Here is a 72,089-nt window from a genome sequence, read left to right on the forward strand (position 1 = left end):
TTTTGCGGTGGCCGTCACCTCCAGTTGCTCGTTGTTGCAGAAAACATCGGCGAGTACGAGTACTACAGTCCATTCAGAAAAGGTTGAGCGCTGGCTCTGGAGAGCTCCCGTGTATGGCGATTTTGTGGTGCACTGTGCAGTGCCGCGCGATTCGAAACTTGGAAAAGGGTCCAAAAAGGCACCTCAACTGGGGTTCGAACCGCAAATGAACTGTTATGTAAGTGGAGTGAACGGCCTGGATTTTCATGGTTTTTACCCAATTCAGTGCTTTGGCAAAACCTAGCCGAAATCCTATTCTTGTTATGGCTTGCTTTTTGGAGAAATAGACTTCAAAAACACAATTGGAAGAGCATTCCATGGGGGATTGCCAAAAAAAAGGAGACGACAACTCAAAATTTGACCCGTTTATGGCCAAAAGCTAGGATATCCTACAGCATCCCTTTAAAAGCAGTGACCAAACCCTTGTGCACCTTGCGATGTCACTTGATGAGAATCTAGACCTAGCCCTGGTGGGATTCAAAGACCTAATTGACCTGGGCGAGCGGAAATCAGTAGACCAACCCTCAAGCCTTTGTCGCCCGGAACTCGTCAAAGAACTCCGGAAGATGGGCGTGGGAGTGCTGCCGCAGCCAGCAAGTCCAAACGGTACGTTGGAACAATTGTCTAGCCTTGTATCATGTGTTTCAACCTTGTCCAAGGAGATTGTTATGTCGAGGGAAGATAGAGACAGCACAATGTTGGCCCTGAAATTGGAAATCCAAGAGCTGAGGCGTGAAGTTTAGTCCTAGGGCCCATTTGAAATTTCTCACTTTTACTTGGCACATGTTTGCTAACATGGATTCTATGATCATTCCTGGATGGTTTTTGCCTCCTGAAAACGATGGCATAGGTTTCGATTGCCGAATTGTGTCCGAACATGGTGAAAAACATCAAAATAGAAAAAAGGCCGTTATTACCATGGCAACCTAACTAGAATAGCTCCTATATCCATTTTTACTGACACGTATATGGCCAAGTAGCACCTTATTTTGCTCAGAATAAGCAGTAGATACAGTATGGCGACAAGTACTGTACTTTCACAGTGTCAAAACAAAATTTCCAAAGTGCAGTGAACCTTTCCTATTGGACATGTACATGTACATTACATGTCGCGTCGAATGTTAGCATTGAGGTACGTGTACAAGTACATGTATGTGCAGCTAGCAGGTACATGAGACTATTTACGGGCATGCATTACTATAATTATCAGACTGCAAACACGAGAGAAGCGTCAGACGGTTCGGCGTTACACTTCAACTGAGAGAATAGTTATTGTAGCCCAAGTACATGTACTAACAGGAGAAGGAAAAGGTGGTAGGAAACTGTCAGAGTCTAAGGAAAGAAGTGCTATAGGACAGTTTCAACCTGAACTAATTTACTCGAAGTACGTGTAGATAATACGATAGATCTCGCAGCAATGTAAGAAGGACAACACTACTTGTATGCGATGGCGGTGCTGTAACGAAAAAATGATGAAAATGAAAATACCAAAATCCGTTGCATACTAGTAGATATTAAAACAGTCCAAACATTGGCTAGCTTGTCACTATACTTAAATGCTTTGAAAAGACTTCAAGGCTGCAGTTGGACAACGCTCACATGTGAATAGCTGCAGTTTAAAAAGCTGATCGATCCCAACATTGTGATGCGAATACTTTCGCTTCCATGTGTTTCACTTTAACTGAAGTTGTTCTTCTGTCTGAGCTTTGGAAACTCTAGGCCGTACAGCTGAGCCCATCTCTACTCCGCCACCTACACCATCACTGTTGGCTCTGCAGTCAGGGACAATTCTTTAGCCATTAGTACATGAGGTATTATATGAACATGTTTTCCCTCTTCACCGCCGCTCTTGAATGCATCAACTACGTGCCGGGATCAGTTCAGGAGAGACAAGCCATGACATTGGACATCCGAGACTCTTTCTTGCAGTTAGTGTTCTATAAGTATAACTGTAGTTTCACACTGCCTAGGCCCAGCCATCAAATTCTGTGAAAAGGAAATGATTCTTCTACTGCTGGTGTTGCATATTGGGATAGGTTACCTCCAGGTACTAGGATTTCGTTTTGGTAACACTCCACACAACATAGCTACTCCCTCTCACTGCAGCATGGCACTCCTAAGGCAGTTGTCCTAGAGCTGTTGAGCTGGTAAATAGGCTTTGTGCAAATGGTAGCTGATCACCACAGTGGGTGTGTTCAAATCATGGTACAGTACTAACACTAGCCGCTCTTGTAGATTCGAATCAAATGCTCGTCCACTGTAACACCTCCTGTGCAGCAGTACTCACAAAGTGAATGCCTTCATTCCAGCCCGATGAAGTTAGCCAGGTCTGAAACTTTCCACGGTTGTAGATTAGTCGGACTGTCCTATGAATAGTTACAACTGGCTTGGCAAGCTATGATGACTTTCCCCTGCTTTCCACACATAATTGTTGTGCTGCTCCTTGTTGGAATCATGCCTACTTTTCCGGGGAGCCAAGATGACATTGTAATGAAGGTTCTGCTGAATTTAGCATCGGTCCATTCGTGTACGTTCCGACAGCAAAAGCGCCGTGCGAGTCAATGCAAAACTTTGAAGAAAGTGTCCGAACGAGGTAACACATTTCTGGTATGTCACAACTACACTACTTGATGCTCAATCTTTCCAACTCTCGCACAAAATCAGCGTAGATATCTACGCGCGAAAGGCTAAAGGGACAAGCTTATCTATTTTTGCGGATTTTCTTTCATAAAAAATAAACGTCACAGGCAGCTCTTCGTAGGTGTCCGCGTCCCAGCGGTCCGGGCAAGCGACCGCATCTCAGTGGGACACTTGGCCGTGGCCTTTGTACTGGAATCTGTGGGAGAGCCTTTCCAGGGACTACACACCTGGGTACCCGGGTATCGGGTATGGCTCCTTTTTTGTTCCTTTCCTTCTTATTTGTTTTTGCTGAGAAAGAAACGTTGCTGGATGGAAAGCTTTCTGTTCCCGCCATGCGCCAGCGCCTTTGCTCTAGTAAAACATTGCTGGCTGATAATGGTCATTGCTCGTGATGTCAACTTAGAATGTGACGGGAAGCTGGGTTTCTTGCCATTTCCAACTTCCTGACTCTGAAAATGTAGCTTGAACTAAGAGCTCCAAATATTTCAGTTTTTCGATGTGCCAGACCTATTGTTACGACCTGCAGACACGAGGAGCAAGTGAGGCGTTGGATTAATGCCAATAATGGTGTTTATGGCCCGGACGACGCCAGCGGTTTTCACTTGTCAGGAGGACAGCCAAGTTGGAGCAGGCAGATGACAGATTATTAACTTTAAGCATTTATAGCAGAGTGGGTGGCTTGCCAAAGAGAATCGTCTCAGTACCTCATGGTTACTAGTATCTGACAAATGCCTCTTATTGCTAGTCTGCACTAGAGCATTAGCAGAATTGATCATGTCACAAGTAGTGTCAAGACTTGATGTCCTACGATTATACTCAGATCATGTTGCTACTTCACAGGAATATTCGTCCTCCCACTGTACACTCTTCCAGAATTGCATGCAGAAGTCACATGCCTGTCACAGTGTGCAAGGGACAACGCGTTTGCACTGCTTACGGATTCAAGCGGATGGAGTGCAGACCAGATAAGAAGACATAATCCGGCCATTCAAATAGCTTGGGCTGCTATTAATTGGCTAGACTCCTGGAAACATGGACAAGAATCTAAACCAGTCCACGGAAACAATATCACGCCACACAGGAAGCTAAATGGCAAACCAATCAAGTTCTTTGGTAATGAAGCCGTTCACCAACATTGTCCGGTTGCATGGCTAGTGTCACTCAAACAAGACCAATGGACCTAAAAGATACGCTGTTGATCAACCACAACTCCAATACCACTGAGCAGCGTCTTCTATACAGATCCAATTAGATATTCAAGTATACGAGTGGAAGTTGCTGGTATAGTCTCTCCTAATGACCTCGTATTTGGCATAATGTTGTCTATACTGCACTCTAGAGCTACTTACCTTTTCCGGCATTGAACTCGGGCAGTGACCACTCACCCGCAGAATGAGCCAATTGACACAGAAGCTAAGTACCATGTGCATCCGTCGCAAGAGAAACACGCAAGTCTGCAAATGAAGTGGATGTACACCCACTGAGTTTCTCTTATGCCGATATCAGACATGACCTGAGTGAAACGTATGAAGACTTGCACCACATTACTGCACAATTCCATATAATTATTGCGAGGCCTTGTGAAATGATTCTCAATGCACACCTGGTCCACGCCACACAGAATACATCGGATTATAATCGCCAATACAACTGCCTATGTCTATTTCTCTCTCTCTCTCCCCCCCTTTCTTTCTCTCTATTTATCTTCATCTATATCTCTCTATCTACCTATACCCAATCTGCAGACAGAACTGTTTCGTCCTTTGTGGACTCATCAGCGCAGCTCAGAGAAAATGAGGCCGAACCTGATTGCAATGAAAAATAAATTTTCCAAAGCCAGATTTAATTCTCCACCTATCAACTCTCTTCTGTGTGTATGCGCTTGCATGGGTGCAGGGTATATGCGCAAATATCTTTCTCTCTCTCTCTCTCTCTCTCTCTTTCTCTCTCTCTCTCTCTCTCTCTCTCTCTCTCTCTCTCTCGCTCTCTCTTCCTGTCTTTACCTGGTTTGTGAATCGGCTTTTTTAATCGTATTTTTTTCGGCTCACTGTTTTATGAGTTCACCTCACTATATGTTTTTCTGCTGCTACCTACTTATTTTATAGTAGTTGCCTGATGATCGTAGTAATAGTGTAATGGGTAGCCGAGTGGTAGGCGCGGTGAAATCAACAAGAATTACTTTTATTCTACTTTCAGGTACACACCTGAGATATAATTGTTAATGAAAGAAGAAGCGGCAAAATAAATAACTTTCTCTCCGGTGCTCACCTAGAGGTTGAATCCTTCTTCTTCGAGTTAGCTTTCATTGCTATCCAATCTAATCTAATCTAATGTAATCTCTTCATCAAAACAGAAATGCTCAGCCGCTTTTATGCAGCAGACGCCGTACGCTTACATACGGAGATACACTAAATATACATCAGGCAAAGCTCCGTATTAGTTCCATACTGCTTCCGTATTGGTCGGGCAGGGATACTACACCCTCCCTTCCTACAGATAATCACGCCCTCCTGATTTTCAAAAAATTACTGAAGAGTTACGAAAACAGCGTCAACCGGAAGATGGCAAATTATATCGGAAATGATAACTTTTAGAGTAGACAGAATAAATGACTGATAACAAATCATAAAGTAGAAGCACACCAGGTTCACACGATCTCACGGGGTCAAAAAGGGGAAAGAACTGTCCTCCAAATAGGACCTGAAAATCCACAGCACTCTTGCTGCACAACGCTGGCACAATCCGCCAGGAACATCGCAGTTCAAAAACCGAACTGAATACACTATAACTATAAGGGGCGTTGTCACACACATTGTCCCACGTTAGCTGGGTAAACCGTGGCTCACCATGATCAGACGCCTACCAAACTAAACTGGATTCACACACTCGCATAAAGGAAGACTGAAAAGAACAGGGAGACTGAAGGAAGAGAGGAAAGAAAATGCCATACCTAGAATCAGCGTTAGTAACCACGGCGGCGGCTGGAGCTGCGGCGGAGGGCAAGCCAGGTTTTATCTTCATCTTGGTTGAGCCGGTCACTCAGATCGGCTAGCTCGGCGTCAGACAAATGACCTGATTGACCTCCCTCCTCGTCTTGAATCGTGGTCTTCACATTGTCGATAGCATCGCCTTGCGCGACGTAAAGAGTGATGGTCTAGCCAGGAAGAGTGTTGAGGAAAATCTGCATCCCACCACGGAGGCGAAGTACCAAGTGAAGAGTGGGCTCCTGCTTGCCGGCGAAAATCAAACGCTGCTGGTCTTGGGGAATACCCTCCTTGTCTTGGGCAGCAGCCTGCCTTTTGTCGTCCTCATCAGCTTCGCCATCACCACAGGTAGTATAGGTAGCGGGTCGCTTGGAATCGCCATCGGAGTGTCCAGTGAGTGCCGTGCGGAAAGAAGGGTGATCCACGCTAGCACCCTGACTGTGCTGCAGGCTAAGCAGGGCCAGGCCCAGGAAGGCAAGAAACATAATTCTTATCTTGATTCGTCGCACGGAGCTGCAGCGGGTTGAGCCATGGTGGTCTGGGGTCGAATCACGTTGTTTTATTTAAAACTACACCGCTGCCACCAATGTAATGGGTTGAGTCCCACCGCTGCCACCAATGTAATGGGTAGCCGAGTGGTAGGCGCGGTGAAATCAACAAGAATTACTTTTATTCTACTTTCAGATACACACCTGAGATATAATTGTTAATGAAAGAAGAAGCGGCAAAATAAATAACTTTCTCTCCGGTGCTCACCTAGAGGTTGAATCCTTCTTCTTCGAGTTAGCTTTCATTGCTATCCAATCTAATCTAATCTAATGTAATCTCTTCATCAAAACAGAAATGCTCAGCCGCTTTTATGCAGCAGACGCCGTACGCTTACATACGGATATACACTAAATATACATCAGGCAAAGCTCCGTATTAGTTCCGTACTGCTTCCGTATTGGTCGGGCAGGGATACTACAATAGTGAAACTCAAGAGCTGTGACACAGCTTACAATCTCTCTTGTGTACTTCAGTATTAGAAACACAAGGAACGAAATCTCTCGTATCTGTGTGTCTCGGCATGTTGTTTTTTCTCTCTCTCTCTCTCTCTCTCTCTCTCTCTCTCTCTCTCTCTTTATCTCTCTCTCCCTCTCTGTATATATCTGTCGGTCTGTCTGTCTTCCCCTTCTGCCTGTCTTTGTGAGTCTGCCTGTCTGTTTGCCTTTCGTCTGTCTATCTCTCGTCTGTCTGTTTTTCTCCTTCTGCCTGTCTTTGTCAGTCTGCCTGTCTGTGTGCCTCTATGTTTCTCTCTCTCTCTCTCTCTCTCTCTCTCTCTCTCTTTCTGTGTGTGTCTATGTGTTTCTCTGAGTCTTCGTCTCGGTCGTTCTATCTGCCTGTCTGTGTAACTCTCCAACTGTTTCCCTCTCTCGGTCTGTCTGTTTGGCTGTCTCTGCTTGTCTCTTTATGTTTGTCTGTCTGCCTGTCCCTGTATTTATGTCTATTTCTCTCTCTCTGCTGCTATTCTTCTGTCTCTCTTTGTCCCTCTCTCAATCTCTTTTTCTCTGTCTCTGTCTTCTTCTTGATCTGCCTCTCTCTTTCTCTATTTTTTCTCTGAATCTTTGTGTCTGTCTCCCCTTTTGTCATTCATTATGACTGTGTGTCCCTCTGTTTCTGTCTCTGACTTTCTATGTCTGATTGTCTGTCTCTGTCTGTTTTTCTCCTGATTCTGTGTGTCTGTCTCTCCTGTTTTTTCTTAATGTTTGTCACTCTCATCTTGTTTCTGTCTTTCTGGGTCTGATCGTCTTTGTCTGTCTGTCTTTGTCTCTATCTCTTTCTCTCTGAGTCCGTATCTCTGTCTGTCGCTCTTTATGTGCATCCCTTTGTTTCTGTCTCTGTGTCTGTCTGTCTCTAGGGAGGTTCTGCTCTACGTTTTGGGAACGCGACGCAAAGAATCACGCGAACCTTCTTCGCGTTCCCGTAACGTAAAGAAATGCAGTTCTGCTCTGCGTTTCACCTAGAGAAGTCACGTGGAATGTGTACTGGGAATTTCCCCTTCCATATTTGGCAGTTTTCTGCATGCAGTTGATCGATACCCAGCAAATCCGTACGCATTTTCTCTGCGTGTGCCACAACGTAGAGAACCCCATCTCCGCGTAGAAATCTGGAGCCAAAACACGCGAAGCCGTAGACTCTAACCCAGACACCTGCTCTCTACGTGATATCTCTACGTTTCACGTATAGCAGAACCTCCCTTCTATCTCTGTACCGGCCGCTGTTCTGCGCATAATGAAATCGTGTGGCACCACACACGTGGCTGTACATTTACCTATGCGTGGGACATTCACACCCAAACACACGCACATGCACACACACATTATCTATCTCTGTCTGTTATTCTCCTGAGTCTGTGTGTCTGTCTGTCTCTCCTGTTTTTCTTAATGTTTGTCCCTCTCTTTCTGGGTCTGATCGTCTGTCTGTTCGTCTTTGTCTCTTTCTCTCTGAGTTCATGTCTCTGTCTGTCGCTCTTTATGCGCATCCCTTTGTTTCTGTCTGTCTTTCTGTGTCTGTCTGTCTCTATCTCTGTGCCGGCCCACTGTTCTGCACATAATGAAATTATGTGGCACCACAGACTTGGCTGTATATTTAACTATGCGTGGGACATTCATACACCCACACACGCACACACACACACACACACACACACTCGTACGCTTGATTATACAAGTACATGTAGTACTGCAGAAGTCACATCAGAGATATTATTAAAACTCTCTCTCTTTCTCGCGCGCGCGCGCGCGCGCTATGCCTGCCGCTGTGCTGTCATACAGATAGTGAAATTGTGTGGCACAGAACACGTACATGACTGTATATTTACCCACGCGTGGGACATTCACGCATGCACACACACTCACACACACACATGACCTGCAGCAAATAACATTTCATAGCTACAGGACCTTCAAAGAAAGTCTTGGTGTCAAGAAGATCTACAATGTCATGTAGAAGGATAATTGTAAAACAGCTTGCTGTCTAGAGCATTGGTAATATAAATTATCATATAATACATGTAGTAGGGAAACTCAGAGAGAGTCAAACTATCGGATAAATTAATGGCAAGTGAGAGTCTCTACTTTTTAGAGTAGAGTGGGTGGGTACGCAGACCAGCGTAAGTCATAACAATATTAATTGATAATAAAGTGTAACCAATGCTGGTAATGGATCATGTGTGAGCGACCAAAGAGGCGTACATCACATGTCCTGTACCACTATAACCACACACAAACGTCCAGGAGAATTTCACGTACCGATGGATCTATCATGCTGCCGGGATCCCTCATATATCTCATACTGTGGTACGTAACCCTCGGAAAATTGCAAGGACCTAAATACGGCAAGCAAATCAGGGACATTAAGTGCAAGACCCGTTGTTCTAGTTGTCTAGACTGCACTGTGTTCTTGAAAATACTGAGCCTCGACGTTGTATCTGCATGTGGCATCCGTTGATCTCGTTTGAGTAGTAGTAGTAGGCATGCACTGCATTACGTTTTGATGAAAGGTTCGATAGCTGCTGAATGGGTTTATCATTTGGCTTCCTGTGTGGGTATTGTTTCTGTGGATTGGTTTGGAGCAATGTTCAGATGGTCCAGGCATCTGGCCAATTAAGTATGGCAGTCCAAGCTAGTTGAATATCCGGATCACTTTCTCTCATCTGGTCTACACTCCATCCGCTTGCATCCATAAGCAATGCAAACGCGTTGTCCATTGCACACTGTGACAGGCATGCAATTCTGGGAGAGCGCACAGTGGCAGGACGAATATTCCCGTGAAGTTGCAACATGATCTGAGCATAATCGTAGGACATCAAGTCTTGTAACTAATTGTGACATGATCAATTCTGCTATGCTCTAATGCAGACTAGCAATAAGAGGCATTTGTCAGATACTAGTAACCATGAGGTGCTGAGACGATCTGCTATAAATGCTCAAATAATCTGTCATCTGCCTGCTCCAACTTGGCTGTCCTCCTGACAAGTGAAAACTGCTGGCGTCTTCAGGGCCATAAACACCATTATTGGCATTAATCCAACGCCTCCCTAGGCTAGGCCCTTGCTCCTCATCTCTGCGGCTTCTAACAATAGGTCTGGCACAACGAAAAAGTAAACTTGATACTTGGAGCTCTTAGTTCAAGCTACATTTTCAGAGTCAGGAAGTTTCAAATGGCAAGAAACCCAGCTTCTCTTCACCATTGGCATCACGAGCAATGACCATTATCAGCCAGCAATGTTACTAGAGCAAATGCCAAAGGCGCTGGCGTGAACAGAAAGCTTTTCATGCAGCAACGTTTCTTTCTCAGCAAAAACAAATAAGAAGGAAAGGAACAAAAAAGGAGCAACACCAGGGATTTGTCCATACCCGGTCCCCAGGTGTGTACATGTAGTCCCTGGAAAGGCTCTCCTACAGATTCCAGTACAAAGGCCACGGCCAAGTGTCCCACTGAGATGCGGTCGCTTGCCCGGACCGCTGGGACGCGGACACCTCCGAAGAGCAGCCTGTGACGTTTATTTTTTATGAAAGAAAATCCGCAAAAATAGATAAGCTTGTCCCTTTAGTCCAGGGAGTCGTCAAATACCGGGAGTGGAAACGCCGTTAATCTTGATTATCCATGCTCGCCTCGCGCAAATTGTTTGCAGTGCCTTGAGTATCTCAGCGTCGTCAAATGCAATTTAGAGTAGCCTTGAGTATTTTTTGGGAGAAAGCGTCCATCAGAACGTGTATACAGAGATATTTGCAGTGGTCTGCTCGTTTACTAGTAGGAGGACACCTAATTTATCGGTAGGCGTTATCGCAGTGTTGCGATGTATGACTGGAGGCCCGATTCACGCGCGGATAGTGACGTGACTTTTGATGTAATTTATCGAGGAAAATAGCTCAGCCTCAGTAATCAAAGCCACTTGGTTCGACCCACGAAAAAGCTTCTCGTAACCATTGTCCTTTTCATATAGGTGCTACCTGTGAATTTTCTCGGTGTAAGATGATATGCCACTGACTTTTTGAGGGACCCTTCGTTTCTAAAACATTATTGATTTTTCAATCACGACAACATTTATAAAGTCAAGGAATTTCTCTTGTTTTCTTCTTCAGTGTAAGAGAACATCACCGCTTTCAGTATGTCTCATGTCAAGAGGAAGCATGACAACGTATAATGTTGTTGTTGTATACTTTATTTATAGTGGAAATCAAAACAGGCAAAATGGACCCACATTGGACCCACTGTGAATAACATGTTAAAGGATATTGTGGAAAAAAATATATATATAATATGCAGAGCTCACTGACTTGTCAGTTTGAGCACTCTGGCAAGGTACGTTCGGGCCTGAAAGGAAATTTTTATTTCCATTGCTATCAGGTTCGGCCTCATTTTCTCTGTGCTGCGCTGATGAGTTCAAAAAGAACGAAACAGCATGCTGTCCGCAGATTGAGTATTTCGCTCCTGCTCTTGTAGCAGTTGAGCACTCTTGCGTGGGGTAGTGCCTTTGCTGTTTGCGTTATGCAGAGCTCACTGACTTGTCAGTTTGAGCACTCTGGCAAGGTACGTTCGGGCCTGAAAGGAAATTTTTATTTCCATTGCTATCAGGTTCGGCCTCATTTTCTCTGTGCTGCGCTGATGAGTTCAAAAAGAACGAAACAGCATGCTGTCCGCAGATTGAGTATTTCGCTCCTGCTCTTGTAGCAGTTGAGCACTCTTGCGTGGGGTAGTGCCTTTGCTGTTTGCGTTATGCAGAGCTCACTGACTTGTCAGTTTGAGCACTCTGGCAAGGTACGTTCGGGCCTGAAAGGAAATTTTTATTTCCATTGCTATCAGGTTCGGCCTCATTTTCTCTGTGCTGCGCTGATGAGTTCAAAAAGAACGAAACAGCATGCTGTCCGCAGATTGAGTATTTCGCTCCTGCTCTTGTAGCAGTTGAGCACTCTTGCGTGGGGTAGTGCCTTTGCTGTTTGCGTTATGCAGGGCTCACTGACTTGTCAGTTTGAGCACTCTGGCAAGGTACGTTCGGGCCTGAAAGGAAATTTTTATTTCCATTGCTATCAGGTTCGGCCTCATTTTCTCTGTGCTGCGCTGATGAGTTCAAAAAGAACGAAACAGCATGCTGTCCGCAGATTGAGTATTTCGCTCCTGCTCTTGTCGCAGTTGAGCACTCTTGCGTGGGGTAGTGCCTTTGCTGTTTGCGTTATGCAGAGCTCACTGACTTGTCAGTTTGAGCACTCTGGCAAGGTACGTTCGGGCCTGAAAGGAAATTTTTATTTCCATTGCTATCAGGTTCGGCCTCATTTTCTCTGTGCTGCGCTGATGAGTTCAAAAAGAACGAAACAGCATGCTGTCCGCAGATTGAGTATATATATATATGAGCCCCGGCCAGCGAAAACCAGCACTTGTGTACTTGATATCAATCATCAAAATGTGACGTCAAAGTTGGGGACGCGCAGTGAGCTGGCTTTTGAAGATTCTTTTTCGATCGAGTGGGTGTCTTTGTTGTCAAAGGAGTTTCAAGTGTCTTCAAATGTCTCTGGTCAATTGATTTTAGCGCTAGGTGAGAGCTCGTCACACGGAGGTTGAGTTTAGACACAGCGATGGCGACAGGTGTCGCGACAAAGACTTAGGTCCAGAGTTGTCAGCGCGAGACTCCCTGTACGGAGCGGCGCTGAAAGTTAGTTCGCGATCGGAATTATTTGTTTGGTGGCGATCTTGCTGAGCTTGTCCAGCAGTGGCGAGTCTCATATGCATAGCAACGAGGAGCCCTCATAAAATCGACACTGGATACTGGTGGCGACGATAGTCAGTGCTGGAGTAATAGCGACTGCGAGGAGAAGCAGAATGTCGTCCCGCTCAGCGATCCGTATTTCTACATCGACAACAATGATGCTGCAGACACTGATGGAGGGCTTCTCACGGCGCAAAACAGAGCGTAGTATTATCAGTACTCTACCTTGCCAGATGACGCCAAGCTGGCTGCTGCCTGTGCTGAGAAAGGGGATACCTAAAAACTCAAACCGGCTGAACGCTTTCGGGCAACATCTTCACGTGCTACAAAACGCGAGTATTCGCTCATATCATTGAAATACAATTATGCTGAAATCATGGTCTGAGTGAAAGTGTGCAAGAGAGTGGATGTCTGTGGTATTGGTGAGCACATCTATCAGTATGGCAAGCTTTGTCACAACGCTCAAACTACCAGCACAGAGGTCCCTGAACACAATTTGGAAGGCCAGCCACCAATCATCGTTTTGCACTCTGGTGTTGTAAAGAAGGTAGTGATGTATACGGAATATCGTCACACTTCTGAACAACTCATGCCTGCAGCACCAAGAGGGCAAGCCTGATTTGCATTCTATTTACTTACATGTACCTGTTCCACATCACAATCAGAAACTGTAGGATCAACTTGCATGGAATCACTAGGCATGGATGCTGCGCCAACTGTACGGAATCTTGACCTGTGTGACTTCAAACTCTATTTTCCATGCTTTCGCTTATCAGATTGTCATCAAACTTGATAACTTGAATGATTAATAGTGTAGAAACAATTTGGAGGGAAAAAATAATTTTTGAAAAAATTACACATGTTCAGGTTTCTGCTGGCTGGGGCTCATATATATACTGCAAGGCTTGAGATTTAAAATCCAAATACCTATTTGAACATTTTGCTGCTGGTGGCAATCTATTCCACATAATGGCTCCAGCGTGCGTTAGGCGCTTAGCAGAACGAGCAGTGCTAGCAGGTGGGACCACAAGCAAGTTGCTTTGGCCTCCCCGAGTGCGAGTTGAGGGCACGACAGCAAAAAAGGACTCAAACAGGGTGCTACATGCATCATGCAAACATCGCCAGATGAAACACAACATATTCAAGTGCACAGAAACCTGTAGATCACATACATGCATTCGATTTAGCAGGGGAGCTGTACTGGTCCACGGTGGCGACTTGCAGACTGCCCGAGCGGCACGTTTGAACAGCCTATGTAGCCGTTGTTCCTGGGCAACTGTCAAATACGGGTAGTAACTAATAGAAGCATACAAAAATTCAGCCAAAACGATAGATCTGAAGTAGGTGAGTCGGCATGGATACGGCAGCGAGGAAGCATGTCGCAGCAGGACAGCAATTTTGCCGGCAACACGACGAGCAACATGGTCCACCATTGTGGTCCAACTCATGTCCGAGTCAAAATGCAGGCCAAGGTATTTGGCAGATGTGACTACTGGTAGGACTTGTGAATTGCATACAACATTGATGTCGAGGGCTGCAGCTCTATGGTGTGGTATGGCGAGTATCTGCGTCTTGGTCTCGTTAAGGATCAGTCCACGTTTCTTCAACCAAGTGGCCAGGTACTGAACTGCTGCAGTGAGGCGCGCGGAGACAACTTCTGGCTGTGGACTGCTCGCACGCAGCGAGATGTCATCAGCAAACTGAATAGTGGTGACGTCATGAGGGGCAAGGTCGCCGGCAATATCCCTCACATACAGAACGAAGAGCAAAGGTCCGAGAACTGACCCCTGAGGAACCCCTGACTGGCTGTCATAAGTTGTACTTCTGGTTTTTCCTGTCTCCACGTATTGCCGGCGATACATCAAGTAGTCTGAAAGCCATTGCAAAGCAGTGCTGGTGAGACCCAGTTCAAAGAGGTCCTCAACCAGAATGCTATGCTTTACCTTGTCGAAAGCTTTAGACATGTCGACAAATGCTACTCCTGTGTGCTGCCCAGCGGCTTGTGCTTCATTGATGTTCTCTACAGCTAGCGCTAAGGCATCTGCTGTGGAATGCTGGTGTCTGTAACCAAACTGACTTGTAGGCAAGAAATTGTTCGTGTTGAGGTACTGCAGAAGCTGCTTATGAACAATACGTTCAAGCACTTTCGACACTATCGGCAATAGGGAGACTGGTCGGTAATTCTTGGGTTGGCTGGGGTCTCCAGCCTTGAACAGAGGCCGTATCTTACCCACCTTCATTGCCGCAGGAAACTGTCCTTCTCTCAATGACTTATTAAATAGTAGCGTGAGTGACGGTGCCAGGATGTCAGCATGCATCTGGAGGAGACTTGCTGGAATATCATCACTCCCAGTGGCTTTTCTGGTGTCCAACTGTTCCAACATTTTCCGAGTAGTTGCAATGGAGACTGGCAAGAATTCCGAGAAGTGCACCGCAGGTGGAGGCCCAAGGGGTAGGCGTAGCTGTGCAGGGCGAGCTGGATCTTCCACAACTTTCGAAAAAGTGTCTCGAATCGCATCCACCGTGCACTGTGGATCCCTGTACGTCGACTGTTTGCCTGTCTACTCCTTGATTATTTTCCAAGTCTCTCTGGCATTTCCAGTACATTGCTGAAATTTGGAGTTGTAGAATTCCTGTTTCCGGGTCCTGTTGTAGCTAGTTGCCGCACGTCTGGCTGTACTAAATTCAGCATAAGTCTCCTGTGTCTTAGCAGAGAGCCATTTTCGGTGCAACCTATTCCGCTTGTGTAGTAAGTACAACAATTGCCGGTCAATCCACGGCACTGAAGGCTTCTTCGTTCTGTGATTACTTTGAAGTGGGGCATGGACATCCAAAACCTCAATAAACCGGCTAGACCACTCGGTCCACATGGCGCTTGGGTTGCCGGTAATACTACACAAGTTCTTCTGGGTTAAGTCACGCCGGAAGTGATCGTGGTTTATCCGGTGATAGTTGCGGTATAAACGTGTGGTGTCAGATCCACGAGGCACAATGAGGTGAAAGTCACTGGCCACGGCAGCATGGTCACTGAAAGCGACCGGGATGATCTTCGCTGTAGTGGAAGGATCAAAATTGTTCAGTATCAAATCGAGGGTGCTGTCTTGTCCTGTTGAGCTAAATCGCGTAGACTTGTTGACACCGTGATGCAGAGCATAGCTGTTCAGCAAGTCAGATAAGTAGTGATACTGAGGGTCCCTGGCACTTAGGTCAATATTCAAATTAAAGTCACCACAAACGATAGCATTTGGCTGTGGCCTTAGAGCAGCGCAAAGATGTTCGTCTAGCTTGTCCCAGTAACCCACAGGTTCAGATGGAGGGCGGTAGATCGTTCCAACAAGACAACTGCGGGGCCTGCAAGCGACTTCACACCAGCAACTTTCCACACCATCAGTTGTTATGTCGTCTCTTGGTTTTACCGGAAGACATGACTTCCAGTATATGCAAACTCCTCCTCCTACTCATATATGCACCTCCAACACTGAGAATCCAATTACAGATTTGGCCGATTGTGCCGAGTATCACAGAATTGACAATGCACACCGAATTAAACTGTTCTAAATCCCTCTCTCTTTCTGTCTCGCTTCTCTTTGCCAACTTTGGGTGTCAGCAGTTACGCATGCGTACATGCACGCACCAATATACGGGTGCGCACGAATCCTCTTTGGCATGCACACACACGGCATGCACGAACTGCGCATGCACGCACATTCACACACACACTGGAATGCATGCATGCATGCACACACACACACACACAAACCTGGTCCTGGTAAACACTGCCATTACGGTCACCTGTCCCCTTGCGGGGCCGACAACATGGAAGCGACGGCAGAAAGCCGGCAGTCTGCCAAGAGATCAGGGACCATATTCAATCGGCACGACAAGAGAGCCATCTTTGGCAGCACACACACACACACACACATACACACACACATACACACACACACACATACACACACATACACACACACACACATACTGACATGCCCACACTGTGCATGCACACACACGAACACACACACGGTGGATGCTCATGTGTCTCAGATTCAATTATCTTTTCAAAGTTTGGTAGATTCGGAGACATGTTGGCCAGAATTTCATAGCCGAAAGTCGCCAACACCGACTTGAAGCTAGTTAACTCAGGCTTTCTGCTAGCTTCCAGTTCTCTTCTCACCGCAACAAACCAACCACCATGGTATCTTTTTGGTGTCTCTGCAGTGCAGTTGACTATGGCGGTGGGCTGGGGTGCTGCTGTTGCTGCTGCGGATGATCCTGGCATCATGGACGGCTTTCTTGCCACTACTGTACCGCAAATTAAACTTGAAAACACAGCTGTGGTCTCCAGGTCTGGACAAAACGCACACGGAAAACAGCGCAGTATTTCTATATTAAAATTGTCACAAGTATTCATCCAGGTAGAGAATGCCATTTGTATCCTGATTCCTGACCATCACATAGGTTCTTATATCTACCATTGCATTTCTTTTTACGAGTTTCACATTTATGCACGATCATTAGGCAAGTAAAAGAGATGATACTCACCCAGGACATCCATTTTCTCATGACTTGGCAACTTGGACAGTGTCTCGAGGAGAGACGTCCAGGCCAGATTAATAGTGTCAACCTTACTCCTCTTCACCATCTTCAACAGGTCAGTTCGGCGATGATGATCAGCATGTGCAATATCACGATAACATATGTCAATCTTAGATAAAAGGTTACAACTTCGGGGCTGTTCAACTTCACGGCGTAGTGGATGGCCCTTGCAACAGAAGCTTCCCTGGGTCTGTACTTGACTGGAGGTTGATAAATCGAATGCTCTGTACATGCAGCATGCGTGTGTAACAAACCAGAACAAAGCTATTCGGTGATAGAAGTATTCACTCGATAAAGCTTGGTTTTACTCACCTCTCGCCAAAGTTCCTAAAACATCACTCGTAAAATGGCTACCGATATCTCCCTGTCCAGCATGACCATGCACTGCCGACGAATCCACGACGAAGAGTGATAATACTACAAAAGGGAAGCGGAAATCTGACGAGAAGGTTTATGTATGTAGACGTCAAAACTGCTCCGCTTGCAGGAAGAACCAAAAATAGATTTTGACATTTTGAAAATCCCGCGGAATTGGTGAATGTGGCACAAAAAAGATTATTTGGAAAAAATCGGCGTGTTCCAGCGCGAGGCGAGCATGGATCACGCTCGCGCATCTCGTTTCCACTCCCGGTATTTGACGACTCCCTGCTTTAGTCCTACCCTATCTACGCGTTGGTTCGCATCCTGTGTATGTACGGTGTTACTATAGCTCCTGGCACATAAAAGGGTAAAAACTCCCAGGTCCAGTCAATATAGTACCGAGAAAGTCTTGAAAATGCTTGAATATATAGCGGATGAGAACTTAGCTTTTTCGGCAATTTTGTATTCCTATCGAGGGTGATTTCGGGACCTTTGGACGCGATTGGACACGCCATACTGGGCCAAGATGCTCTTGAAGACATTATGTCCTTATCTATCAAATAACACCGAAAAATCCTTGTTAGCCAACATGTGTCAAGGCATGTATTTTAGAGGTCGATTTTTTGAATTGGCCCCAGTACTACTGTGTTTACATGAAGCGTTTCAACCCGGGTTGAATTCGACCCGGGTCATATTTCAACCCGCCATGTGCACAAAGTGAATGGCGCGTTTACATGACGCATTGCGCTTGACCCGGGTTGAAATTTCGCCCCTTGGGGGGGAGGGTTGAAATCAACCCGGGTCAAGAAAATCGTACAAACGTACTTCTGTGCGTATCTCGCGCCAGGTTTGAACGGCACTGCAGATTTTTTTGTTTTTTTTGTTTTGTACGTTATGTACTCTTTTTTTTTAAAGAGTTGGCACCTATGAATTCAGGGGATGGCCCACGCCTGGTAAAAAGAAAAGAAAGAAAAAAGAATGTCTGGCACCTATGAATTCAGGGGATGGCCCACGCCTGGTAAAAAGAAAAAGAAAAAAAGAAATCATATTAACAAAGAAAACTAAAGAAAAAGAATGTTTGGCACCTATGAATTCAGGGGATGGCCCACGCCTGGTAAAAAGGAAAAAGAAAAAAAGAAATCATAACAAAGAAAACTAACTAATAGCGAAAACAATACAGCCATATAACAAGAGGTGAGGGTTAACCCAGACGACACTCAGCATTCACTAGAGCTGAGGGGCACTCCAGCTGCTGATCCAAAGGTGCTCGCCTGGATCGATGACCTCTTAAGCTTGCAATCGCCGATCTGATGAGGGCAAACCCTAGGCGGCAACGAAGGTGAGCCATCACCATGGAGAACGGTTCCTTCCGCTTCTCGGCCAGCATTGATGCAATGCGCTTGAGGAAAGCAGAGGCAGCCTTGCCTTGACCACCGGAGGCACAAAACACCAAGGGGACGAACGATGCCTTCTCTACTTCCCTAACACGCTCTTCATAGTGTCGCCGTTTCTCCTTCTCGTGCTTAGTGAACGTGCTGTTGAGGGAGGGAGCGGTGTTCGATCGGACAAAAGGGTTAAATACCCGGACATCAAAGAATGTCCTCTCAAAACGGCCGCCCCACACCCCGCTGGCAGCAACATCTAGGCGGGCGCCATCCTCGCTGATTGCAGTACGATACCTCATCCGTTCCCCGGAAAGTGGCTGGAGAGACGGCTCCACACTTACGTCATGTGCGACGCGTGAAAGCAGTGAGGCGGTGATGTCTCGCAGCTCGTTATGCCGGAGTGACGGATACCCTCCAATAGGGCACGACAGGGCATTTGCGGTGCTGAATGCCTGACCACAGACGCAGGCGGACGGCAGCATTGGAGGGACCCAGCCATAGCGAACATGGATGGCGTCGCGAAAGCCAGCCTTGCTGAGGGAAAAGCCGTGGACTTTCAGTGGCCGGCACGTGAGCCAATTGGATGCCCCCTTCAGCGAAGCAAACTCCACACAACGATGCAATTCCTGTGAAGCGGCTGAGACGACATCCTTGGCGATGGTTGACTCCTTATTCCGCTGTCGGCTGCGGACTTCGGACTTCCTGTGCAGCGTAAGCTGCGTGACGTCGGGCAGGTAGGACATGCCAGAGAGGATTCCATCAACCAGCGTTTGGGTGATGTGGCAGGATGAATGGAACTGTTCTGCTAACGAAGAGACGATGATTAGTCCCAGGCCACCCAAGCGACATGGTAGAGCCAGGATCTTCCGTTCGGCAGAGCCTGGAGAGGTGCGACCAAGGAGGGCTGGGAGTAGCAGGTGTACAACCGCCTGCTCCAAGAGCTCCAGCAGGGTAGCTGTTGTTGGGTACTGTCCTGGCAACAAATGCCCAGCGATGCCGTAGACCGTGCGTAAAGGTGGAATACGCTGCATGCGGCTGGGAGGGGGCAAATGTACACAGCTTGTCAACCTCCTTGCACCATGTGTTCACCTTGCCCGTGACATAAGCCGCTACAAATTCCGGGGTGCCGAGTGCTGCACCTAGATGTCGGTACCCATCTGAGCGGACTTGGATACGTGTGTCAGCGAACAATTCAGTGGCACGCTCGAGATGTGCAGGCTTCACTAGTAGTACGGATTTCTCCGGGTTGAGGAAGTATCCATAGGCCTCACCGCGCTGCGATAGGATGTCCCACCAGTGGCGAAGTGGCAGCAGTGTTGACGCTGCTGTAGCGTCATCGGCGTACCAACTCTGGGTGGCTCCACTGCTACGGCATTCTTCAATGAGGGGGATTGTGGCGATAGCGTACATGGCCATGGCGAGCGGGTCCCCTTGGGTGGTGCCCTCACAAGACCACACTGTCTCGCCATCCACAAATAGCTGGGCAGGGCTTCGGTATGTGTTGACAAGAGTTGTCGCCAGCTCAGGACACAGGCATTGGACATTGCGCAGGCATACGTCCCGGTTGATGCGATTAAATGCATTGGAAGCGTCGGCAAACAAGGCACCCTCTGTTGCCTCGTCGGCGAAGGCAGTGCGCATGGCGTGTATGGCTGCTTCGATGCCTCCTTCCTGGCCGGCGCACAGCTGGGTGCAACCGGTCGCGGCTTCAACTGCAGGCCCGGTGATGTAGAGAATGGCTTTTCCAACTATCCTTCGAACGACCTCGCCGATCCCAATGGGTCTGACGCCTGGCTGCTTGTCGAGCGCCATGAGTCGGCACGCCACATAGGCTTGCAGTGCAGCCGGGTCCACCGCGGAGGTTGCGAGTCTTCTTGCACATGATGCTACGGCATCGCAGAGCTGGTCTGAGTTTTGGCCGAAAGCTGAGCACATTCGTCGCCACCCAGATGCGTCCATGCCTGATGGGCCAGCAGCTCCTTCTGTCTGCAGGGCAGCCTTCCGGATCATAGTTCGATCCAGGGCAGCGAACATAATGTGGTGAGGTGTGGGGGGCACTGGTCCGTCCATCACAGCTGACAGGTCGACTGGCTGAGCGGCAGGATGTTTGTCCTTTAGGATGTCACGGATAGTTTGATTGCCAACTTTATCATCCAGACGCATGGGGCCACTGTCGGGTGTCTCTTTCAGCATGCGCATAGCTGCACCAGTCTTACCCGTGTGTACTAGGTTGGCGAATCTTCGAGCATCGTCCTCTGATTGTTTGCTGGACTTTGACCCCTTTGTGGCCGCCACTAGCTGCCGTTGAATTGTTCTGGCTTCCATCATCAGTGCATCAATGTCGCCTTCTTCCCAGAGGGTGAGTCGTCTTTGGAGGCATTCGACATGTGCTTGTCGGTCGAGGACTCGATGTGGTTGCTGCAGGGTTAACTGTGTGACTGTCATGGCTGCTTTCAACGCTAATCCTTCACCTGCTGCCTTGTCACCGAATATCTTGTAGTACAGAGTAAGTGTGCGGACAAACCGTGAGCCAACGGATCCTGAGGGCACTGGAAAGAGGTTGGGCCGAAAGTGGACTGTCTCCGAGTAGGCAGATGTAATGATCTGATGAGTTTCCTGCGCGCTCCAGCTACCTATCCGAAGGTCATGACATGCTGCTTGGTACGGAGGCAGTGCGTGAGTGGTATTATTATTATTATTATTATATATTTGAGGATTTCCCAAAGACGTAGTCTAGGTACCTGTGTCGCTGGGGTCTTCGACACCCTCTAGGCTGGCCGTGAGTGGGGCGGTAGGATGCTGGACAGGTGTCGGTGCATGGTGTGTGTGTGGTTGAGAAGTCGACTGTTCCGTCTCCAGATTTTCGTCCAGGGAGGCAAGCAGTTGCACTTGACTGTCGGACACTGATATATCCTCCACTGTCGTGGAGGTCACCAAGTCCGGACACCTGGTACAGGTCGTTCCAGGGTCCGCAGCCTCGAGCAGGTCCCACGCTAGCTGTTGCGAGCTAGAAACGGGCGAGTGACTCTGATCTGGGGTCTCAGTTGTGGTAGCCGGCCTCGTTGTCACATCACGTTGTATGACATCGTCAGCATGCATACTAGCACCAGTTTGACCTACTGCCGCCTCGCTTGCTGTGCGGGCTCCCGTGGATGGCAGTTGGGCCGCAGGAGCTGGCTCGAACGTCGGTACGGTACGGGTCCCTGACGCTGTGGGCGGTTGTTGTTGGGATGACGGTTGGCTGTTGCCGTTCCGGCATCGGTTTTTCCTTGAGGGGAGGCAATTCCTGCATCCTCGACCCTCCTTGTGGCACTCGCATCGGACGCAGGTGCCGTTGCCATTGCACCGGCAACAAGTGGCACTCTGCATCAGCTGGTTTGCCGGAGAGGCGCGCCGAAGCTGGAAAAACTACCGAAAAATCCACCGAAAACTACAGCTAAGAAAACGCGTGCCTACCCTGACGTCGAAAAATCGGGAACGGCACTGCAGATGCAAATTTCGCGCGAACGGATTCACGTGACCATACAGGACTGCAGAAGTGGACTTTTGGCGGCATATCAGTATTTGACCCGGGTCAACTGTCTTCATGTAAACGCTCACCTCTTTTGTCTATCGTACAGACTTTCAACCCGGGCTGAACTCGACCCGGGTTGAAATTTCTCATGTAAACACAGCCTAGGAGTAGAGCTTCGTCAAAAGAAGTCTTCCATCCCCGACCCCTTACCACACACCGTACCCACGTACACATCCCAACAAAACGTGGGTAAGGGACCTCCAGCTGCGAAGTCCTACAGTAATACCGTACGCACCCATCATGCTGCAACACCACAAGGTACAAGTCCAAGTAGCACCCAGACCCAGCCTGCCCAACAAAACCAAATGTGTGCTGCATGTACCAGTGATACTTGTAGTTGTACAGTCCACACACAGCCGACACACAATGCTGTGAAGCAGGGGTCACTGGCATATGTAGTACAGAGCCGACACAGAACACGTGGAAAGAGGTGAACCATAGACAAAAAGGACGGCAGGACAAAATCACGGACAGCGTATCCAAAGCTCTGCGGGCTACTATAACCTCTCGGTACGTGAAGGAATCACCTAACACGGAACCTGCTGATCCGTGCGTCCTGACAGGGGTGGTGCCCATCAGCAAACTTGTGCTCTACGTTGGAAGCATCAACAGCGGTTGCAACGCTCGCTCCATCAGAGACTGGTGCGAAGCGAGGGACGTGGAGGTATTAAATTGCTCCGTCATGGAGTCGAAATACCTTGGCACATCGTATGCCAGAGTCACTGTGGCTGCAGAACATGAAGAGCATGTACTAGACAGAGCCTTCTGGCCCGAAGCCATCAGCCACTCAGTACGCAAGTGGCGTTTTGCGGACAGCCCCAAAGTGACGAAGCCAGCTTCCAGTGCGTAACCTCTCTCCCTCCTCTTCCACTTCAACCCCTGCGCCTCTCAACGCTCTTGCCCCACCTTTCTTCCCCCATTCTGTACATGCTGCTACTCACCGACTTACAATCTGTGTCCTTAATGCTCGCTCCATTGCAAACAAGTCTGGCGAACTCATTCAAATCTGTGAGGATCACACACCCAACGTAGTATGCATCACAGAAGCTTTCCACGTGCCATACTATGAATGCTTCCGTCGAGACCGACCTATTTTAGAAAATAGACAGAACCGCGACCCACACGGAGGAGTTCTAATCTTAGTTCGTGAAGGTCTGTGTACTTCCATTGATCAGCTACCGGGTTTTCTGCAACCGGGCTTGGAAGCGCTAGCACTTCGGCTTACACTCGCTGAACATAAGCTTGTCTCACCTTCTGACCTGCCAACAACCCACCTAACAGTAGCCTGTATCTACCGTGCTCCTTCCCCGTCGACGGATGACTTCTCGACTTTTCTCGACCGCCTCCAAATAGCCCTGCAATCAACTCAAAGGAAGCCCGAAGCCCTTGTGATATCAGGCGACTTCAACTGTAGGTATTCCGGCTGGTGCTCAACTGACCAAACGGATGCACAGGGTCTGAGTCTTGACAACCTCTTCCCATGCTATAATTTGACCCAATCGGTAACCTTTCCCACCCACCTCCGCTCGAATGGACTTGGCAGCTGTTTAGACCTTATCGCGAGCAACATCCCTAACCAACTCAACCACATTCAACACCTGGCTCCGCTTGGCGCATCAGACCACGCCGTCCTGCTGGCTGAGTTCTCCTCCTCAAAGTCTTCCCCCACAGCAGCCAGCACCTGTCGTAGCCCACCATCTACACAAAAATACAATGTCCTGAGTGCCACGGATAACATGTGGAATGCCATGAATGTTTTTCTCGCAGATGTACCCTGGTCTCAGGTCCTTGCCTCCCACTGCATCGACACGGCTGTCTCCGCATTCACTGACATCTGTGAAGGTGCCTTGGACCTATATATAAAAAGATCCTCACCTCCTCGTCGGAAATCACGCCACAAACCCTGCCCCTGGATGACTCCATCACTGAAAGCAGCTATTAAAGTCAAGAGTGGTCTCTACAGCATCTACCGCAAATACCCATCCCCTACAAATTTCAACAAATACAAACACCAGCGTAACTATGTAAAATGCCTTTCCAGATCCTGCCATCGCTGCTACATTCGCAACCTCCGTGCCACGATATCTCGCACAAACCCTCGCCTCCCATCCCTCCCTGTGCTCATTCGTCAACTGCGAAATCCTACCAGCGCCCGGGTCATACCTTCGAAGATGGTGGGCCCCAATGGTCGAACAAGCACCTCTCCGGCATCCATTGGTAAGTTATTGAACCGCCACTTCGTCAGTGCTGGCTTACAGGTTGACCCCGATGCTCCTATTCCCACTATTTCCTCCATACCTCCTCCAGCAACTACATTGCACTCCCTGATCATCACCTCATCGACTGTTCACAAGTATATTGCAAGACTGCCTCTGAACAAATCCCCCGGAGCTGATAGGATCACCAATGAGATCCTCAGGAAACTGAGCTACTCAATTGCCCGCCCACTCTCCATTTTTTTAAACCTTTACCTCTCCTCCGGCACATTCCCGTCACGATGGAAGTCAGCCACTGTCATTCCAGTGTACAAAATAAAGGCGACAAGAACAACCCGTCTAATTACCGACCAATCTCCCTCCTGTCCTGCGTCTCCAAACTGCTAGAGAGAATAGTGTACGACCACTCGTACGACCATATCTCCCCTCTCCTTCACCCCGCACAATCTGGCTTCCGTCGTAAGGACAACACATCCCTGCAATTGTCCCGCATAATCCAAGACCTCTGCTCCCTAAAAGACCAGCGGCAGGTCTCCTGCATCAGTTTCTTCGACCTCTCCAAGGCCTTCAACACCGTGTGGCACAAGGGCCTGATCGCTAAACTTCGTGCCCATGGTGTCTCCGGCTCCCTACTCGCCTGGATAACTAGCTACCTCTTGGACCGAAATCAGTGCGTCACAGTTAATGGAACCTTATCTGACCCCGAGTCTGTGACATCCGGAGTGCCCCAGGGCTCCATTTTAGGTCCCCTGCTCTTCCTCACATACGTTAATGACCTCCCCTATTCAATTCCCAGTATTTATTTTGTTTGCAGATGATACCACTGTCCTTGCTTCGTCCCCATCTCACGCCACCCTGTACCCCAAAGTTCAGACCTGTATCAACGACATTGTTCACTGGATGAGCACTTGGTACCATAAGCCAAATGTGACCAAAACCGAGCTCCCCCTCCCACAGATCCAGTGCCCATCTTTCTCTTTCCTGATGATCCCGGTCACCCTATCTCTGTAGCGCCCCACCATAAACACCTTGGCATTGTCATAGATTCTGCCCTCTCCTGGTCTCACCATGCTGATCATGTGTCGTCCAAAGTATGCCGATCTGTCGGCATAATGTCAAGTCACTTGTTCCATTTGCCCCAAAATTGCCGGATTAATTTTTATAAATCATACATTCTTCCCCTCTTCACGTACGGCTTCCCTGCCTGGTCCACCATTAACAAAACCCACATAGGTAAATTAGAAGTTCTCCATCGCCGTATACTGCGCATCATATTTCGTAATGATCGTTATATCTCAAATCTAGACTTGTATGCTGCTGCATCCACTACCACTCTGCAACATTACCTTGATGCTTCCAAGTGCACCCTGGCACATTCAATTTTTCTTGACCAGCACCCTGCTCATTTACAGTCCCTTAATTGGTTCAATTCAGGTGGCACCACCCGAAGCTGCGTTCGTCTCCCGCTAGCTAGGTCTACCCTATTCGTAAATTCCCCTTTCTTTTCCTCCTACTCCACGTGGCTCCAACTGCCTCCCTGTGTTAGACAAGCTCCAGATATGCCCAAATTCCGTACCCTCGTCAGACAGCACTTCAGTATCTCCCAGTAAACAAAGTCACAGTAACCACTTCCGCTGCATAGCTCGCTGAGCATACCATTGCTTTGTAAGTTGCTAATCCCTTCCCACTTTGTGTACGTGCTCTTCATTTTCTTTTTTTCTCTTCTTCCGTGGTTGGTCTCACCCTCTCCTCAATTCAATTGGCTGTCTTGACATGCCACGAGGTGCAGAAATAAATAAATAAAATAAAATAATATCAATCTTTTCTGAATGGACTGTAGTGATACTCAGCCAGGCAGGAACTAAGAGAACTAAAGCCGTGCATCGTAGAACCATAGTATCGTGCAATAGGGCTTGAAAGTGCTACGTCACAGCATAGCAACAATTTCAAAAATTCAAAAATTGGATCCACTTGGATCCAGTTTTTGTATGGATCCAAGCACATTTCAAGCCGTCTTACTCACAGCAAGGTGATGTAACCAGTGAAACTGACTGATTTGGCCACTGGGGGTGGGGTTGCAACTTGTGGCGAAGTAAAAGCGAAGGACTAAAGGGACCCTCACTTAATTTTTACCGACTTTCCCGGCAAAAAAACATATTTGGCACGCGTGTGTGATAGACGTCTGAGCCTGAGACGTCTACCCAAAACGAGAGGTCTCCGCGGCCTCGCGGCAGAGTTTGAAACAGGGAGATAGACCGGGCCCCGGGCGCGGGGCCGGGATTTGCAAAATGCGACTGTGCGTACTTTATGGCAGACGACCTTCGCACCGGTGAACCATCTTCCTCATGGTGCATGACCTTCTCACCTTTTTCCTTCTTTACCTCCCTTTCCATCTGAAATTATAATTTGCTTTCATGATTTGGAATTGTCTTCCGAAATGGCAGTAGTGAAGGAATTTGACGGGAAGCAAGCCCTAGGAGATTTTCTTCAGTTGGCATTGCCCAGGGCAAGTTTCGTGGTGAGGAAGACGGAAAAGGCGTTCGGGGAGAGATAAGAAAACAAGCACTTAGGACGAAGCTCACATCGCTCCGATAGCACATATGGAGTAGGTTATCCATATTAGCAAGAGTCCATAAACAGTGTTTATGGACTCTTGATATTAGTAACGTTAGTCTTGTGTAGAATGTAGAAGTCTGAAGAAACATTGCATGGGATTGGGGTGTTGGAAGAGTTAGCTGTCCGGAGATACATGCACATCAGGGAGTATTAAAAGCATTTTACTCCCTGCTGAACACATACTAATATAATGCCCAGTGGCAGAGGTGCAGGTCTGAGCACTTGTAGATTAAGTAACTTTCTTCTGGTAAATTTTCCTTGTTTTTCTGCAGTATTGAGGAAGTTCTGCGCGATGCGCTGCCGCGCGTTCGCGCTTTTTCCTGGAGCCAGGACAGCTCAAAATTTCATGCCCCAATCCAGGGAGATGGGGTTCCATTCCTGTGCTGCGGGACGCAAGTCCTGGATTGCCAGTATGGCAGAGAGCGGAGCCATGAGGCTGGGTCGAGCGAGGGTAATGCTTCACCCAACCCAAGCTCCGACGAGCACGGCTATGGGAAGGTACCCATTGAGAAGAAAAAACGCCTCAAAGTCCAAGGTAAGTATGAATGCATTTTCGGAGTCCAAAATGCTCATTACATGACTATGGGCAATTTTTATCGTGCAGGAACTCGTAAAAAAGGCTGCGAAGTCTCTTGCTTCTTGAGGCGAGTCATCCTGTTCCCGGAATTCTCCATAAAGGAAGCCGGTATGTCTCCCTCAGCCCTCAGCCTTCGCTTTCTTGTTATTGGGCAACTTGCCCGTTAGAATCTGCGAAGTAAAATAATCAAAAACAACAACACCAGAGCAAGGGCTGGACAATTGCAAGGGCTGCGCGCTGCACTGCAGTCAGCGGCAACATCTGATGATGGCCTGTCCAAATTTTCTTTCGTGGAGAGGTATGTTGAATATAACTGATCAGAGTCATCGTGTGGGTTGTACCTGCTGTGGTTGTCAATCGTGACACCTCTTTTAATTGTACTTGAATATGTACACAAGTACCTATGATTGATTACCAACGATTACATAAGGTTGTAGACAGCAAGCTGTATTGGCCATAACGGTCGGCCTCATCAGTACAGGTACGAGCTAAATGTATTACCAAAGATTAGATATGCTGTTGAATTGCTGACTGAGATGCTTTAACATTGCAGCATGTTATGAACTGCTATATTAGGTACCTTATGACTCTTGTGTCACACTGTATGTTGCTATGCATGCTGTGTACACGCTCACCCATATGCGCGCGCCTCTGCTTTATGTGTACACCTCTCATGCTGTGCATGTGTCTAGCCACGTGCGTAGCTGCACTCCTTTCTCAGATTGCATGCCCGTCTTTCTGTACTTCAGTAGTTGAGTCGATCCTTTAGTTCAGTGTGCTTCAGTCTGGTTCTGATAACTTACTTCTAACTTCTATGTCTCTTCCAATTCTCTTGTAAATAATTCATTCCCTAGTCCGAAGTGTTGCGTTAGTGCTGGCTGGTCGAACATGGGTTCCACTACAACTGGTGCCGAAACCCGGGACGTGTGTGTTGTATTGACGAGTGCAAACCCTGCCACGCCAGCGAGATGTCGCTCAAGTTTGACAACTTCCTCCAGCCGTTCCGTGGGAACGGGGACGATTTCGGACGTTTTTGGGATAAGTTTCTGGTGCTTGCAAACATACAAGGTTGGGACACGGACGACAAGAAAGTGAAGAATTTTCCGTTGTTCCTGACGGATGACGCGTTTCTTGTATTTTCACGGATGCCGGCAAGCGATCAGAAAGACAAAGATAAAGTCTTGGCGAAAATGGGACTGTCGTTCACTCTGACGAAGGCGCAGGCGTACGCCAGATTCACCTCACGGACGATGCGCGTGGATGAGTCCCCCGACGCCTACGTTGCCGATTTGCAGCGACTGAGTACTATGGCGGGGCACAAGGCTGATGACGACAAGGACCCGATGATCATAGAGCAGCTGATCAAGGGACTGCTGGTAGAGTTTGCCCGAGAGCTAAGACTTACGATGGCGGGCAAAGAGTTGAGTGTGACGGGTTGCCTGGACGTGGTACGGGCGTTGAAGGCTGCGACCTCGGACCACTTGACACGAGTGCGTGGCGATGTTGTTGTGGCAGCTGCCACCACGGATGAGCAGGCATGTTTCAACTGTGGCGGAGTTGGCCACATGGCGCGGCAGTGCCCGAAAGCGAAGAAATCTGGTCGCAAGAGTGGTGCTGGTGAAGGAACGCGCGGCGAGCGTACTGGCCCTCGAACCTGTTACTTCTGTGACAAGCCACGTCACATGAAGAGTGACTGTCCGGAGCGTAAAGCCTGGCAAGAGCGGAAATCGTCTGGAGCAGCAACGGCTGCAGACAGTGGCTCCCTGGCGAGGGGTGCGTGTTTGTGCACTGTAGCCGAGGCTACTAGAGCTTCACTGCCCAGAATCTACGTTGACGTGCGAGGCGTGGTAGGCAGCAAATGGGCACGTGCTAGAGCAGCAGTGGACACTTGTGCAAGTTACACAATGGTTACGGTCGAGTTCCTCAAACTTCACAAGATTCCGTTCACTGCTCAGCCACGTGTGTCTGTTGTATCCGTGGATAGCAGCAAGGTGAAGATCAGAGGAGCAGTTGATGTGGAACTGCAGCGCCAAGGGGATGGTGAACCGGTTAGTCTGCCAAGAGTGCGTGTGAATGCCTGCGTTGTCGACTCATTGACGGCTGTGGCAGCAGACCTCCTCCTCGGTGCTGACGTTATAGCTGGTGTTGGTGGCGTTCGACTCAGTTATGGCCAGGACGGCGAGGTCAATGGCGTGTGCTTTGGTCCTCAACCTAGAGATACCGGTGCAGCCGCTACTGCTGCAGCTGACGTTGAGAGCACACTCCGTCATGTGGACGTCACAGAGGACGATCGTGGTGTGACCCTGAAGGCCGAAGACGGAGAGCTCCGGTGGGACAACGACAAGCAGCATTGGACGTTGCACTGGCAGTGGCGTGATGGGCAAGCTCCTACATCTCCGATCGGCTCAGGGATCGGACAGTACGCGAGGCACAACCTGTCAGACAAGCAAGAGTCGCAGTTCTGTGACGAGATGGACGCCTGGGTTGAGAATGGCTACCTGATCGAGTACGACGAGGCTACGTATGGTCCTCCGGCGGCCATCATTCCGCTGCTCGCCAAGGACCAAGCCCACAAGGAGTCGACCCCAGTTCGTCCTTGTCTTGATTACCGTGGCTTGAATGCGGTGATTAAGTCGAACCCAGGCACTGATGCCCCAGCATGCGGTGAGAAGATCCGCAAGTGGCGACAGGTTGCAGACAGCCAGTTTGAACTTGTCGACATACGTAAGGCGTACTTGCAGGTACGAGTCGACCCATCCCTCTTGCGCTACCAAGTCGTGGTGTGGCGTGGGAAGCTGTACGCCATGTCACGGATGGGTTTTGGTCTATCGATTGCACCAAAATTCATGGACATCATTGTTCGGTGGGTGACGCGACGATGGCCTGATGTGGACAACTACGTTGATGACGTCCTCACGCCAGCGGAGAAGCGCAAGGCCGTCGCTGCAGAGCTAGCACGGTATGGCTTGCCGACAAAGCCACCAGAGCATCTACCCGAGGCGCGAGTGCTTGGCCTGAAGCTATCGACGACTGCTGATGGTACCATCATGTGGGCTCGCCGCGATGGAGTCGACCTCAGCTTCCGCCAACCGCTGACGAAGCGTGGTGTATTCCAATGGACAGGTCGGCTCACAAGCCACTATCCAGTGTGCGCATGGCTTCGCCCAGCCTGCTCAATGTTGAAGCGGCTATCAAGTGCAGTGGACAGATGGGACACGCCGGTTCCACCTAGCGTTCTTCAGTGTGCTGACGAAGTTGCTGAGCAGCTGTCCGCTCAAGACCCCGTCCGTGGTGTGTGGCATGCATCAGCCGAGTCCGATGGAGATTGGGCTGTGTTCTGCGATGCCTCGGATCTGGCAGTCGGTGTGGTCCTCCAGCTGAACGGCCAAGTCATCGAAGACGGTACATGGCTGCGGGACACAGCCGATAAGAAGCACATCAATGTGGCGGAGCTAGATGCTGCGGTGCGTGGACTGTCGCTTGCAGCGCAATGGCACCTGCAGACGGTACGACTCGTCACCGACTCAAAGACAGTGTACGGCTGGCTGAAGCAGGTCCTCGACAATGTGCGCCGAGTGAAAGTTGGTGGGCTGCACGAGATACTGGTTGAGCGGCGACTGGAAGTGATTGCTGACTTCGTCCAAACGGTCGGCCTCAAGGTCCGAGTGGAGTGGGTGCCGACTGACCAGAACCCGGCCGATGAGCTCACCCGTGTCCCGAGGCGGTGGCCCAAGGGTACAGCCGAGGCGAGTGATGTTTGTTCTGTTTCTGTGGCAACGCACAAGCATGCTATCGGGCCCGTTACTCTCAGTGAGATAAAGGATGCGCAGCAAGCCGATACCGAGATATCACAGCTGCTGGATGAGCTGAAGTTGGGAACCCCCCTGTCGTCGAAGCTGTACAGACCGGTCCGTGATCAGCTGTTGGACCATGACGGTGTGCTGATGCGTTCAGTAAAGCTGCCACTCGACGGTGTCGTGCAAGTGCCAGTCATACCACCTGAGCTTGAAGACCAAGTACTGAAAGCATCTCACAAGACCTCTGGCCATGCCACCTGGACGACAATGCATGACTCACTGCGCAAGCGCTGCTATATGCCGCTGATGGCCGAGAAATGCCAGAGTGTTGTCCAAGCGTGTGTGCCTTGCTCTGCAGCTAACCCGGCACGGGGACCGACTGTTGAGCCAACGCGTCCAGACGTACCAGGACGACCATGGGAGGTCATACAGATCGACACGTTGGAGCTTGGCCAGAGTGGAGCGCACCACTGCTGCCTGGTATGCGTCGACATGTTCACCAAGTGGGCGGAGGTACAGCCACTACGTCGACACGATGCAGCGAGCGTAGCAGCCGCACTGAGCAAGATCTGCTGCCGGTGGGGCCCGCCGTCTGTCATTCGCATGGACAACGGCACTGAGTTCCGGAACTCGGTCGTAGCAGCCCTCCTGGAACAGTTTGGTGTGGTGGTGAAAACGGGTGCAGTTCGACATCCTCAATCACAAGGAGGGGTTGAACGGCTCAACCGTACGATCATCGGTCTCCTGCGTAAGGCGCTCGAGGAAACCAGTGACTGGACGTCTGAGCTGGAGTTGGTTCTGTTCTACTACAATAGACGTCGCCATGCTACAACCGGAATATCGCCAAGGCTGGCCATCACGGGCTGGGAAGGGCGCGATCTAGTAATTGATCACGACCCGACAGCATACAGCGCCAGTGAATGGGTAGACCGACTCGCCGGGCGCGCTGCTCGAATTCGAGACCTTGTTGAGTCGCTACTGTCCTCGAATGACTCTGTGTCAGGCGGTCCAACAGAGTCACCATACCGTGTCGATGATCCGGTGATGCTACGTCGCCCAGAGCGGAGTCAGAAGCTCATGACGCCATATGAGAGTGGCTGGACGGTGCTGAAGATAGTCTCGCCATCGACCCTGGTGATCCAGCATGCTGACGGCAGAGAGAAGGTCGTGAACGTTGATATCGTGAAGCCTGGACACGCCCAGCAGGTAGATGGAACACTAGATGATGGTAACCATGACGCTGCCGAAGATCGCCCAGAGCCAGCTGCCTGTGATAATGTGGTGAGCATCGAGTTTGCGGCTGACATGCCGACTCAGCGCTACGATCTCCGAGGCCCTGGTAATCGACGACAGCCAGCTAGATACAGTGGATGATCAATGGCACCTAGGGGAGTGGTGTTATGAACTGCTATATTAGGTGCCTTATGACTCTTGTGTCACACTGTATGTTGCTATGCATGCTGTGTACACGCTCACCCATATGCGCGCGCCTCTGCTTTATGTGTACACCTCTCATGCTGTGCATGTGTCTAGCCACGTGCGTAGCTGCACTCCTTTCTCAGATTGCATGCCCGTCTTTCTGTACTTCAGTAGTTGAGTCGATCCTTTAGTTCAGTGTGCTTCAGTCTGGTTCTGATAACTTACTTCTAACTTCTATGTCTCTTCCAATTCTCTTGTAAATAATTCATTCCCTAGTCCGAAGTGTTGCATTAGTGCTGGCTGGTCGAACGTGGGTTCCACTACAAGCATCTGAAAGCGATTCCAATACAGAATTCTGGTTCATTCATGTCTTGCTTTGTCCTCTTAGATTCATTGTGAGCGTGCCTAGTGCATCATGCCACACGGGCCACGATGTGGAGTCGGACATTGGCCGCTGTATGAGCGCATACAGCCAGCGGATTAGCAAAGAGGTCATCGACCACCTTTTTCCCTTCACGGCCGAAGGTTTGAGAGATGCCAGGGCCATCCAAACCTTTCTCAAAATCGAGTATAGCCAGGTAGGAGGAGAAAATGAGGAACATGCTGCAGTGAAACAGCTCATTAGAGACTACCCTGCATGTATCATACATACTACCACCTTGGTGGACTGTTAGTCATAACTAGTAACTTATAGGTATAACGTTACAGCACCTTAGCTGTATAGTACAGATTTGTGCAGCCGGTGGAGTACGTTATCCTGAAGTTTCACTGTATGGTTTATTTCATTCCTTGAAGTATGCACTGCCATCTGCCTACTACATGTTTCATTGGTGTGTGTGTGTGTGTGTGTGTGTGTGTGTGTGTGTGTGTGTGTGTGTGTGTGTGTGTGTGTAACAGTGCATATACTCTGCTAACCTCTCACTCTATTTAAAGACCATTATATCTTTATCATTCTTATCTTTGATTTCAGCAAACGGGTCGTGCTCATCATCCAGAACTGAAGGACATTCGCTCCCACATTGCTCTGTCCACGCACAAACTTCAGCAGTCACGGCTTGACCAGGAGGAGATGACCTTCAAGGCACACGTGTGTTACGTCTGTGTGCGCATTATATCATAGTTGCTGATTCTTCTTTATCATGGCACATTTACATTCTCAAGCGAAGTACTTGGATAAATGTATTCGATACCTTTCTCTCACTCACTCACTCTCTCGCTCTCGCTCTTCCTACCTCACTCTCTCTCTCTCTCTCTCTCTCTCTCTCTCTCTCTCACTCTCTCTCTTCCTACCTCTCTCTCTCTCTCTCTCTCTCTCTCTCTCTCACTCTCTCTCTTCCTACCTCTCTCTCTCTCTCTCTCTCTCTCTCTCTCTCTCTCTCCCTCTCTCTCTCTCTCTCTCTCTCTCTCGTACACACACACACATGTTCTAATTTTCTACTTCTTCATCCAGATTAAGAAGTGGAATGAAGGGACAAATCCACCTGCATTGCTGCAGTTCCGGCCTTATGTCGCTGCGTCCAGTGATCAGCAGCAGAACTCTGATTCTGTCTGTTTGAGTGATGCAACAGAAGAAGATGCAGGACATGGAAGGTAGAATGCAACTTTTTTTTAAGTCTGACAACACAGCGACACTATTCTTTCTGTGGCTTTCCCATCTATTGTATGCATGTGCACTGCAATGATTTTTGATGAACTTCTCATAATTCTTTCCCCCTTTTCCTGCCACCAGATACAATGGCAGTGGTCGCTGCGGTGAGGACGAAGCTTTGGTCGATCCTATTCCTGCTGCTACTCGTCTCTTGCTTATCCACCAGGAGAAGTGGCAGCAAGAATTGCTAGCTGACTATGGCGAATTAGCACTTATGAATGCCAAATATCGTACTACATGCTACGATCTCGCTCTGTTGTTCTTGGTGGTGCACACAAATGCAGGATACATCGTCGTAGCTGGTAGGATATGTACCATAGAGTACTGCTTTTCTTCTTTTCCTTCTTAGTGATGCTCAAACAGCTGCTAATCGGTAGATGATGAATTGTTTGAACGTTTATATGTGTATATGTCCAAGGTTACCAATAGTATTTTCAAAACGAAAAGTTTTCGTTTGGGGGTGGGTGGGTTTGAAGGAGTTTCATTTTGAAAATAATTATTGAATGCAGATGGAGAATGCCCTGTTACTTCTGGTTGTCGAAAAATTGACATCAATATTTTATTGGAATTCGTTTTGCCTGCAGAAAAGGTAGGTGGGTGGGTGGGTACTGAAAAATACTAAAACTTTTCGTTTTGCAATAACTATCGGTAACCCCGGACGGCCCCTTATGAGATGAGCGGCCTTGTTGACAAAGAAACACTTCATTTGTTTACTAACTGTCTTCACTTATTTGTCATTCTTTATTGCCATAGAGTTTTGCGTTCAGTTGGAGAGGAGTGAGGATATTGCGGAAGCTCTCCGTATCATCAAAAACAACAATCCCCGATGGAAACCTAAATTTTTCATGACGGATTACTCCGAAGCAGAAACGCTTTCCATTGAGGAGGTACAGTATGAGACATTCGCTATAGTTTATGATTGTGAATTCTATGTGTTTTATTAAACGTATGGAGTGCATTGGCCATACTCGCATATTCATGGTGTTAGAGAAGTAAGGTGTCTCTCTCTCTCTTCCTCTCTGTCTCTCGCCCACTTGTGTACGCGTGATGCATATGCGTGCGTGTTGTCTTGTAGTCTTCCACTCTGTTTGGACAAATCCATCGTAATTTATTGTACGGTAGTTGCACTGCACTGGACTTATATCATTTAGAAAAGCGATCCTGTCAGCTTTTCTATTATTGTGTTCACATGGCAGAAAAACGACATCGCTATGCTACGTAAGTTTCTACGTAAGGTGCTTATGATTTATAATGCAGTGGCAGTACCAGGCGTGGGCCATCCCCTGGATCATCAAAATTATGAAAGAAAATCCGCAAAAATAGATAAGCTTGTCCCTTGCACACTACATAGAAAATCTTTTTTAAATCTACGTACAGCTCAGTCAGCAATGATTACAAAAACGAAAAAAGAAGTAAAGAGAAGTGCAAAGCAGTGCTGGAGTGCAGCCGCCCAATAGCGGACTGAAAACTACTAGTAGTAGGATGAAAAGAGCACAGACGAAGCCAATACAGTCAAAACCAGAGGCAAATGGTATCAAATGCGAATGCCCGCCTCAGCAACCGCCAAGGTGGGAGGTGAGTCCAACTGCACCGGCCGAAGATTCCGGGATCCGCGCAAACACATCACGCTGGACCGGAGTAGGGCAAAACTCAATTTGCATCGAACCCAAGACATAACACAGCTGTATGCTTCTCCAGTCTTCGCGGCTTGAAGAGAAGCTATCCGCTTGTAGAGCGACTGCGCGTGTTTGCCCAAACCACCAGTGGTAGAGAATATGGCCGGAACAAACGACGAATGCTCTATGTCGCGGACACGTTGCTCGTAGCAGCGCCGCTTCTCCTTCTCCTTCTAGCAGGAAGCAATGGAGGTGGCGCGGTTTGAGGTCGCATGAGGATTGAAAACCCTCACATCGATGAAGGTGCGCTCAAACCGGCCACCCCAGATGCCACTTGCCGCAACGTCGAGACGGGCCTGCTCAGTCTGGATAGCGGTGCGATACCGGAACTGCTCCCCAGTGACCGGCTGCAGGTGGGGCTCCACGGAGACATTGTGAGCCACTCGCTTCAGCATATGGGCAGTGAGGTCACGCACCTCATTGTGCCGCACCGACGGAAACCCCCCTGTGGGGCAAGACAAAGCGTGAGCGACTGAAAATGTGGCTCCACAGCTGCAAGATGATGGCAGTCGCTGTGGAAGCCAGCCGTAGCGCAAGTGGATTCCGTCGCGGAACTCACCCTTGGTGAGGGTCAAGCCATGCCGCTTCAAGGGTCGACAGGTCAGCCAGGAAGAAGCTCCCTTCTCCGACGCTAGCGCAATGACCCGCTGCAACTCAGTATCCACAGATGAGGAAAGAAGCACAGCATCAGCCCGAACCGAGGCGTCAACTGTGTTCTTCGCTTGCTTCTTGGCAGCGCGTACATCGTCAATGGCGGTGCCTAATTCCATATCTTGGACCAAGATACGGCTTGTCAGGGGCGCGGTGATGTCTCGAGAAGACTGATATTGGGAGGCTCGCGACGATGGGTGGGGCAGCCCGAGACCGCCGAAGCGACACGGAAGAGCAAGGAGGCTGCGCTCCTGGGTATTCACCGGTCGTCCCAGAAGGGCAGGGATCAGCATGTTGGACACAGCATCATCAAGTGGAAGCAGGTGCTCATCCATGGCTGGCATGCCTCGGCAGAGAAAGGTCCACTTACTCTGCAGGCCATGGGTGTACGCGGCATACGCAGCTTGAGGCTGAGAGCGGGCATAGTCACTCAGCCGTTGGACCTGTGCGACCCACTCCTCGACCTTCTGCTGCACGTACTGCGTGGCGAACGCGGATGATCCGATGGCTGCACCAAGGTAGCGGCATCCATCTGCCTGGATGGAAACACCAGTACCAGCGAAAATCCGGATGGCCTCGTCGAGGAGTGGGGGCTTGACCACTAGGACTGACTTAGCTGGATTTGGGAAGTAGCCATATTTGGGGCCCTTCTCCATCAGCTGATCCCACCACACTCGGCGGCTCTTCAGCTTGCCACCGGATCCGGCATCATCTGCAATCTCTTTTCATCTTGTTTATATTTTTCTAAACACCTACCGGTACGTTTACCCATTCTACTTCCCCATAGCTAGATCTAGCTTTGCTTTACATTTCTGTTTCTTTTTCCTGGTGCGTGCTTGTGGCATTGAAGCCGAGACCTTTGGTCGGTGGAGCCCCTGGTACCTCACCATCACTGCTGCCCAGTGCAGCCCCTGCTCAGTAGCTGTTTGTTTTTGTCCACATAATTATTTATTTTACGAGTTGGGTTTGGGAACAATAGTAAAAAAAAAAAAAAAAAAAAAACCATGCCTGTACGGCTCCTTCTGTTGCAACAGCTTTCATAAGTGGGATGATGCCAATGGCATACATCGCCATGGTGACGGGGTCGCCCTGTGTGGTACCCTCACATGACAAGATCTTCTCGCCGCCGACGAAGAGGCTAGCGGGCTTTCGGTAGGTGTTGATCACGAGTTTGGCGAGTGATGGGCATAGGTGCTGGATGTTACGGAGGCACACTTCGCGATTTAGGCAGTTATTATTATTAGACACAATCTCATAGCATGTGACAAGCATAGCTAATGTGTATGTAGTTAAACGCGTTGGTGGCGTCAGCCAGAAGAATGGCCTCAGTGGAAGGGTCATCAAATACGTCGCACATCGCATGGATTGCCGCCTCTATGCCGCTATCTTGCCCCGCACATAGCTGGAGACTGCCAGCAGCTTCCATGATTTCGGGGCGGATCACCTCGAGGATGGCCTTCCCCACTATGCGCCGCAAGACTTCCCCGATGCCTATTGGCCTGACTCCAGGGCATTTGTCGAGTGGAATCAGCCTGCATGCAGTGTAGGCGTCTAGTGACGCCGGGTTCACGTACGTAGTAGCGAGACGACGAGCACACTTGGCCATAGCGTCACAGAGTTGGTCCGATGTATCGGCAAAGGATGTACACATGTGCCGCCAAGAGGCAGCATCCACCCCGGAGGGACCGGCAGCTCCTTGGGTGTGCAGGCGGCCTTGCGTAGTGCGTCTCGGTTGAGTGACTCAAAGCGTACAGGGTGGGGAGGCACGGGTGCCTGGCCCTGAAGCAATGCTTCCGCATGAAGAGGCTGCGCCTCCGGGTGCTTGGCCTTGAGGAGATCCCGAACGGTGCTTCCATTGATGGAGTCATCCAGGTCCAGCACTCCTCCACGACCACCATCTGCCGAGGTGCTCGGTATTTCACTTAGGCTACGTAAGTTTCTACGTAAGGTGCTCGGTATTAGATCTACCAACGTGTGGTGCGTGCTGTGCACGTGCACGGCAGACATTGTGTTGCAGTGCAGTCCGTTTTCGGATGTGCATGCGCGAGGAACTTCCTTCTTTGGAACTGCTTCTTGCATGAGCTGTTTCGGATATTTCGTGTCGTGGCTTATTTCGCTTCGGCTCTGCTGAGACCTCCTTTCACGGAGTATTACTCAATGACAGGTGAGTTGACCAGTTCCCTTTGATTCATTTGCTTGTGTTGACTCTTTCATTTACGAAAAGTGTGCTGATTTTAGGTGGAATTATGGAATACAATAAATTTAATAATGGAAAAGCTGACAGCTACTCTTTTCTAATTTCAGCTTTTCTGCTCTCGAGGCCTCCTTTTACGGAATACTCAAGGTGATATTTGAGTTGACCAGTTTCCTTCGATTCATTTGCTTATGCTCACCCTTTCATTTATGGAAACGTGTGCTGATTGTATTCGGATTTAGATCCGTTCGTATCTCTTTGCCCTTGCCAACAGTGTGCGAAGAACACGAGCTCACCTTCTTGACGGTAAGGCTTATGTTGCTGCTGAGGCTTAGATGTGTTGTCGAAATACTCATGTTCATTGTACATTGGTACGTTACAAGTAAGGCACTGGTCATGATTGCTTCCGGCATTCCGTGCTCCGATCATAGGGTAGAATCTGAATTTTGCCGTGGCATAGCATCGTTGGCAGTTCCCAATCTGGAGGGAAAGGTTCAAAGACGCATTGGCCCAGTATGTAGAATAAATTCGCATATCAGGGAAAATCTCCATTATGGAGAGGTTCATCCATTCAGTGACTTGTTTTTAAAAAAGCCAATGGGTGCAGTCTCGTGAAAATCTCGTTCGATTGGATTTGTTTACTCGAGTCTGGGCTGTTTGATTTGTGCGTAGCGCCGAGATTGCACTGCCCCAAATAAAGTTGCGTGCCGGCAGAGCAAGAATTACGATCTGCAATCTGTTTGTAGTACATGTACCTGCGAGAATGTGCTGTATTATTATTATTATTATTATTATTATTTCATGACTTGGGGCTCCCCGCGTGCTAGTTTGTACGTGAAGTGTGTGGGTACAGTGAGGGCTGCGTCCCACCCGCCTGTGTGGATTCACAGGAAGTGTGAGTTACGAAGTCTGAAGAAAACGTTGAACGGTCTCTGCTTGGATGACGACTACACCATAGCTCAGTGGTTAGAGCATCGCTGGCTACAAGCGAGGGTCCCTGGTTCGAGTCCTGGTGGTGACAGTCAATTTTTTCTTCAGACTTTTCCCGTTTGTCTCTTTCCCTCAAACCAGTTAATATTATTATTATTATTATTTATTATCATTAACTTTTATTTTACTAGGGTGTACATGTATCGTATTTTCTCTGTTGCTGTTTCAGTTGCCGTCATGTTGCTAAAGAAAGGTTCAGTGACTCATTTGTTTCATACAAGACGAGTCAATGGTTTGGTCTGGCTTAGAATCTTTCGCTGTAGAAGAAATCTATTCGTGTCTCTATTGGAGAAATAATTGTATTCACTCGTTATAAAATAGGGTTAAGACAAACTCACAGAACAAATACCATCGGTCCCTTGATGTTCGTCCTAAAGAGGTTTGACTGGATATCATTCATACTCCTCCAAAGTCGTGTAACATTCAGGAGTGCCTTGTTTATCTCTCAGTACCTCCAACCATACATGTATATCCTTGCCCCTTATATCCTCAGGATCAGTGTAGTTGTTGGAACAAGGTGTCAGACTCAACAATGTATTTGTTTACATTTTAATACATGTTTATTGTTCCTACTTTGCTGTGTTGTTTTAGACAATCGTGGACTTGTAACACTTTGAAGTCCTTGAACTACTTCCAAAAGTTTTATCGACATCAACAGGATTACGATTTCAGTACAATATGATGCCGGATGACCTTATCACGACAACCCATGATTACAATTATAAACACAGAATCAACAAAAACATCTGCGGCACGCACCTGGTTACAATTCTCAAGTAAATGTGATTTAGGGTGTGGACATCTGAATTTTCTGAAAGACAAGACAATTTTACGACCGAGTCATGAAATTCTGCAACAGCAACATCCACAGAATGACCTGCGTATAAAAAAAAGTATCACCGCCACTACCCATATCATATGATTCCCCTGCAAGCAGAAGAACATGAATATGCAAGAGTAATGCCATTTTCTGTAAGAAAAGGCTTGCACATCAATGCGTATAATACGGTATTGAATTTGATATGATGCACGTAGAGGCGCTACATGTAGTACGTAGGCCATCATTTAGGGCATTCCATTGGTGACACAACTATTATAATAATCATCCTTTAAAAAATACCCAAAAAACAAAAGAAATGAGCATCAAACGGATGATGAGGAAGTGACTGGTGATGATGATGGTGGTGATGAGGACGATGATGATGAAGATGAGACGGAGGACGAGGATAGGGCGGAGGAGGTCGAAGGAAAGGAGCGGGATGAGACGGAAGAGAGCGACGTGAGCAAAAAGTCAGCTGTATTTTGTCACTTGTTATCACGTCCAGATTGTCTTAGTGTGTACGATGATTCTCACTTTTCTGTTTTGTGCCGTGCAAGTTATGTTAAGCAGTTGAAGGTTCTGGAAGCTGTATGTATTCGTGTGCATAATCCTGTTCTTTGTAAACAAAAGAAGCACGTAGTCGCGCTAAAGTTGTTCTCGTAGCTGGTTATCAGATGTAAATGTTGTGTCATGTTGCACTGTATCACCTCTTGCTTTGTGGCTGCACTCAGTTATATACGTTAGCACTATGTTTGACACCTATTATGTAATGCTGTAGCACTTCCTTTGTTGCTCACACTTTTTATTAATTATGCTGTTATAAAATGTTCTATTTTTGTACACAGTACCCTCAGTTCCGATACTATTCACTGATGAGCGGAACACGAAAATCGATTTTGAATAACATAAAAATCCTTAAAGAATTCCATGAACTCGTTGTTGTCTGGCCATGTCTGCATCGATTATACTCCTAATTGCACTAATAAAATTGCTTTCTCCACGCCGACTCTTTAAACAAAAGAAATTATAGCAATAAAAACTGCTTTATGGCAGTTTTCTAAAAACGTTATTGTGTTCTAGTCCATGGACCCTGTTTAAAAAGTAAGAAATTAACGAAAAGTGATAGCCGAAAATTAAAATTTCACACAAAACCTCACAATAATCACAACACTTGAGGATCTTAGTTTTAAAAACTACTGCTTTCAACACTTGTTTAGTCTGACCAAGAGTTCATCTTGGTCTGACACTTCACGGGTGACTTGTACGAGTAATGCGCCAACATGCATGGGAAAGAGGACCACGAGGGGAAAAGGTCTTCTCGCTTTTCATCCTGTGTGTGATTATTGTGAGGTTTTGTGTGAAATTTTAATTTTCGGCTATCACTTTTCGTTAATTTCTTACTTTTTAAACGGGGTCCATGGACTAGAACACAATAACGTTTTTAGAAAACTGCCATAAAGCAGTTTTTATTGCTATAATGTATATGGTGCTTTGGTTGCATGACTTCCTGCTGCCCGCTCTGCAGCACGGCACGTTCCGCCACTGTGTATTATTGTACCCTGCTTTGGTTGACTTCCGGTGCTGCACTGCACGTGCAGCTGCACTCTGGAACGCGTGCAAGTCTTGTAGTATGCGTACCTGCACCGACCCGGGGTCGCTGGGCATGCGTGCTTGCGCCGACCCGGGTCGTTGGTGTTTTTCTCGAAGTATTTTTCACATAGCTCTATGAATTTATTCCTTTAGAACCTTTCTAGACCCAGAAGAAGACGGTTGTGTTGTTTTGGCTGCGTGTCGTGCGGGCCAGTGAGTGTCGTGTGGGGTTCGTGAACCGCAGGAGCAAACCAGTCTAGTTGTAGTTTCGTAACAATGGTATGGCAAGTCTCTCCGTTCTATGCCTCTTCCATTTGCACTGCATGTAGGTCTTTCCTGGATGTCGTATATTCTTGTGCGACTTCCACCGCGAACAGGCTTGGCAGCGGTGGACCAAGGACCGGAACCATGGCCTGAACGACTCTGAAGCCGCTGTTCTTTTGAATCACCTGCGGGCCCTTGCTTACGCTCGACCATATGTGGAAGATGGACAGCACCATGATAAGTAAGGGCAATTCATGATACCAGTAATAATTATTACCTCACATTATCTTACATCATCATAGTGTGCCATATTATGTGGGTTTACATCATGTCAATGAGGTTCAAATGGTACATTGATGGCAGTGCTAGATCATGCCTTTGTACAGCAGCTGAGTCTTACACTTTTTGCCACGCCCTTTGTTGTGGTCTAATCCTCCAGGAACTATCGGGAAGCCGAGGCTAAGCTCTATGTCCTCTAAGTATGGCAGAACAATCGGCAGGTCCAAAACTGGTTGAAAGCCAAGTTGCTTTCCATCCCACAGGTTTATCTTTCCATTTTTACTTGCTATAACTGGTAATTGATAGGCTTGCTGCATGTGCTACATCAGTTCAAATGTGTGCGTTGATCTCACTTCTTTTTAATCCGTTCCGTGTCTTCTCAGCGCTGGTCTCGTGCCTGGACGGAGGTCGATTACCGCCTCAACGTCTTCACCAACAATGGAGTGGAGGCCAACAACAAGGTAAAATGTTGTGTAAATTCAACTGAGGACTGCAAGCAGTGTTTCTTGTTTTGTGTTCGGTATTTATCTAGATCTTGTAATCTTTTTCTTGCTTTTGTTCTTGACATTTTGTGGTCAAAACTTAAAAGTGATGAACATACTTGTACTTCTAAGTATGATGTACGTTGGATCACTAAAAGTAACTGTGTTCTTGTACTTTAGGTGTTGAAATATTCCTTCCTCAATGTGTCCAAGAAGAAGAAGAGAACGTTGAGCGAGGTGTTTCACATCCTAATTGAACAGTTTGTGCCGGAGCAGAAACGAAAGTTTCTGCTGAAAGTTTCTGCTCCGCAACATCCAACAATCAAGCATGTACCGGAAGTACAAAGATGTTATTCCCCCGTACCTCCATGACCGGCCCGAGAAAGTCATTGTTCATTGCCTTCAGCGTGAGCAGGCAGCAGAGCAGTATTGCATTGGTAAGTCAGGGGATAGATGGTATATGTTGTAGTGTGTTGCCATTGACCTTGTAACAGTCTCAGTGCTGTCTTTGATCGTTGTGTATTTGCAGGATTATTTATTTATTGAACATTGCTTCCTGTTATTCGAGTCGTTGTGGTGGCATCCAATTTTCCTTCAGACTTTTACCGTTTCAACTCTCTCAAACTTATGAACACTGTTTGTTTCTGTTTTGCATTTGCTGAATTGATATCAAGCTGATGTTGACGTGACTGGACCGGAAGAACAGATCACTGTGCAGTCGGCAACCCGCAAACATGTTGTTCGTCTGGGAGAGCCATGTTGCAGTTGCGAAGACTGGCATCAACATGGCCTACCATGTAAGCACATGTTTGCCATCTTCCGCCTGATCCCAGAGCACAGCTGGGAATCGCTCCCGGCACAGTACCTGAAGTCGCCTCGACTTTGCCTGGACTTGGGGTTCGCCCGCAGTGCTCCAGAGCAAGGGCATACTGCCAATGAAAGCCCGGCTGTTGCAAGCGATACTGTGGAGGCGGCAAGTGAGCAGGCACCCTTGGCGTGTGGCGACATTCCCCTTCACCAGGTATTATAGCAATAAAAACTGCTTTATGGCAGTTTTCTAAAAAAAGTTATTGTGTTCTAGTCCATGGACCCCGTCTAAAAAGTAAGAAATTAACGAAATGTGATAGCTGAAAATTAAAATTTCACACAAAACCTCACAATAATCACAACACTTGAAATGCTGCTTTGAACACTAAACTTGTACTGCACCAACAATTGGCAACATGCATGCAAAGGAAAGAGGATCACGAGGGGAAAAGGTCTTCTGCATGTAGCTTTTCATTCTGTGTGTGATTATTGTGAAGTTTTGTGTGAAATTTTAATTTTCAGCTATCACATTTCGTTAATTTCTTACTTTTTAGACGGGGTCCATGGACTAGAACACAATAACTTTTTTTAGAAAACTGCCATAAAGCAGTTTTTATTGCTATAATTTCTTTTGTTTTTTCTGTCACCAATCAATGGAATGCCCTTTATCAATATGTAAATGATGGCCTTCACATCATATCAATACCGTATTATACGCATTGATGTGCAAGCCTTTTCTTGCAGAAAATGGCACTAGCATAATGCATGTTCTTCTGCAGGGTAACATGTGAATAGTGGTGGTGATACCTTTTTTATACGGAGGTCATTCTGTGCATGTTGCTGTAGCAGAATTTCAGGACTCCGTCATAAATTTGTCCTGCCTTTCAGATATTTCAGATTTCCCCACCCTCGATCAGATTAATTTGAGAAATGTAGCCATGCGCCAGGTGCGTGTCGCAGATGTTTTTGTTAATTCTGTGTTTATAATGGTTTATAATCATGGGTTATCGTGATAAGGTCATCCAGCATCATGCGACATGCAACGCGTCACAACCGCCCACCGCAACAGACTTCGTCCATACCTCACACCTGTGCAATACACACCACCGTCTCTAATGTCCACCCCAACACAACCAGTTCCGCAACCCTCAACACGCACCCGGCTTTTCATATTCGGCCTCCTGCCTATTTTCGTGTCTATGCTGCACCAGGTTAGTGACAGCAATGGCCACGCCTACGCAGACGCCACGGTTCAGCACGACGCGGTGTTATCACTCTCCGCCCACTCGGCCACCCCTTCTCCCGACCCCGGCGACACCACCACTGACAGTGGAAGGGTTAGGAGCCCGCCGCGCTGCTCGCACCGTCCCGGCTCACCGATCATCAACATCCCCGGAATTTGCTGAGGAACGTTCGCCATCCCCGCCAGCAAAGCTGAAATCACCGCCGCCGCCGGAGGATCCGTCTGCCGCCCCTACGCCGGTATCACCACCTCCCAAGGATCACTCTCCCGACCCTACGAGTGGATCGTCACCTGATGTCTCTGCGACTCAGCAAGATCTAATCGAACTGCATATTAATGATTCAGATGAGGAAATGCTAACTGATAATTATAGTATAGTACCCGTAATGTTTCTTCCTTCATCAAGTTCATACATTACTACTGCCTTCGATTTTTTTCACTCTTCACTGCTATTCATGTACATGTCCCCTCTTACTTTTTCTTCGCATGAGGACATGCGCCCGCAAAGGGGAGGGCTATGTTAGATAGGAATACATACATTATATGACATGCACATGTACTTGATTTGTTACACCAGCCTCACCTTCTATCCTCTTTTACATGCACTACTAATACTATACTATGCGCTGTATTCATCTATTGTTCCAACACACTTTCGAGGTTGACCTTAGATAGCGCACTGGAGACCTTTTGATGCATTTCACTTTCAGCCGCACTTTTAGTTATCTACACTAACAGCTGTACATACATCCTAATCTGTCCCTTTGGAAAAACGCGATTCCGCGGCCGCGGCAAATTTCGCAGAAGTTGCCATCATCCGCGGAAATCACGGAATCCACACTTTTGCCCGCGGAATCTGAATTTTTTAGGGAAAATTACTAAAATTACTACTCAGAAAGCAGCAGAAAAACTACTTTGCGATCTGTTTGAGCACATTTCTCTTGCCAGTGCAGGTCTCTCCATGATTCTTCACTCTTATTCAGTTTGTGACGGCAAAGGATAGTATGAAAAGTACTCCTTCATGCGAGTAGTTGTCATATCCTCTACAAGGAGGGTGAAAAACGTGCAGAAAATGCCGCAGATTTTTGATTTTACCGCAGAAAATGCCGCAGAAAACCCCCCTTTTCCCCGCAGAATTTGCCGCGGAATTTTGAATTCTTCGCCGCGTTTTTCCAAAGGGACAGCCTAATGCCCCTTTCAACAGTTGTCCTCCTGGTATTATTGCACACCTACACATGTATACGATGTATTGTACACCCTTCTATTCAGTTCTTCCTCTAAACGTATTCCTCTTGCACAGGTGCCATGTCCCGACCTTTCCCATTCTTCTGCCCACACAATCATGTACCTTGTAGTTTGACCTTTCTTCTTACTTCTCTCTGCTCTACGTATCCCCTGACCATAGGCTAGCTCACTTACTCACCCTATAAAAGCTGCTGCCTTTCTAGTTTCCTAGGGATCAGTTTCTTGCCGATTAAGATCAGTTCCTACCTCTTAGATTCATGCTAGAGAACTCTTTCTCTCTCTCTCTCTGAATAAGTCTGCAATTCTGTATGATAACCATTATCCATTACTGTACCCTCGTGCTCTGCCAACTGAGCGAAACCGGGACTTAACAATATTGCACTGAAAGATAAATCCTGTTGATGTCGATACAACTTTTGGAAGTAGTTCAATGACTTCAAACTGTTAGTCCACGATTTTCTAAAACAACACAGCAAAGGAGGAACAATAAACATGTATTAAAATGTAAACAAATACATTGCTTAGTCCGACACCTCATTCCAAGAACTACACTGATCCTGAGGATAAAAGGGTCAAGGCTATGGTTGGAGGTACTGATACTGAGAGATAAACAAGGCACTCCATGATAATAAAATCATTCACATTTTTTGGTGAGTATGAATGATATCCAGTCGAACCTCTTTAGGACGAACACCAAGGTACCGATGGTGTTTTATTCTGTGAGTTTGTCTTAACCTATTTTATAACCAATGAATACAATTATTTCTCCAATAGACATACAAATAGATTTCTTTTACAGTGAAAGATTCTAAGCCACACCGACTCATTGACTCCTCTCGTATGAAACAAATGAGTCACTAGAGAGGTTCTGCAGAACGAAAATGCGTACGAACTTTCGCTCTACATCATGAAGTGCAAAACTTCGCACGAACTTTCGCAACTTTGGACGCGAAACTTACATGGAACGCCAAATGAGCTGTCGTAGGAAATTTCGTGAGATCGGGTCATCATACGTGCACTTGGCCCGCGCAAACTACGAAAATGTGCAGAACGCAAAGTTCGTGCAAAAATTTGTACACACTTTCGCAAGGACTGTCGCGAAACTTCGTTCGAATTTTCGTTTTGCAGAACCTCTCTACTGAACCTTTCTTTAGCAACATGACGGCAACTGAAACAGCAACAGAGAAAGTACGATACATGTACTGCACATTCTTGCAGGTACTACAAACAGATTGCAGATCGTAATTCTTGCTTTGGCGGCACGAAACTTTATTTGGGGCAGTGCAATCTCGGCGGTACTCACAAATCAAACAGCCCAGACTCGAGTAAACAAATCCAATCATACAAGTAGGAGATTTTCACGAGACGAGACTGCACCCATTGGCTTGTTTCGTATGAAGCAAACAAGTTACTGAACCTCTCCACAATGGAGATTTTCCCTGATATGCGAATTTATTTGGCAAACTCGGTCAATGAGTCCTTGAACCTTTCCCTCCAGATTGGGAACTGCCAACGATAGTATGCCACTGACCAGTGCCTTACTTGCAACGTACTAATGTGCAATGAATATGAGTCTTTCGACAACACATCTAACATCAGCCTTACCGTCAAGAAGGTGAACTCGCGTTCTTCGCACACTGTAGGCAAGGGCAAAGAGATAAAAAATGGATCTAAATCCGAATAAAATCAGCACACGTTTCCGTAAATGAAAGGGTGAGCATAAGCAAATGAATCGAAGGAAACTGGTCAACTCAGAGATCACCTGTCATTGAGTATTCCGTAAAAGGAGGCCTCGACAGCAGAAAAGCTAAATTTAGAAAAGAGATCCTGTCAGCTTTTCCATTATTTGTTGTATTCCACCTAAAATCAGCACACTTTTCGTAAATGAAAGAGTCAACACAAGCAAATGAATCAAAGGGAACTGGTCAACTCACCTGTCATTGAGTAATATTCCGCGAAAGGAGGTCTCAGCAGCGCCGAAACGAAATAAGCCAGGCCAGGAGACGAAATATCCGAAACAGCTCATGTAAGAAGCAGTTCCAAAGAAGGAAGTTCCTCGTGCATGCACATCCGAAAAGGCAACAACAAAAGGTCTGCAATGCACAGGCATGCGGCCAGCCGGCCGCGCGATGGTAGGAGCTCCCTGGTCCAGGACCAGGTACCGAGCATCTTACGTAGAAACTTACGTGGCTACGTAGACAACGTGTCTGAATAGCGGTGTCGTTAGGTAGCGCCATGTGAACACAATAATAGAAAAGCTGACAGGATCGCTTTTCTAAATGTGACACATTTCACTGGGCTCTGTGATTTCCAAAAACAATTGTTTGTCAGTTATCAGCTTTGATACCAATAACATTGGGGCTCAAAGCTGTTATGAACCAGCCGTGTTGTTCTCTCGTTATGTGCAGACTGCGCACCAGGTCGTTCAGCGTTCGGCAAAACAAGTGCGCAATATGCTGAAGGTGATCGATGGCCAGAGCTACCTTGCCCCGGAGGCCAAGGATCTGGACGAGCTTTATGGCGGCCTGGAGACCTTGTCGGCCCACTTTGCCAAGAAGCTCCCAGCAGACTCATCTGGCCTGATCTTGCAAAGCAGAAAGGAGTGACTGTGTTACCTGCAGGGCAGTTACCTTATGTCGCCATGTCAGTAATCAGTGTTTCACACTCCCATTTTCACACTGCCCAGTTGTGGGAATTGTGTGGTAACCGTACATTATGTTGTCTTTGATTTTCGTGCAGCTTCTTCACACACGTTGGCAGAACAGTTTCGCCTGAAGCGGAGGCTTCCCGAAGCTGCCCCACCTACCTGTGCAGTTCCTGACCCAGACCTGGAAGCACAGCGGGCAAAGCGTGGGAGACCGTCTGTTGAGAAGCAGCTGAGGTGTAGAGTGGGTGTGTCGGGAGATGAAGAACGCAGGAAACAACTCCTGAGCCAACAGCGAGAAAAAGGTAATTCTCCTTCATGCATCGGATGTAGTCACGCTGCTGGTGGCATACGTACTTCTTCCAAATTCGAAATAGATTATTGTGACTTGGCTTTCTCTCACATGTTATGCCCAGAACGACTTTATCTTGGCTCAGCAATACTTTTATGTCACCTTCTTTGACTTGCAGCATGTAACCGACCCGGATCAACAGAATTGCTGCCTACGGGGTCTAGCAACACACCCAGTTCATCTCTCCTAGTGTCGACAACTGCAACACGGGCTGCAAGTAGCAGAATCAAAGGACTTGGTATGACATACTTTATAAAATGTTATCTACGTGTATTTCCTCTACGTGTACTTGACGGCGGCCAAACATTTCTCAGTGCTGTACTTTTTCTTCATCTTCTTTACTTTTCTTTTACAGCTTCTACTTCTACGAGACCCAGAGAGCCGCAACTTCTGCATGCTGCGGCACTAAGTAGACAATCTTCATTGTCAGCAGCCTTGGGACAAACACAAACAGGAACTCTATCTACATTGAGTAGTAGAATGTTGACGTCTTCCTCAGCCACAGGAATGGGTATGAAATGTATTTTTGGTTGTATTGAGGTATAAAACTGAACTGTTATTATCAAAATTGTTTTTGACTTTGAAAGTTGAAATGGGGAGACAGATCAAATTATTTTTTATGGTAAAATGAATTTCTGACACAAATGTATGGTCTGTGGTGTGCTCTTCCTCAGCTTCAAGCAGGCCTGTTGTGAGACCGAGTACACCTACTGCAGCCACCAGCGTATCAGCAGCACTACTGTCAACTGTGTCAACTAGTAAGTATGGTTATAGTTTGAGGTGTGATCAACATTAATGCTGTTGGAAACCATTGAATGCGCATGTGTGTCTTTGTGATCTCATTTGCACCGTGGGATGGCATTGATAGTTTGAAAACTTTGAATTAAAAGAATTAATTTCTGGTGCATCTGGGTGGTCTCCCCTCTCTTCTTCTTCAGCTTCAAGGAGACCATCAGTGGCTCACCCTACACCTACGTCAGCCTGTGACGTATCGGCAGCAACACTGACAGCTGCAGTGACGGGTCAGTACACATTAATGTATTAGTGTAAAGCTCGTAGCTGTACTGATGAGGTCTAGATGGCCAAAACAGCTTGCAGTCTACACCATTGGGTACAGATGATTTTATCCATTTATACCAACCCTGTATAATTATAAAACCCCATTCAACTTTCACAGAGAGTTCAAGTAATCAGCCTGAATAATTATATACATGTTCTGTGTGTGTGTGTGTGTGTGTGTGTGTGTGTGTATGTGTGTGTGTGTGTGTCTGTGTATTCCATTTGAGTCTCTCTCCCCTCTCCCGGGGAGACCCACGTGACCAGTTTGGGCAGTGAGCAACAAGTACAAGTGTGTGTATGTAACTCTTGTTTGTCATTGAACTAAGCTGACACATACTACATTTCCACGCTTTCACGCTATATTCCCCTGCCGCTTTGACAAGGCATTTTGTACGCCAATGCGCGATCTGCGGCGAACAGGATCAATGTGTCTTACACAGCACGGCTGTCAAGAAGCGGCAACTTAGAAAGATGGCGTCGGTTCGAGATGGCATGGTAACCGCACACGTGCCGTGGTCCGTGACTTGCTCATGTATGCACGCAAATGCAAGTCACAAACTCACAAAGATCGTCTTTGCATTTGGAGAAAATATCTTACTCTCTTTGGAGGTTGGCGAGGTTTGCCTAATCTTTACTTGATTGCGATGCCGGTATGTCCTCTCAATAATTAGAACAAAGAGAACTGATAATCGCTTCATTGCTGAGCAGAAGTAACAATCAACTCTCCTCATGTCCTCAGTGCCAAAGGCAGACGACTGCTCATTTCACGATGATGGAAACAATAATCGTGTACTAGTACACACTTGGACCATTTGGTCATCCCTGTTCTACCCGCTAGTCCGTCCAGCAAGCAGATATTGACTTTTACGATAAGTACAACTGCGTGAACGAGGGCTCAACCAGCAAATTCAATTCAAGACGTGACTCCAGTCAAGAATTAGGGTCTTTACTCGAGAACTTCACAAACACAGGTCAAGGCACCCCACAAAACTGATAGATGGCACGAACGAAAGACAAATAGGCTAAACAAAGTGTCCCAAGTGATTGAAAACAGCAGATCTACCAAATAAGACAGCTACATGTGCCTAAACAACGATTCCCATACAGTAGAGAGTAGTATCAGGCAGAATGAAAGCCTTGGAAATGCACAAATACAGCCACGACCGCCACAAAAAGTGGACGACCGCCACAAAAAAATTCTCATTGCTCTACCTCCTTGAAGGGTGAAAGTTACCAGTTATCCTATAGCGATGTCAGTTTATGCCTGTTGGAACCCCCCACAGCCCGCACGAAATACCTTTCAAATAATTCCAGGATGCAATTGCAGCTCCAGGCAGGAGGAACAAGAACACCGTGAAAAATAACGGCAAAGATGCCCAAACTCTCGGGAAACGGCTGAAGTCTTCCTGAAGATGTTAACATTGAATAGCCATCGATTACCAGCGTGGTTTGGTGACTTTAGAACTGTTTTGAGACTTAGAACGAAGCGATATCTCAAATTTGATGGAATTGTTACCTGTCAAATGCGTGGGCGAGCAGGCCAGCTGACTGGTTTGCATGAACATGCATGAGCATGCATTGATTTGTCATGGTTCACGTGCAGAAAACTAAGTTGCCGCGATCCAAGTGCAGCTAACAGCCGTGACAGCTGCAAGCAATGTGGGAAGCTGTTTCACCACATGTGCCAGAATAAAGACGAGGATCGATGGCCGACGGTGCAATGCTTGCTTTGCTGCATCTTCTTTTAATTTTAATTTTTCATAACACCGGTTGTACTTAGTCTATCGGCCTCTGGAACGAGCCATTAGTAGCCAACTATGAAGTTGATTGTTACCGCCAGTTCGTATAGCCAACTATAATGATTTTATTATTTATGTTATTTTATTCATATGACTTCTCTGCTACTTCATTGTACTAGTATCTTTCGGTGTTAATTGCTGAAGCTAACGACACACACCGCATTCTGGAACAAGCTGGTCGTACAAAGTACAAACCCACCCCTAGCCACAAAACCTAATAGCACCTCAACATATCCCCTCCAATTGCAAGACAATAATGTGGTAGTAGTATTCTATCGCAATGAAACCCTAAAAGAACGATGGAAAGAAGTGATCAATGTTCTGAGAGAGAGAGAGAGAGAGAGAGAGAGAGAGAGAGAAAGAGAGAGAGAGAGAGAAAGGGAGCGTGGGAGAGAGTGAGACAGACAGACAGAGCAAGAGACAGAGAGAGACACAGCTAGAGAGAGACAGACAGACAGAGAGAGATAATAGAGAACACATCTTGCAGAGCTTTGTCCATATGCCATCAATATTATAGTCAAACAAGGACAGAACTGCAAAAAGAAATTATTACAGCCAATAACATTGTGGATACTCAGATTGAGAGAAAAAGAGAAAAAGCATGTGTGAGTGGATTCACGAGAGAATGATGATGGAAAGATACTATAAAAGTTGAGAAGAACAAGTACGGTATACATTCTGAGAGAAAGGTGAAAGACAGTAAGAACTTGTGCATGCACGCTCGTGAGAGAGAAAGAGAGAGATAGATCGTTGATGAAAAGAAGCTATCAAAGTCCACAGCAAGTGCGCGTGCAGTTCCTCATCGCAAAGTAAAACACATACCCGTGTAAGCTGCATGGCACACGTCATGCCTCGCTTCAAAACACACGTGGTATTCCTCACAACGCTCCTCATGCTTCAAGGTCACCATGCCAACATGACAATCATCCTGCACAAGCCTTAGCAAGTGCCGAGTGCAGTTCCTCATCGTAGAGTAAAACATTCACCAGTGTAAGCTGCATGGCACGTTTCATGCCTCGCTTAAACACCCCCCCCCCCCCAGGTATTCATCACACAGTTCCTCGTGCTTCAAGGTCACCCTGCCTGCATGCGCCTTCACGAGTGCTGTGTCCTCCTTATCGAGCGGTGGATTCACGCTTTGAGATGGTCTGCATCACTGGAGAGAAGCCAATCACCCTGCAAGAGCAATAGCGAGCGTGTGTGCAGTTCCTTATCGCAGAGTAAAACATTCACCAGTGTAAGCTGCATGATGCCCTTCATGCCTCGCTTCAGCTCCTTCTCTGCGACGATCCAGTTGACACAAACGTTGCAAGCTGATGCCATACACCACTGCCACAGGTTATGTCTGATAGCTACATTATCCTCTTCATGAATGTTCAAACACACTTTCTCAGGTCAACATCAGCTCTCCACTACAACTGTCGATGAAAGAGTTTCGTGATGGCACGTGAATGGACGTAAATGATCCAACTGCAATGCAGTTCTCCTGGAAGGAAGCAAAGTCCTGCTGACTGCTGTCGTCAATTCCATCGCTTGCCAGTCTGAGTCCAGAATGCCGTCCAGAATTAATTTTTCTCTAAATTTTAGAAGCTACAAATTCCACGCATTCAAGTCTCCCTGAACCAAGACCACAATCATTGCTTTGACAAGATTTATCATTGCAGGACTTTGGATAGCCACAGTAACAGTTTACTAGTAGGCGAATAACAAGCAACAACCAACTTTTTACAAACATCATGTAGATCGACAGAATCAACCAGGGAGTCGTAAAAGCCCGGGAGAGGACACGGCACACATTCCCAGAAAACATCTTTGCCTCGCGCTGCCGGGGAACGCTGCCAGGGAACGGTGTTGCGAGGCAAGGACATAATTATTTTCGAAAATTGTGATGTCTTCTTGAAATACTAATTGGGACATTCTCCGATTTCTCTTAGAGCACGGAGACGATTGCTCCGTCGAGTCTTCTGATCTCTATTTTCATCCTCAATTCTTCCAGCTGCTTCACTCATTCTCTCTCAGTTTATCGAAGTTAATTTATTCCGAGGCGATGGAAATGCAAGATAAATCCCTAATTGTACTTCAATTTTATTTGAGTTGGGGTGAACGAAATGAGATTTGTGGGAAATGACGCCACTTCCCGTGTTAGCCGCTGGTCGTATCATACAGCCCATATTCCATTGCAGGTGATGGGCGAACGTTCGTGTTGAGATCCGCTGAGCTTCCTCGTACTAGTGGAGTTGAATTTGTGGCAGAATTGCACTGAATTGCAGTCAAGTGGTTGTGAATGAAACGAGATTTGTGGAAAATGACGCCACTTCCCGTGTTAGCCGCTGGTCGTATCATACAGCCCATATTCCATTGCAGTTGATGGGCGAAAGTTCTTGTGGAGATCCGCTGAGCTTCCTCGTACTCGTGGAGTTGAATTTGTGGCAGAAATTGCACTGAAATTGCAGCCAAATGGTTGTGAATGAAACGAGATTTGTGGAAAATGAAGCCACTTCCCGTGTTAGCCGCTGGTTGTATCATACAGCCCATATTCCATTGCAGGTGATGGGCGAAAGTTCTTGTGGAGATCCGCTGAGCTTCCTCGTACTCGTGGAGTTATGAATTTGTGTCAGAAATTGCACTGAAATTGCAGTCGAGTGGACTTCTGTGCGTGTGTTGTGAGTGAATCGCAACGGCTCCCTTCCTTCAGCATCGTCAAAACGCAACATAGAGCATTATTACGCACTCGTTCCATGATTCATGATATTGCCTGGATTCTTTTAAAAACAATCAATGTGTGTTCCCTATCTATCTACATTGTACATGGTTGCAGGTCGTTATTTATAAATCTTGATAATTTCAACACTTTTCTACTCGTATACTGAGTACGCGGTGACTTTAGCCGTTTAGGAAATGGAAGGCTCAGCCTCCAGGTTGGCCAGAAAGGTTCTCAGTGAATCTAACCGAAGTCTTGGCGAGTGTACAAAAGGTAAACCTATCATTTGTACTTCATAACGGAATTATGCACAAAATGCGCACACACGCACGCACGTGCACACACAAACACTGTACAAACACACACAAAAGTACAAGCACATGTGCACATACACACGCCTACCCCCCCCCCCCCCCCTCCACACACACACACCCTACTCCCCACCCCCTGTACCATGTGTACTGAGTTTGACAGACAGACACACAATCATGTTTATGCTTCCTTCGCCACCAGTTTCGGATATGGTGTCAACAACGAGTTGTAAAATATTGGTATTTTAGGACTCCCTGCCCTGAAGACGAGCACAGCGCTGTGGATCGAGCAGATCCGGCCGCGCCGGCCTAGCGTGCTTCACTTTCTGGCCGAGGCAAACATCGTCCGCGTGCGCGCATCCCGTGTCCTCTCCCGGGCTTTTACGACTCCCTGGAATCAACCATCCATCACTGGCATCAGATTCCGTTTCCCGCCAGCAGCACAATGCATTCTCTCACCAGCTAGGCCGGGAGTCGCCAAAAGCCGGTACTTGACGACTCCCTGGCTCTCACTTGTCAGCCAGCTCACACGTACATGTACGTCTTGTCGTGCACGCGCAGACGTCCAGCACACACGCGTGTCGAAATGTGTTTTTTGGCGGGTAGTCGGCAAAAAATTAAGTGAGGGTCCCTTTAGTCCTTCGCGAAGTAAAAGTCACCCCTGCATACGACATGAGTGGGTTGCTATGCACCCACATACAGGTGGAATCCTGATAATTCGAGCCTTCAAATGCCCGAAAAAAACTTCTAATTATCCGGACATTCTTATTATCCAAACATGAACCCACAAAACAATATGTATGTCAAAATGCTCCCATGGTCACGCAGAGTTGCGCTATGGACCTTAGACACAGATCTCACGGATACTGAACTGACAGGCACAGCCAGCTCATGCAAACTGCACTGACCAGTACAGTGTACAGTGAACTTCGAATTACATGTTGCTAACTTCGACAAATCCCACACATTTTCTATGTAAGTGGAATCCGTGGAACTTCGAATTAACCGGACATGTCCGGTCCGAGGTTCAAATTATCAGAAAATTTTATGTGGGAATCATATTGACAGAAATCGGTCCTGGAAAAACTTCTATGCAGTATGTTCGAATTAAAAGCCATATTCGAATTATCAGGATTCCACCTGTACTGAGGCAATAGCAAAGTCACACCTTAGTGGATCCAAAATAGAAATCTGATGTCAACTTAGTACTCCCTGGCGGTTTTTGACGTCATCACTTTCAAGCCCTATCGTGATGCATGAGCACGAACCGTCGTGTGATAAGGCGGCACCAAGGGGAAATTCTTCCATACGACACTGCTGGTATAGTCCGTGAGCCAAAACTCAAAATCGCAAGTGCCGTTGCACTCTCGGAGGGACAAATTGCCGCTCACAGTGTTGGTCAAGTTTCTCGACCAAATTCCACCGTGAGAACAAATATTTTTACGCCAGTGGTGAGGTGTGCATCGTATGAGCAAGCGCAAAACACGAGTTCGCGTGGAGTGAGGAAAAATAATTTATTTTTTAGAAGATGACGACGTTGACGATAATATCGACTTGGGATATTGTTTCCGTACAACACCCATCAGGAATCTTCGTTGTACTAAATGACACTGAAAACAAAATTGAACTATTATAGAAAATCTAAGTTAGAGAAATAACACTAAGAACAACAGCAGTGAAATCTAAAAGTGTGAATTTTAACAATGAAAGCGAGAGCAATAACGAATGTGTGTACTTAAGGTGGCAGACTACCCAAAAATTCGCTGAAAAATCGAATTTGTAAATTCATATTGAGTGCTACGTCAGTTGAAAGAGCATGAATAGCTGCAAATTCTCTGAAAATTGTGTCCCTATCTGACCAGCCGTTCAAGAGTTATGGCCAAAAATGTGCCCTTGCAAGGAAAGATTTTCTTGTTGCACGCTGTCATTTGTTGGCAGCACTGTATTTGAATGTGAGCAGACCGTGCGCAACTTGTCGTATTATGGAAACACGCGAAAGTGCGCAGAATTTTGCCCCAAGTCCAAAAAAGTCACGTTAAAAAACCACGTATTGGGCTGCACGGCGGCGGGCGAAGCCCGCCGCCGTGCAGCAGGACTTTTGCCAGCACCCTCGTGACGTTGCAGATATGTGGCTTGATTATTGTAGTTGACGTTGATTTAGTGACTTTGGCAAGTTTGAGTCGTGTCAAGAAGTCAGGTAGGATTCAGTACTAGGCAGTAGTGAAACGTGAGTGGCAGTCTTTGCCGGTTTCTGAGGGCATCCTGGATTTGGCGTGCAGCGCTGTGGAAATGGCTTGCTGTGGAGGTCCCAGCACTGGATGTTGTATCAAAGGTACGACCTCGTAGCACGTGCTAAACCTAAAAAAATTCAAAAATTGACTTGGGTCTGTGAAATTCCGTGAGAGAACGCCCACTCGTTCTGTTGTGATAGATTCCAGGGCCACGTTGAGGGGCCCTACCCCACCACCCATGGCTGCTTCTGGACTTGTTTTAGGTTTGGGTCCGGCGCACGGACAGAATGGGCACGAAAATGTGAAAAAATTGTAAATGCATTTGTTTGGCTCCTGGGTGGCTCGCACACCGTGGCACTATGCCGGCAATTTGAGTTTTTCCGGCCTGGAAAGCCTGTCAGTGAGGCGCAAGAACTTGTAAATCATGTCCTGAGGGACAGCATAGTGGCAGGAGTGTGTGGTCAAAATTTCACTCAAATCCACTGAGAAACACCAAAGTTACGGTCAATTGAATGCCATATGAAATTTATGGGTAGGCTGCCCCCTTAAGCGGGATTCACAGAAGCTTTTTTGCGATGCGACACGCGATGCGACAGGCGCGAAATCGGGAAAACCCCAAATCGCAGCCTTGTCGCACCCCACGCAACTGCCGCAACTGGGCCGTCGCAGGCCATCGCAGAAGTTGAGCTCGGCTCAACTTTTGCGATGCGATGCGATGCGACAAGCGATTTGGCGCACGGTTTTGACCTTTTCTACAGCAAAGTTGTACAAAGGTGCAAGAGTTGCCTATAAATTTGTACAAGTTGTATCAAACCGCGCGAATATTATGGTGACGTAGCCAAATCAGCAAGATGTTGTCGCATCACTGACTTCTTCTGTGAATGGTATTTCGCGAGTTCGCATCGCACGCATCCGTCGCAGATCGCGTCGCATCGCGTGTCGCATCGCAAAAAACCTTCTGTGAATCCCGCTTAACACTAAACTTGCAACTGAAAAGTGAACAAAAAAGAGAACGAAAGAAGGAAGGACAAAGTGATAACAAATAACAACAGTACATTACACCTAGAACATTAACGGCCAAGCTTGGCCGCACCAAACATGACACTTTACTTGAACAATTTCAACCCAATTATACTATCTTTCTGTACACACAAATACACAGACGCTGACAGATGGCTTCCAAAACCTTTAACTGTAGTCCATAACCATGACGACCACGGCACAATACAGTGAATGAAGAGTCGGAATACGAATTGCAACAATCAGGACTAGCCAACAGATGATTGTACACTGAAGACTTGCTACCACGAAACCTACGCACAACACTAACATTCTCACCGGCACTCTCACGATCACTACAATCGTCGCTCTCCGAGTCATTGCTCCCTTCACCGTCCGTCCCATCATCTGCTTCCTCTGCGCTCTCTCTGTTATCCCGCCTGACATGGTCCATTGAACGGGACTCGGCCGTCACCCTGCTCTCACGTCCCTCCTTACGCCCTTGTCCGTTGAGTGCGTAGTTTCTGTTGTAGTTGGCTGTTGTAGTTGGCTGTTGATCGTCTTGGTCTTTCAATAATGGGCTTGGATGTTGGATTAGTTGTGGTTCCTGTAGGTTGCATTGTTGGTGATGGTGTGGGAGCTGCTAATACGCAAGTGTGATGTTGCAGGCCTCCCGGTTAATACTATAATTATTATAGTATTGTACTATTATAGTATCTTGTACGATATTTATATGTGTATCTGTTTTGTTCCCTTTCTCTGTGCTTTATGTTCCTGGTTCTTGGTCTTTAGTTTTTGTCTTTGTTAGTGCTTTGGTTTGACCAGTACTGTAATAATAATAATGTCCCAGAACATTACAGCAAGGTGAGTCTTTTTGGGTTGGCAATTGTAGTGTCAATGCCCCTGCCGGTGTTGCTCACGGTCTGTCACTGGCAAGCTCCACCACCGCAAGAGCCGAAGGCGGAGGATCAGGAGGAGGCAGTGGGACCGGGACCGCAAGCGGCACCACCCAAGCCAAAGCCGCTGGGGGCACTGACGAAGGAACCATCGACGGCAGGAGCAAGGGCGGCGACACAAACCGGCCCGATGAGCCACCACGCCCACCCTCTACTATGCAGTACACTTTGTGCCAGTTTTTTCGACGATGCGTGCGTTTACGGTGCGGAAGGAGGTCCTACCAGCCCTTCACCTTAGTCATCTTATTTACAACTTTGAATGCCGACAATGCGCTAGTCGGTATGTTGGTAGGACTGTTCAGCACCTGAACGCACGCATCAAACAACACACACCACGTCACATACTTCCACCTTGCGCACAACAACAAAGACCGAAGCGAGGGCGACCTAGAAAACAACCGTTACCTACACAACTTGCCGCGGATCCTGGCTCACAGACTGTGCTTGCTCCGCCGTCGCTGGTGGCGGTGGCGGAGGAGGGTGGGCGTGGTGGCTCATCGGGCCGGTTTGTGTCGCCGCCTTTGCTCCTGCCGTCGGTGGTTCCTTCGTCAGTGCCCCCGGCGGCTTTGGCTGGGGTGGTGCCGCTTGCGGTCCCGGTCCCACTGCCTCCTCCTGATCCTCCACCGTCCGCTCTTGCGGCGGTGGAGCTTGCCAGTGACAGACCGCGAGCAACACCGGCAGGGGCATTGACACTACAATTGCCAACCCAAAAAGACTCACCATGCGTATTAGCAGCTCCCACACCATCACCAACAATGCAGTCTACAGCAACTACAACTAATCCACCATCCAAGCCCATTATTGAAAGACCAAGACGATCAACAGCCAACTACAACAGAAACTACGCACTCAACGGACAAGGGCGTAAGGAGGGACGTGAGAGCAGGGTGACGGCCGAGTCCCGTTCAATGGACCATGTCAGGCGGGATAACAGAGAGAGCGCAGAGGAAGCAGATGATGGGACGGACGGTGAAGGGAGCAATGACTCGGAGAGCGACGATTGTAGTGATCAGGAGAGTGCTGGTGAGAATGTTAGTGTTGTGCGTAGGTTTCGTGGTAGCAAGTCTTCAGTGTACAATCATCTGTTGGCTAGTCCTGATTGTTGCAATTCGTATTCCGACTCTTCATTCACTGTATTGTGCCGTGGTCGTCATGGTTATGGACTACAGTTAAATGGTTTGGAAGCCATCTGTCAGCGTCTGTATAAGCCTAATTTGTGTGTACAGAAAGATAGTATAATTGGGTTGAAATTGTTCAAGTAAAGTGTCATGTTTGGTGCGGCCAAGCTTGGCCGTTAATGTTCTAGGTGTAATGTACTGCTGTTATTTGTTATCACTTTGTCCTTCCTTCTTTCTTTCTCTTCTTTGTTCACTTTTCAGTTGCAAATTTAGTGTTAGTACACACATTCGTTATTGCTCTCGCTTTCATTGTTAAAATTCACACTTTTAAATTTCACTGCTGTTGTTCTTAGTGTTATTTCTCTAACTTAGATTTTCTATAATAGTTCAATTTTGGGATATTGTGATCACTTTATTGAAGTTTATTCCTTTCGTGTACATTGATGTTGTTTTGACAACAATAGAAGAAGAGGAAGACGTTTCTAGTGGCAGCGAGGTGCTGGATGAGGCAGCTGACGGCAACGAAGTGGCAAATGACAGCCCAGCGGAGTAATATTGCTGGAATTTTGTTTCTGTGTCACAGCGCCCAATTTAGTAAAAACGAGAAGCCTGCAGTGAGTAATATCGAGACTACAAGTTGGTGTCGCATCATCAGCGCTGCTCGAGAGAAGGACGACCATATCTGGGCTTTTCTCTGCCAACACAAGGGCTCAGGGAGGAGTAAATGGTGTCGCTGGTATCATGGAAAGTGCTACACCAATTGCACCCATGTGATAGCAATTGCAAACCTGGAGAAGACCAGTGCCTCTGATTTTGCTTTGCCTATACTTGCTGACAGTGATGTGCATGTAGTAGTGAACCCAGAGCTACATCCTAAGGCCAGTAAGCTGCCACCTACCAGGAGCTTAGTGGTTGATACGAACAACGAATGCCATACCGGTAATTATGAAAGCAGAGCACGGTGTAAACACAACACCGAGAACTGGTCCACCCAGAGTTTCCGGAAGGGAATGTTTTGTTGCAGGCAGCACTGGAGAGGGCAAGACGACAAGTAGCGAGGGCGAAACCAGCGCTGCTGGAGGTCCAAGCCAGAGCACCTGGCTGCTTTGCGGACAACATACTATACCATTAGCTGTGTATGTGTGTGTGCGCACGTATGTGTGTGTGCGCATTTCTGGGTGTGCGTGTGTGTGCGTGCGCGTGTTTGTGTGCGATCGTGCATGTGTGAGCGTGTTTGTGTGTGTGCGCGTGCATGTGTGTGTGCGCGTGTGCGTGTGCATGCACGTGCATGTGTGTGTGCGCGCGCGTGCCTGTGTGTGTGCATGTGTGTGTGCGTGCGTGCGTGCGTGCGTGCGTGCGTGCGTGTGTGTGTGTGTGTGTGTCACTGTGTGTGTGTGTGTGTGTGTGTGTGTGTGTGTGTGTGTGTGTGTGTGTGTGTGTGTGTGTGTGAGTTGATATATAGATGGCTGGACTGCAGGAAACGAAGTGGTTTGGCGGGGATTCCTTTAGTGTTGGTGATGCCACCGTGCTCGCGTCTGGTCGCCCTGTGCCTGCCGAAAATTTTCGTCGCTCCGAGGGAGTTGCACTGGTCCAACGACGTAGGGCTAAACAAGCGTTCGAGTGTGGAGGTTGCCAGTGAAAAGCTATCTCATCACGCATTGTCACAGCCCGGCTAAATTTCGGCAATGACAACTCTCCTTCTTGGATGACGGTGATGTCCTGTTACGCTCCAACGTTCAGGTCGGCTCAAATCGACAAGGACGAGTTCTTTGCTCAGCTTGAAGCTGCACTGGACGCTATCAATCTTCTGGATGATGTCATTGTCCTGGGTGACTTCAATGCACGTGTAGGTACTGGTCCACAGCAAATGGAGATGTGGTAGGGAGTACATGGATCGCATGGTGTGGGTGAAGTGAATGACGCTGGCCATAGCCTTCTTGCTTTCTTGGCCTGTCAACAGCTGACTGTCTGTAACACACTGTTTCCCAAGAAGCGCATCCACATGTACACCTGGCAACACCCTGGTTCACAGAGATGGCACTGCATAGACTACGTAATTGTTCGGCAGCGATATCGTAAACGTTGCATGGATTGTCAAGTGATGCGTACGGCAGAGTGTAGCACTGACCACCGCTTGATCCGCATGAAGTATCGATTACCTGATATTGCACAGCAGCGCTATCACCGTGACTCGCATTCCAGGCCTCGGAGATTTGCTGTTCATCGGTTTAACCGGTTGCCATTTATGAGTGAGGAGGAGGCTGAGGGTGTGTCTGCATTGCGGGCCGGGTACTGTGCTGGTCTTGAGTCTCGGCTGGCTGATACATATGATAGTGCCTCATCCGTGGACTGTAAGTGGAGTGCTGTGAAGTCGGCTGTCGTCGATGTGGCTGGGGAGGTGGTTGGTCGAGACAAGCGGCGTGTACCGGACTGGTTTCGTGATAGTGCCCCGACACTGGAGCCCCTACTAGCAACCCGTAATCGGCTATACGATCTGTGGCTCAGAACTGGCCATCAGAATGATCACAGGGCTTTCAAGGAGGCTCGTGGCCAGGCTCGGGCTGGTATACGGCGGGCAAAGACCACCTGGTTAATGGAAAAAGCGGCGGTGGTGCAGCGGGGACGTTTCAGCGGCAAATATGTGTGGTCTGCCATCCGAGATATGCAGCGCTGTTTTGGTGGGCTAAAGCCAATATCTGTACAGGCTATCCGCGACACTCGGGGAGACGTCTGTGGATCTGTGCAAGAGCAGAGGGACACATGGCACGGGCACTTCTCAGGTGTTTTGAATGTCTGCAGTACTTACGATGCAGAGGTATTCCAGCAAATCCCCCAGCGGGAGATCATGCACTCGCTAACGCAGCCACCGTCGGGAGAGGAGTTGACCCATGCCCTGAGACATCTGAAGAACGGCAAGGCTGGTGGCATGTCGCAGATCGTGCCTGAACTGTTGAAGGCTGGTGTGCCCGTCCTCCACCCACTCCTTCTGGACCTGCTTCAATCTGTCTGGTCGGAAGGTTACGTACCGCAGGACTGGCGTAATGCAGTGCTCATCCCCATACCTAAGAAGGGTGACCTTTCTCGCTGCGACAACTGGCGAGGAATTGCGTTGCTGGAGGTTGTGGGGAAGCTAGTTGCTAGGGTCGTGCAGAATCGGCTGCAAGTGCTCGCTGAGGATGAGCTACCGGAGTCGCAGTGTGGGTTCCGGCGAAACCGTGGTTGTGCTGATGCCATCTTCTCTGTCCGCCAACTGGTAGAGAAATCATATGAGCATAGATCGAAGCTGTTTTGCGTCTTTGTGGACCTCCCCAAAGCATACGACTCTGTGCCTCGTGAGGCTCTGTGGCAGGCATTGCTTCGGCTCGGTGTCCCCCCTCAGGCTGTGACTCTCGTGAAGTCGTTCCATACGGACATGTTGGCGTCTGTTCGTGTTGCTGGTGGCTGTACCGATCCGATCTCTGTACAAAATGGTTTACGGCAGGGGTGTGTCATGGCTCCTGTGCTGTTCAACCTGTATTTCGGATTGGTGATGGAGCGGTGGAGGTCTGTTCTCAGGGAGCGCGGCATCGAGTCTGGTGTGGATTTCAGCTTCTTGATTAATGGACAGTTGTTTCCCCGTGCAGCTGGGCGACGTCGACAGTCTCAGACTGGTCATGCTGATGATTTTGAGTTTGCCGATGACGCCGTCCTACTCGCAACAACTCGTGCTGCAGCCGACCTGTCCCTGTCCGCCTTCTGCGATGTGGCATCCAGCTTTGGCCTCACGGTCAGCATGACGAAGACTAAGCTACTGGTCGCGGGCTATGGAGTCGCTGCCGCTGATTGTTCCGATCTGGCAGTTGGCAATGAAAGGGTTGAAGCTGTTACCTCCTTCCCCTATCTTGGATCTGTTATAACTCCGGATTCGCGAGCTCATGCCGATGTCCACAGCCGCATTGCGAAGGGTGCCAGGGCCTTTGGCTGTCTTCGGCGGATTTTACATGATCAGAGCCTGAACCTGCCTACTCGACGGCATTTGTATGTGGTATGTGTTCTCACCACGGTTTTGTATGGCTCAGAGTGTTGGACCCCATTGAAGTCGGACTTGGACAGGCTGGACAGGTTCCATCACGCCAACCTACGGTCAATCCTTGGCATTTCGCGCGGCCGCCAGTGGGAGCAGCCCATTACATCGGAGCAACTACGCACACAGTGGGGTGACCCTATTCCACTGTCGTACATGGTACAGCGAAGACGCTTGGTGTGGCTTGGGCACCTAACTCGGCTTGATAACAATCGGTTACCCAAGCAGTTGCTCTTCGCTCATCTTCCACAAACCCGCCCGTTTTGCGGCCCCCGACATCGCTGGAAGGACGTTGTCCAGGCTGATCTGACTGTGGCCGGTGTGCACAATTGGTTCCAATCAGCCAACGATCGCGGAGAGTGGCGTGACATAGTGTCGGCAGCAGCGGGGGTGAAGGAGCCTGCCCCGAAGACGATTGTGTGCCACGTTTGCGGCCGCCTGTTTCGTCGGCGCGCCGACATGGCCCGGCACAAGTGCACAGCAGTCCGACAGCTCCCCGTATCACAGCAGCCTGGGTCGGTGCAGTGTCCTGCCTGCAGTAGATGGCTCCGGAGCAGGGGTGGGCTTGCAGTGCATAAGTGCCTAGGGAGTGACAACTGTGACGACCGACCGCCTTTTGATGCTCCTCCTGTTGCCGAGGTCCCGGTGTGTACTGCCTGCCAGCGTACTTTCAAGTCTACTGCTGGCCTCAAGCGCCATCGCTGTGGACCCCGCCCGAAGCGCCCTACAGTGACTGATCGCCAGCACTTTGAACATCATTGCCGAGTCTGTAGTCAACGCCAGTTTCGGAGGCGACAGGACCTGGAGCGCCATTTGAAGCACTGCCTACCTCTCCCCTAACCTCTCTGACAGTACCTCCCTTTGGGGAGCAGCGTGGCCATTTCTGGCAGCTGTCAATAGTAGTAGTAGTAGTAGTGTGTGTGTGTGTGTGTGTGTGTGTGTGTGTGTCCAGGAAAAGCAGCACTGTACCGCGTCCGTGCGCTGGCATACTGCTGCGTAGCTCTTCTAGAAGGTCTGCAAAGCATCGTTTGCAGTACGCATAAAAAAAAATGGAAAAAAAAATGAAAAATAGGGATTCACTGGCCAGAAAAAGTCACTTCAAACAGCTGTGTGGTGGATACCAGGCTAAAAATAGTGGCGGTCAATTCATCAGCCTTGCAAGCTGTTGAATGGTGTAATCCCAGCACAAGTTGCTATGTCTAACATAGCTGTTCGCTATCATCGCTTCCGCGATGGGCATGTCTGAGGTGAGGAGGTGAGGTGTGTGTGTGTGTGTGTGTGTGTGTGTGTGTGTGTGTGTGTGTGTGTGTGTGTGTGTGTGTGTGTGTGTGTGTGTGTGTGTGTGTGTGTGTGCGTGTGTGTGTGTGTGTGTGAAACGGGATTCACTGGCCAGAAAATGTCACTCCAAATAGCTGTATGGTGTAGACCAGGCTGAGTAGTGACGGTCAATTCTTCAGCCTTGCAAGCTGTTGAATGGTGTAATCCCAGCACAAGTTGCTATGGCTTCTGCCGTAGCATTGCTATCATCGCCTCCGGCGATGGGCGTCAAAGGTCAAAGGTCAAAGGTGTGTGAAACCCGACAGCATTGGTGTGATGTTGTCCGAAGAGACATCCATCACTTACATCTTGAAGGACATTGGTTCGACACTGCACAGCAGCGAGTAGAGTGGCGCACATCATTCAGAATTGCTTCACCACCACAGCCGGCCTCCCGTGATCGGATTCATTGTAGTATTTGTAACATTTCCTTTTCGAAGAGCGGCCTGCCACGCCACAAGTGTACTCAAGACTTGACAAGAGCGTTGCAAACCTGTAGCAGACCAGTCTGGCAGCAGCCAATGTACCGTATGGCTTTGCTGGTTTCGCAGTCATGGCAGACTGACATGGTCGGATTCGGCAGCTGGTTCATGTGTGTGTGTGTGTGTGTGCGCGCACACGTGCGCACGCCTGGGAGACTGCATAGTCGCATTCGGCAGCTGGTTCATGTGTGCGCGCGTGTTTGTGTGGATTCGGCAGCTGGTTCATGTGTGTGTGTGTGTGCGTGCGAGCGTGCATGCCTGGGAGACTGTATAGTTGGATTCGGCAGCTGGTTCGTGTGTGTGCGCGTGCCTGGGAGACTGCATGGTCGGATTCTTCAGCTGCTTCATGTGTGTGTGTGTGTGTGTGCGCGCGCACGCGTGTGGGTGCGCGCGCATGCATGTATGTACGTATGTGACATCATCTTTTATCGGTAGTTATCTGTGGATTACTATGTTCTGCGGTGGACTGCGACAGCACACATCATGTGCCAAGATGTGCACCTGGTGATTTGCAACTGTGTTATGTTGAGTTGAAAATGAGCAATAACAGATAGCTTTTGGTGCTGTATGAGTGTGTTAGGAAATCAATAGCCAATTCCAACCTCTTGCATTGGCCGTCAGGTTGGATAGGATCAGCGCGTGCATTTACAACAGTGGTGACGTACTTCCTATTGTACTACCGTAATGTCACATTAGCTTCAGTGTTCATATCATTAAAATACTTGAGTATTCTACGTATTCACTACTATTCAGTAATCGAGTGATTATTACTTTTGAAATCTACTTCACTCAACGATTCATTGCTCGCTTTTATCTACAAGTTCCAGTCCAGTATGATGAAGTCAAGAGGCGATTCATCCAGCCAAGTAGAGGAACTTGGGATACGAAATCCAAGAGAAATCATGAGGGTTTTCTCAGTTCGGCCATTCACGAATGTAATTGTTATTCTTCAACGCAAACTGAGTAATATTTGACCTTGAACAGGATGAAAAGAAGTTCATGCTCGGGGCAGTCGTCATTTGCTCCAGAAGGTTACTCACTACAGTCTACTACGCCTATCGTCCTAGGAAGCGGTGAACAAATATGTCGAGAGATATTTAGGACATTCTTGGAAGTCAGTTCTGAACGATTGCATTGTAACTACAAACAGTAGTTACTTTGCTGCATGCAGTACTGTTTGCATGCATGATCCCGATCCATAATTCTCAGCGGCAAAATAATTCGGACCTAGTTTTGTGCACTGGTTTCCACGTTATGTGCACTCGTGGTATCTGCTCATGGCTTCAAAAAACGAGAATCCGTTAAAGGGAAACTGAACGCCAAAAATAAGTATGGCTTATCCGAAGGGGAATTGGGCACTGATTCCGATGAGCTATGTCTCGAGCCGATCAGAGAAGAGGAACCGTGTCAAATTTCATAAATAACACCTTCCATATTTGGAAATTGGGCTTGATGACGTGCGTACTGCTTAGCTGTCACCATGCTGTGCATGCTCAGCAGTGTAATTGAATGGAAGAAAACAATTACTTTGGTGTTTTGCAGCTCTATTTCGTTCCCTGACGGTAACCAAATCTAGATGTAGGAATCTGTTGAGCAGGAGAGTGACACATGTCTTCCCGAAGGCTGTCCAGGCTGCAGTGGTGATGAAGAAGACACGATCATCACCCCGAGATCGATTGTAGCGAATTGGAAAACTCATGGTGAATTTGCTTCCACTCCAAGGCATTGTCGAGGTATGAAGGGTGCTTGTACTGCCTTCCAAAGTGAAGAGGAGATGAACATGGCTGTGCATAGCTGTTGTTCTATGCCAACTTACTTACCTACTCTTGCTGGTACCGTAGGCGTAGTGCTATATTGCGAATTTCGTGGACGAACAACTCTAGTCACTAGTGGCTAGTGAGCAACACTAACAGGTGAGATTTTTCAATTTGACAAAAATTGTTTTTGTTTGAGAACTGACAGTGGTAGTCATTAGACTCAGTAGGTGTCTCTCGGCTGCTTCTTTCCCTTCATCGGTAGGGTTGTGCTTGAAGTAAAAATAAATAGAAAATGTGGAACAAAAATCTGATCATGTAGTTCGAATTTCAACTTCAAAGTATGTGTACATCAAATCACAAAAATTTCAAGGTGGTGCTGTGCATTGAAAAAGACTGGGAGCTGGCAGCAATGGAAAGGGTAGAAACGAAACCAGTAATGTAGAGTATTCATAAGGTAGAGGGAGCTGAAAACGGGAGAAGAGTAGTGAGCATTTCAGTTCGAAGTAGTGTAAATAGACAGCATTGTGTTGTGAATATTGTGTGCATCTAATAATTGGCGGAGGGTAGTGATTAGGCAGAGCATTGTTACAGTACAAGGTACTTTGTGAGCAGATAGAAATCAATATCACAGCATGGTTTAGACAGGAACCCATAAATGGCACGAAATTGCTAATCCAAATACATGTATATTATCCCCGGAGTATGAGTAGTATTTTTTATTATGGTGTTCTCCTGTGTTTACATGCAGAGCCTTGACGTTGCTGGACGAGCGACAATATAAATTACATAAACATGTAGCTCATGATGTGGAATGACTGCCGTATCGCATTGCCAACGCAAACCCATCCTGTGTCAGTGCAGCCATCCAGCAACTTCAACTCCCCGGACCAGATGCCGCTGCAGCTGAACACCATGCCGATGGAAAGCCAGGAGTTGATAGCAAAGCATTCTGGTCTGCACAGTACAAGGCAAAGAACAATTATGAATTATAACGCATAGTAATCCTTCCCACACTTCTTTGTAAAAACAAACAAACAGTGCCATTATCACAACACTTGATCAAGCATCTTGATGGAGGTATTTTCCATTGTGCTGGCCTCGCATCTGCACCAGGAAGACCATGTACACTTACACGTATCTTGTGTGTGTTCGGGCGTGTGTGTTTGTGTATTCGTCTGTGCACACGTGTGTGTGTGTGTGCGTGGGTCCTACGCACATGTGTATGGGTAGGAGTGTGTGTGTGTGTGTCGGGGGAGGGGGAGGGGTACATGCACATGTGTATGGATGTGCGCACTGCACGCGCATGTCTGTGGGATGGGGGGGGGGGGTGCACGCACATGTGTACATGTGTGCGCGCACTGATACAGCATGTGTGTATGTGTTCGTTGAACACATGGTGTCCTCTTGATTCCATAAACTTTGTGATCATTGTGATTTCATGTGCTTTGAAGTTGAAATTCGCAATACATGTACTCAGGCTTGATTAGATTTATGTTCCACATGTTCTTATGGTTGATAAATATGGTGGTCACATGTTCTATTTATTTTATTTTACTTCAAGCACTTGTACTATTCAAGCACAACCCTACGAATGAAGGGAAAGAAGCCGCAAAGACACCTACTGAGTCAAATGACTGCCACTGTCAGTTCTCAAACAAAAACATTTTTTGTCAAATTGAAAAAACTCACCTGTTAGTGTTGCTCATTAGCCACTAGTGACTAGAGAGCTGTTCGTCCACGAAATTTGCAATATGCCACTACGGTATCAGCAAGAGTAGGTAAGTTGGCGTAGAACAACAGCTATGCACAGCCATGTTCATCTCCTCTTCACTTTGGAAGGCAGTACAAGCACCCTTCATACCTCGACATTGCCTTGGAGTGGAAGCAAATTCACCATGAGTTTTCCAATTCACTACAATCGATCTCGGGGTGATGATCGTGTCTTCTTCATCACCACTGCAGCCTGGACAGCCTTCGGGAAGACATGTGTCACTCTCCTGCTCAACAGATACCTACATCTAGATTTGGTTACCGTCAGGGAACAAAATAGAGCTGCAAAACACCAAAGTAATTGTTTTCTTCCATTCAATTACACTGCTGAGCATGCACAGCATGGTGACAGCTAAGCAGTACGCACGTCATCAAGCCCAATTTCCAAATATGGAAGGTGTTATTTATGAAATTTGACACGGTTCCTCTTCTCTGATCGGCTCGAGACATAGCTCATCGGAATCAGTGCCCAATTCCCCTTCGGATAAGCCATACTTATTTTTGGCGTTCAGTTTCCCTTTAAGGTGGCTGGGGCGGTACCACTTTTTTGGGAAAATTTTGACTTGATTTTTGAGTTTATCGGCAAGGCAGAGATGAAATTTGGAAATGTTTTCTGGTGAATCTCTGGAGAATAGCCTCCTCTAGCTTCCTATAGTTTTAGTTTTACTTTTTACGAAATTTGAAAACGTTTTATGAAAGGTTCGTGTTATTTTTTCACGGACCTTTCATAAAACTTTTTCAAATTTTGTCCAAAAGTAAAAATAAACCCATAGGAGGCTAGAGAAGGCTCTTCTCCAGAGATTCACCAGAATACATTTTCAAATTTCATCTCCACCCTGCCGATAAACTCGAAAATGCAGTCAAAAAGTGCACACCTGGCTTCTCTTGTCCATTCTATTAAGCTTGAGTTGTGCCCACCTCATCTCATGTGTTTTAATTGGTTCTTTTCTCTAAGAACTAGAAACTCGCTCTTACTCCCTAAGTGTAACTCATCCACTCTTTTGCGCTCCCCTCTCTTTATTGCTTATTCTGTTTGGCTCACTCTACCCAGAGAAGTTAAGGACCTGACCTCACTCCGCCTGTTTAAGATCCGTGCCGCCCCTTATTTACTACGACATACATAGCTCATTATCCACATGTCCTTTGCGTCTCTGTGTTTTTCACTGTTTTTATTTGACATTATCTTTCTTTACGGGGTTGTTGTTGCTGTTCGTTTTGCTACTCTTTCTTTTTCCCTCCCCTTATTTCTATTTATCGCCGTGGTTGGCAATCACCCACTCTCGTAACATTGGCCGGTGTTTCCGCCGAGTCTTGAGATGTTGTAATAAATAATAATAATAATAATAATAAAATGTGATCAAAATGACCCCTAAAAAGTTGTATCGCCCCAACTAGGCATCGGCGGCTCATGCTAGCATTATAACTAGCATTATATGGGTGTTTTGAAGAAGTAGCAGTGCTCGGCATGAGGTGGCATGTTTTTGGCTGGAGAAAGCATTATCAGTTCTATTTTGGTGCAATACAAGACTTTTTACATGTCTTTTCACATGACAAGAGGCTTGTACAGACAGTGTACCGACACTCTTGCGTCGCTCTTCTGACAGTTGCAGCAGGTACATGTATGATGTACATGTACATGTATCTGTCAAGTGTGGTCATGCATATACAACTACACTGCCTTATCTCAGTA

General features: G+C 47.7%; 2 protein-coding genes and 1 long non-coding RNA gene across 3 annotated transcripts; all 3 read left to right on the forward strand.

Annotated features, from left to right (window-relative positions):
- Nucleotides 1-28,703: 28,703 nt before the first annotated feature.
- LOC135813076 (uncharacterized) lies at nt 28,704-34,071 on the forward strand. The gene is made up of 4 exons (XM_065326294.1): nt 28,704-32,871; nt 33,066-33,069; nt 33,340-33,529; nt 33,922-34,071. The coding sequence occupies exons 1-4, from the start codon at nt 28,704-28,706 to the stop codon at nt 34,069-34,071; spliced, it is 4,512 nt and encodes a 1,503-aa protein (XP_065182366.1).
- A 29,040-nt stretch (nt 34,072-63,111) lies between these two features.
- LOC135813077 (uncharacterized) lies at nt 63,112-65,086 on the forward strand. Its single transcript, XM_065326295.1, has 2 exons — nt 63,112-64,848; nt 65,069-65,086. Exons 1-2 carry the CDS (start codon nt 63,112-63,114, stop codon nt 65,084-65,086), a joined length of 1,755 nt encoding a protein of 584 aa, XP_065182367.1.
- Nucleotides 65,087-68,192: 3,106 nt separating this feature from the next.
- On the forward strand, nt 68,193-69,760 carry LOC135812750 (uncharacterized). The gene is made up of 2 exons (XR_010552950.1): nt 68,193-68,785; nt 69,378-69,760. It is a non-coding gene; the product is annotated as an uncharacterized LOC135812750 (long non-coding RNA).
- Nucleotides 69,761-72,089: the final 2,329 nt, after the last annotated feature.

This window comes from Sycon ciliatum, chromosome 3, assembly GCF_964019385.1.
Source record: "Sycon ciliatum chromosome 3, ocSycCili1.1, whole genome shotgun sequence".
Taxonomy (NCBI): domain Eukaryota; kingdom Metazoa; phylum Porifera; class Calcarea; order Leucosolenida; family Sycettidae; genus Sycon; species Sycon ciliatum.

Coding starts and splice junctions, on each gene's coding strand:
- LOC135813076 (XM_065326294.1), top strand. CDS start 28,704: ATGTCGCTCAAGTTTGACAACTTCCTCCAGCCGTTCCGTGGGAACGGG. Junction 33,530..33,921: donor TCAAAATCGAGTATAGCCAG/GTAGGAGGAGAA, acceptor CTTTGATTTCAG/CAAACGGGTCGTGCTCATCA.
- LOC135813077 (XM_065326295.1), top strand. CDS start 63,112: ATGCGTACGGCAGAGTGTAGCACTGACCACCGCTTGATCCGCATGAAG.